The sequence below is a fragment of the Theobroma umbraticum genome, unplaced genomic scaffold, assembly GCF_002168275.2.
Source record: "Theobroma umbraticum cultivar Fairchild unplaced genomic scaffold, ASM216827v3 scaffold_30.0, whole genome shotgun sequence".
NCBI classification, from domain to species: domain Eukaryota; kingdom Viridiplantae; phylum Streptophyta; class Magnoliopsida; order Malvales; family Malvaceae; genus Theobroma; species Theobroma umbraticum.
This window is the reverse complement of record NW_018397254.1, coordinates 11,855,992-11,927,513: the sequence shown is the minus strand read 5'-3', so window position 1 is coordinate 11,927,513 and position 71,522 is coordinate 11,855,992. Positions and strand designations below refer to the sequence as shown.

General features: G+C 31.5%; 6 protein-coding genes, 1 long non-coding RNA gene and 1 pseudogene across 20 annotated transcripts in view; 6 read left to right on the top strand and 2 right to left on the bottom strand.

Annotated features, from left to right (window-relative positions):
- LOC110408949 (uncharacterized) overlaps positions 1–1,189 on the top strand; it is a 1,834-nt gene extending 645 nt beyond the window's left edge. For both annotated transcript variants that reach the window (XR_016350863.1, XR_016350864.1), the window contains exons 3-5: positions 4–76; positions 378–479; positions 855–1,189. This is a non-coding gene — a long non-coding RNA (uncharacterized LOC110408949). The remainder of the gene's footprint in view (positions 1–3; positions 77–377; positions 480–854) is intronic.
- A 267-nt stretch (positions 1,190–1,456) lies between these two features.
- Positions 1,457–8,372, bottom strand: SWI2 (switch 2). 6 transcript variants are annotated; one of them, XM_021418055.2, is made up of 9 exons: positions 7,766–8,372; positions 7,564–7,670; positions 6,007–6,934; positions 3,970–4,217; positions 3,126–3,252; positions 2,763–3,038; positions 2,525–2,543; positions 2,273–2,386; positions 1,457–1,972 (listed from the first exon to the last, which is right to left on the bottom strand). In XM_021418055.2, the coding sequence occupies exons 1-9, from the start codon at positions 8,168–8,170 to the stop codon at positions 1,671–1,673; spliced, it is 2,526 nt and encodes an 841-aa protein (XP_021273730.1). In that variant the 5' UTR covers positions 8,171–8,372; the 3' UTR covers positions 1,457–1,670. The 6 variants fall into 6 exon arrangements, 4 of the variants coding, with proteins under 4 accessions (XP_021273730.1, XP_021273721.1, XP_021273747.1 ...); XR_002444537.1 differs by having other exon boundaries at positions 1,830–2,075; positions 2,273–2,402; XM_021418072.1 differs by having other exon boundaries at positions 1,830–2,075.
- A 1,979-nt stretch (positions 8,373–10,351) lies between these two features.
- LOC110408940 (early nodulin-like protein 3) lies at positions 10,352–11,080 on the top strand. Its single transcript, XM_021418103.2, is given in 4 exon segments — positions 10,352–10,526; positions 10,621–10,841; positions 10,843–10,980; positions 10,982–11,080. Coding segments are annotated over 4 exon segments (633 nt in total).
- Positions 11,081–13,321: 2,241 nt separating this feature from the next.
- Positions 13,322–14,944, top strand: LOC149527773 (zinc finger BED domain-containing protein RICESLEEPER 2-like). Its single transcript, XM_089782401.1, has 3 exons — positions 13,322–14,328; positions 14,429–14,782; positions 14,882–14,944. Exons 1-3 carry the CDS (start codon positions 13,372–13,374, stop codon positions 14,942–14,944), a joined length of 1,374 nt encoding a protein of 457 aa, XP_089638527.1. The 5' UTR covers positions 13,322–13,371.
- A 1,455-nt stretch (positions 14,945–16,399) lies between these two features.
- On the top strand, positions 16,400–17,051 carry LOC110428303 (protein RALF-like 22 pseudogene; annotated as a pseudogene).
- A 14,928-nt stretch (positions 17,052–31,979) lies between these two features.
- Positions 31,980–41,107, top strand: LOC110421171 (putative bifunctional methylthioribulose-1-phosphate dehydratase/enolase-phosphatase E1 2). Of its 7 annotated transcripts, none has more exons than XM_021434717.2 (14): positions 31,980–32,239; positions 33,222–33,779; positions 35,499–35,783; positions 35,928–36,064; positions 36,479–36,574; positions 37,014–37,133; positions 37,716–37,805; positions 38,526–38,708; positions 38,841–38,996; positions 39,457–39,606; positions 39,701–39,802; positions 40,365–40,474; positions 40,554–40,672; positions 40,893–41,107. In XM_021434717.2, the coding sequence occupies exons 2-14, from the start codon at positions 33,245–33,247 to the stop codon at positions 40,982–40,984; spliced, it is 2,175 nt and encodes a 724-aa protein (XP_021290392.1). In that variant the 5' UTR covers positions 31,980–32,239; positions 33,222–33,244; the 3' UTR covers positions 40,985–41,107. The 7 variants fall into 7 exon arrangements, with proteins under 7 accessions (XP_021290392.1, XP_021290384.1, XP_021290376.1 ...); XM_021434709.2 differs by having other exon boundaries at positions 35,496–35,783; XM_021434701.2 differs by having other exon boundaries at positions 35,487–35,783.
- A 2,145-nt stretch (positions 41,108–43,252) lies between these two features.
- Positions 43,253–47,211, top strand: LOC110420654 (wax ester synthase/diacylglycerol acyltransferase 4-like). Of its 2 annotated transcripts, none has more exons than XM_021434041.2 (5): positions 43,253–43,552; positions 44,001–44,564; positions 45,980–46,339; positions 46,557–46,694; positions 46,818–47,211. In XM_021434041.2, exons 1-5 carry the CDS (start codon positions 43,331–43,333, stop codon positions 46,962–46,964), a joined length of 1,431 nt encoding a protein of 476 aa, XP_021289716.1. In that variant the 5' UTR covers positions 43,253–43,330; the 3' UTR covers positions 46,965–47,211. The 2 variants fall into 2 exon arrangements, with proteins under 2 accessions (XP_021289716.1, XP_021289710.1); XM_021434035.1 differs by having other exon boundaries at positions 45,977–46,339.
- Positions 47,212–68,905: 21,694 nt separating this feature from the next.
- LOC110419796 (transcription factor bHLH162-like) lies at positions 68,906–70,102 on the bottom strand. The gene is made up of 3 exons (XM_021432910.2): positions 69,904–70,102; positions 69,434–69,778; positions 68,906–69,312 (listed from the first exon to the last, which is right to left on the bottom strand). Exons 1-3 carry the CDS (start codon positions 70,060–70,062, stop codon positions 69,163–69,165), a joined length of 654 nt encoding a protein of 217 aa, XP_021288585.1. The 5' UTR covers positions 70,063–70,102; the 3' UTR covers positions 68,906–69,162.
- Positions 70,103–71,522: the final 1,420 nt, after the last annotated feature.

Here is a 71,522-nt window from a genome sequence, read left to right as displayed (position 1 = left end):
CAGGAGGGTCTTGTAGAGGATGATTATTCTACCGAAAGGGTATCTCAATCAGGCAGGGTGTTGCCTGAGTAGCATGGTATGGAAACTTTGGACCTTATTTGATTTACTAAAGATGAAAATGGTAACCAGCTGATTCTGAACTATGATTTTAGACAGAGTAATTGGAATTTCAGTTGCTTGCAATATTTCTTTAACACAGTTGGCATCCAACCGTCTCTTTAACACATTGCATTTCTGTCTTGCTCGATCCTATCTTTCTAGATTTTTTTGTTTTGGCCAATGTACTTGTTATCATGCAGCCTACTATCAGATGTTAGTTACATTTATTCTTACTTGATTACAATAAAATGGTTATTGGTTACTTTTCTGAAGTTCAGGCTCAAAGTGATGGTGATGAAGAGGAACAAACTAAAGCTGTTTTTGACAGAAAACAGGATGAAGGTTACAGTTCTTATGATCATGATCAAAGATATTCAGAGGTAATGTTAGAACTCGATGCTTTTTGCACGTTAAATACAATAAATGAATGATTTCTCCGGATACTTGTGAAAGAAGAGATGTTTAATAAATATTATCATCAAGATTTAATTAATCTGTTAGCTGGAAGAGATTTAAATCCTTGTATTCCTTCTTTACTCGTTTACCTTTTTTGTTAATAAAAAAGAGGTATTCATAAAGCGAGTTGTTTATGTGCCTTTATGCATCATGATGTACTCTCTATTATGTGCAGGCTTTTATAGGCTCCATGGTAGAGCATGCTCACAATTTGGAGAAAATTTATTACTGCTGCCAATATATTAAGTAGTATGTTAATTGAATTCTAATCTTAATTGCAATATTTTTGTCCTCTGCAGATTTATAGTTCTCAACCTTCAAAGCCAGTGTCCAGATTCAAAATGCAAAGAAAGTAGTTTCTTGTGGCTAAGAAACATGGAAATGTATGAAATGTAACCTCTGAGCAGCAGCTAAGGCACTTGTATGAGAATAGAATGTCAAATCCTAGTTTTTTCACTCATGAATATGACATGGCATTCTGTTACAGACTCACGGTATAATATACTCATTCCATAACTAATTCCAAATCCAAGTTGTGGGATAAAAGTTTAGTTTAGATCTAGAGACAATTGCTTTCATTGCATGCTAAAATACCAGGAAATGCAAGGGCTGTGCCTTTTTTTCTATTATTGTACTTGGAGGTTAGAGCAATAGAAGCTAGTATTAAAAATCTGCACAGTGCAACCATGGAATGATATACCCATCCAACATTATTAGTTTGTTACAAGTTAACACCATGCTCTCAGCACTCTCAGTTTTGGACACGCAAGTAGTTTAACAACTTAATTTAGATTCCATACTAGGAAGATTTTGTTGTTCTAACCATTGACATTTCAGAAACTAGTTTTATGTTGCTTACATCCTAAAACAACGACCCTAGGAACAAAAAACCAAAGGAAAATCGAGGGAAAGTAACAATAATTGACTGTAATAATACACATTTATACTCTTATTGGCCACTATTTTCACACTGAAACTAGCCCTACTGTTCATATGTACATTCTAATTCTAAACACTTTGGATATACTATGCAACAAGGAGTTAAAAAGAAATAAATAGTTCAATCTGTTTTCTTACAAGTCTGTGAGTGGACTTCCCAACACTCTGTTCAACCATTAGAGCTTTTTTCTTCTTTTATAATCCATAAGCAGGCTCTCCCTCTCTGAAGGAGTAGCAAAGAGTACCCACCTACTGAATTCAACCACTCCCATTCCCTTGAACTTTGCTAGGCGACCGTATTGAATCTTCTTACGATCCCTGGATGAGAGAACATTTTCCTCTCCATCTGATTTCCTCTTCCATGAATAATTGGAATCTCTTTTCAGGTTATCATCCTTAGTGACAACTACTTCCTTTTTCTGTTGAATCCCAGGTCCACTGTTGACAATGTCTTCATTGCGATGGGCATACAAGATACCTGAAGATAAAGAGTACGAGATTTTCAAGAGTCAGTTACTTTGTTAAAGACATTCTCTCTTTCTCCATCTCCATTTCTTATCATCTTAGTTGATGCCAAATTCCTGTGAAATGCACATTGTCAGATACAATCTTAAATGGCCATGCATGTAAGCTTTATTGGAGTAACATACAATAACACATTTTCTTTCTCAAATCTATACTATGTTAAAGAATGATAAAATATTAATGAAACTTTAGGCCATTTACTAAAGTAAACAGAAATAAAAGACGGAAAAGTATGGAAGTAAAATGAACATACCCAAGTCTTTAAGGACTGGTTTATCATTAGTAGCCCCCTCTATGTAAGTGGAATGCGAATTCTTGGACCCTGAGGACAATTTTTCACTTCCTTCTGACAGAATCAAATGGAGCCCTATATCGGTCAATTCCTGCTTATCAGTATGGGGTTCAGCATTCTGTTGCCCTTGTTTCTCATGTAATTCAAGTATTTCACTTGTAAAAAGTTTATCCGAAAGATCCCGAAACAGATTGCAGATTCCAAAAAGCTCACCTTGAAATTCCTTGCAATCCTGAAAATAAGATGGATGTCAAATGGAACACTGGAAACTCCAACTTGAAAGGATGAGTGAGACCATTTTACATCTAAAATTGAGTCACAACTTCAGCATATGCTTCAATTAGTTTATCAAATGGATTCTAATGATGTGGTTGACATTACAACATTGTTTAAAACATGGTCAAATTACTGGGAGTGTAGTTTAGCCCGCAAAAATATCTCATATCTATACCTGCACGCCTTCAAAGTATCGTTTTTCCATTTTCCCAGAGACAGCAATGTTTGATAGCTGCTGTTTATACACCTGACGTGAATATACAAGTTCTTCAAGGGAACCAGCTGCAAGAAGGCGGAAAACCACAACATGCCGCCTCTGTCCAAAACGAAATGATCTGTCCTGGGCCTGTAAATCTTGGGCTGGGTTCCAGTTTGGATCAAATATAACCACACGATTAGCACCCACAAGATTCAATCCCAGCCCACCAGCTCGAGTTGATATGAGGAACACCTGACACCAAAATAAAGAAACAAAATGTAATGAAAATCCAAATTGCAAGTCTACTATATACTCTGTTCAGCTTAAGCAGAAACATACTTGTTTGCTTGGACTTGAGTTAAACTCATCAACAAGAGACTGGCGCATGTTGGTTGGAGTAGAGCCATCAAGTCTTGAAAAGCAATAACCTTTCCGTATAAGAAACTTCTCCAATATATCAAGCATCCTGAAAATTGTTGTTTGATATAATGAGCAGAAATGGAAGAGATTGATCCGTGCGACAGACTGGATACATATGATAAATTCAAATGTTCAAAAACCTAGTTCTAGACTATATGAACAAGCGTTGCTATGAAAGTGTACTCGTACCCCCAAAAACTTGAAATAAAGAAAAAGATCCCCTTCAACAAATGAAAATGACCACAAGCTTCATGTAAAATACAACCTATTCTTTCAGCCTATTCCCACTGAAAATTAAATTATTATAAATGTAAATTTAGACGCCCTCTCAGTTTTGGAAGATCAAATGCTAATAGTACATTAGAGTTTCTAGTCTGTGCAACTTTTCACAAAATTGGCACATGAAACAATTTTGACTAGTGATCTTCATTCGAATTTTAAATAAAAATGGAGTAAAGACAAATTATTGCAATAACCGTTCAAAACAATTATTTTCCACATATTGGTTGGGAAAACATTTTCCGTAATAGTTTCTCCTCAAGAAAAATCTGGAGTGAAAAAAAAAAATGGTCATTGGGACATACATACATAAACACAATGATTTTGGCCAATCTGAAAATATTTCACAATTTTCTGAACTTGGCTAGTATCCTGAGTAAAACAAACGAAATGGCCATAGATGTCCAGGTGTTAAGGTCTAGTAATCTGACAATTCAATACATGGAATAGTACATAAGCAGTTAAGTGTGAATTAGATCATCACCTGACAGAGTAGCTAAAGAGAAGAATTTTGTCACCCTTTAAAGCCCAAGAGGCCATTAACTTATCCAAGGCCCGCATCTTGCCACAATGTCTAGTGTCACTTAAGCCCATAAAGCTCTCACTTGGAGCATTCCCTCCCACCATATCAATATCAGGACCAAAGACAGCAGAGGCAAATTCTGCATCTTTCTTTTGTTTATCAAGTTCATCCCTAGGGTTAGGCTTAATAAGCTCCAAGTGACTGCTTATCTGCAGTAAAGATCCAAAGGTAAGCATGAGACACATCCAGAATCATGCAACAACACTCATGTTCAAAATTTATGTAGAAAACTATACTCTCTTTAATGAAAAATGCTCAGGATAAATAAGGATTCCACATCAGACTCACGCATACTAAATAGGTAAAGTTACAATCCAATGCGCCACAAAAAAGTCTTTCAGAAATGATCACTCATCATATGCTTTGAAGAATGTAAGGCTCATGGTTTTGAATTTCAAGTCAACATAAAAATAGGAATGGCGTGATGCAGACTGAATCAATGACATGCCTGTTAGAGATATAATTTCCTAAAGTTGGCAAAGATTTGATGGAATTTGAATGAAATGGCATCTTTAAAGAGACCAAGTATGATATTTTAGTCAAACAGTTCCTGAATTGCACTGATGTATCAGCAAGCAAATCTTTGAACACTATGCATAAATTGTAAGAATCTACATACATATACATCAATCAACATATTTTTTCCACCTTTCAGCAAACATTTCTTATATTGAAATGATAATTAACAAAATTAAAGACATAATGCTTAAAAAACCCCTAAACTATTTAAGAAAATTTAAATAAGTTCTTATTCTTCTATTACGCTCAATTAAATTCATATATATTTATTTGGATCAAATAGGTCCTTATGATTAACGGTTAACTAGCTGCCATTAATCATAAAGACGCTTGTCATTTTATATCCACATAGTGCTAACATAACATTAACATGGAAGGTGAAAATGCCACGTGACCATGTTGTCATGCCACATCAGCATATCATGTTATCAACCACTATAACATGTCAGCATGTCATGTCAATATCATGGTGACATGACGTTGATGTAGAAGGTTAAAATGTCATGTGATCATGTGATCATGTCACATCAACATGTTACATTATTATCCAACATGACATGTCAGCATACCTCATCAATATCACATGACATAAACTGACAAGTATCATTTTGACTAACAACAGTTAATCAACCAATAGTCATACAGGCCTATTTGGTTTAAAATAAAAGTATAAGGGCTTGATTGAACGTAATAAAAGAATAAAGATTTATTTGAATTTTCTGAATAGTTTAGAAGCATTTTTAAGTATTATGCCAAAATTAAATATTTTCTCCTATTTGACACCTTAATCTTTATGCCATGCCTCATAACAAGATAATAAGCTTTGCTTTTACCTCTTACTTCAAAAAAAACTAAGCTTAAATACTTAAAAAGTCCCTGAACTATTTTACTTTATGCAAAAAAGCCCTTATTCTTTTATTTTAACCAAAGAAAGCCTTATTACCCATACAAGCCCTTAACCCCAATGAAAAATTAACAGCTGACTCAATGCCAGCTAGCATTTTTTGTCCACATGGTAACTAATGTGGAATGGGCAGGATTTTTTCCCATTCCATATCAGTTGTCATGTGGCAAGATCATATGCCACATGGACAAAAATGCCAACTGACATTGCATCTGACAGCTATTAATTTTCTATTCAGGGTTAGATAACGTTATGAGCTTGTGTAAGTACAAATCAAAAAATAAAGCTTTTTTGGGTACAATAAAAGAATTAGGGCTTTTCTGCATAACGTGAAATAGTTCAAGGGCTTTTTTAGTATATAAGCCAAAAACCTACCAAGTACTTAGAAATATTTTCCAAGTCCATATGTAGCAAATGTCCTCCTTTCGAAACATTCGAGTACGAGATTTTTCTAAATGAACCTAAGATTTTTCACATAAAAATAGATAGTTAAAATGAAAAAGGGAATCCTTGACCTGTTGCAGCTTGACCAGGCATGGAAGGACAAGGCAAAAAGGGCATGAGTCACAACCTTCTAGGCTATCCCTGTGAAGGTAAGGCCAGATAATTCCATCAGGCACAATCCTCTTACAACATTCTGCTTGTGTAAGAGGGCTTCCACAGCTACAGCGCAGGTCCTTGTTTATAAGACATTGGATGTCTGGCAGTTGTAACATTCTCCTATAAACCCGCCTTTGCAATTCACTCATTGCGCAAAAAACAACATTATCTTCCTTTCCCAACATAAGATGTCCAATAGTCTCCTCTTTCGTCCTTCTTAGCATATATTTACGAAGAACTGCTACCAGGTGCTGTTTACGCTGACCAGCGACCCAAACAAATCTCTCAGGAGCAGTTGACCTTTGGCCATGCTTGAGGGGTTCATCATAAAACTCCCGAAAATGTTCCCTTGTTCCCAAGGATCCAGGAGCAACCAAGTCAAAGAGGTTGAAGAGTTCCATAATTTTGTTCTGCATGATGGTTCCTGTAAGACCAATACGTCTGCGAGTCTTAATTTCTAAACATGCCATATAGAGTTTTGATTTTTCATTCTTTAGACGGTGTGCTTCATCAATGATCACAATCTCCCATTTGATCTCTAACAAAACATTGCCATGAATTCTGAATGTGTCAAAACTGGTAACCAGAACCTCAACTCCATTGGCTTGTAGCTTCTCAAGAATCAATTCACGGCTCGAACCATGGTAAACAGAAACACTAAATGTTGCCCATCTGGAGAATTCACACTCCCAATTGTGGATGACAGAAGTTGGACAGATTATTAATATAGGGCCTTTCTTTCCAACCTGGTTTTCCATCAATATTCTGGAGTCACCATATTCCTCATCTTTTCCATATACAGCAGCGAGAAATGCGATTGTCTGTATTGTCTTCCCTAGTCCCCTACATTAATTTTTAGAAAAAGTGAAAAACAAGACATTAGTCCTTCTGAAAGAAGGTGCTCCTAAACAAATACGCACAATATAAGGCTCACCCAACACACAGTTTTTAATAAGTAAAAATAAAAATAAAACAGCAAGAAGAATCACAACCAGAAAACTTGTGTGGAAAAATTAAAAAGCCATGCCGTCATATATAATTGAAGGACCCCGAGGTGGTCAACAAGTGTTCTAAGTTCTCACTAATTAAATTTCTCTGCAAAGAATGTTTATTTCATTGTTCTTGCTAGAAAGCCCATTCATGACACAAGCATGAGCATATTCTTTGTAACATACTACATCATATTTTGTAAGAAGACATCAGAGAGAAGAATGTAAAACTGACATAAAACAAGAAACTTACTGTAAGTCTGACTTAAAGCCAGAATCATATGAACAGATATTGGGTTCCATTATTGAAGCTATAAGCTACTGATAATAAATATGAAAATCACTCCACTCAATTGAAAAGCAAGAGCATTCTGGCCAGGAACAAACCAACAACAAGTAATCTATGGAGATAAACAAAATATACAACGCAACAATACTAACATAAAGAGTGATAAAGATTGTTGGGATAAGAAAGGTACTCACATGTCATCACCAAGAACGCCCCCATGGTTGCTCTTGTATAACATGTATAAAAACTTGACTCCCTCTCTTTGATGGCCAAGCAACCGACAGTTAATAGATGCAGGCACCTGTCACAATCAACCAATTAAGCAAGAAATTAAAAACTGTAAATTACTGCAACAAATGTCAAAACACAAAAGAAATTAAATTATAAAATAATGACCTGTACAAGTGGAAATTCTCCATCAGAAGACAATACCAATGGCTCATAAGGACCCGTATCTTCAAATTGAACCCGATCCAATTCGGGTCTCCCAAATTCCTTTACTTCTTCTTCTTCTTCCTCATCTTCTTTCCCTTCTTCTTCTTCTTGATTATCACCATTTTCTTGGACTTGGGTCTGTGAGAATTTAGGGATTTGGAAATGGGATTCTTGGGTTGAAGGGAAATATTCTTGTTCAAGGCGTAGAAGCTGCTGCGAAAGCGAGGATTTGGGGGGTTTTCTCTGGTTTGTTATTGTCGACTCAGGTTCTTCTTGGGATAACGAAGATTGTGAAAATGATGAAGAAGAAGAAGAAAGGTTTTTGCAGGGTTTTAGGGTTTCTTTAAAAGTGTGCAATAATGACATTAGGAAATTTTTTGGGCGGGTGACTACATTTTTCGGAAATCGTTTTCTCAGAGATCTTGAATTTTAACGACATAGAAATAATAATAATAATAATAATTTCAATAAATATTGGCACCCAACCGACGGTAACCGTAACCGCCTAATATGTTCTTCAGAAGAACAAATTATAAACTACCACCTGCATCAGCCAGTACTCCATTAAAACAATTTTCAAGAAATATTGTCACAATGTTATCATCTTATATTAATATATTATATTATTTAATAATATATATTAATATATTTTATTAATATTATATTATATAAAACAATAAATAAAATTTTATTTAAATTTAAATAATTATTATTAATAAAATTTTATTTAATTTAAAAAATATATATATAAATTTTATTTAATACAGTAAGAAAATAAAAACTTAGACATAATATCTAAAAACGTTAAGTTCATGTATTTTAAGTTTGAACCAAATAAATCTTTATTATTAATAATTGATTACATTTAATATTTTTAAATATATTACCAATTTTCTTATTTACTTGTAAATTTATCTATTTTTATTTTCACAATTAGTGTTTATTAGATGGTTAATAATCAAAATGTTATATCTTAAATTATTGGATATGTTTGAAAAAGTTCTTAAATTATTTAAAAAAATTTAAATAAATTTTTAATTTTTTATTATATTCAATCAAGTGTTTATACTTTTATTTTAAATTAAATGAATATTTATGACTAATAATTAACTAAGTACAATTAGTTGAATAGTTAAACTGATATTGACGAGGAGGATAAAAAATATCATATGTTCATGTTATTATATCAAATTAATATATTATGTTACTATCAATTATGATATGTCAATATGTCATATCATTATCAATTACAATGTGTTAACATAGTATGCCAACGACATGAAATATATAATAATAAATAGTATTTTAATTAAATCGATCATTTATAATAAAGATTTATTTAGTTTAAAATAAAAATATAAAAATTTTATTAAAGATAATAAAAATATTTATTCAAAATTTTTTAAATAATTTAAAAAGCCTTGTAAAAAAAAGTAGGGTAAAATCAAAAACTTCAACAAACATCAAACATAAATGCATAAATTTCTCTCATTTCACCCATTTATTGCAATCACGAACTTTTCTAGTATATAAATTTTGGAAGATTGAAACGTATTTCCAGTTACCTAACAAATTCAACTGCATTGTAAAAAGTCATGAACACAATAATTTGATATATCTACCACAAAGAGAAAGTGATGAAAAAAAATACCGAAATCCTACATTAAGCATATATATTAGCAAACATGAGATTGCGACTTTGAAATTAAACTGATTAAATTAGACTCTATTTGATTGATATTTTGTTATATTTTTTATTCATTCTTTTATAAAAAAATAAAAAATATTAATTCAATGAAATTATTTAATAAATTCACTTTCAGATAGGAAGAATTCCTTCATTCTATCCAACTTGAAAACTCCTCATATCTTCGGAAACTGATCAAATAATGGAAAACATTTATTCACCTTTAATATTTTAATTTGAACAGGTCTAACTATAGATTAGCTGTTCCCAGGTAAATATTTGGCATCTTCCATACCATAACGTCCGATAAAGTTACAAATATATATATATATATATATATACATATAGAGAGAGAGAGAGAGAGAGTATACTTTAAATAGAAAAAAAAAAAACTTGCCTTGCGTTTTCCTTATTTTCAAGTAAAAAGATAAAAAAAATAGTAACGATATAAACAGACCAATTAAATTACTCATTAATTTTGTCTTAGCATAGCTAGCAAGAACTTTATAAAATATCAATGACCGTTAAATCGACTGCATGTTGCCACGTGTATAAGCTGAGGTAGCTAAGAAATAAAGACGCCCAATGAAACGCTCGGCTAATTCACTAACACGTACTCAATTAATCATAAATCCAGCCAAAGTTGCCAAATAATTTCACGCCGTGCGTTGCATGCTTTACAACGCTAACTTCGTCCTTGATTCCCCCTATATATCCCCCCACCAAATCCCAACTTCAATGCACTTCAATTCACTGATCATTTTCATTAGTAGTCTATAGATTTTCCTCGTTTTTCTTCTCTCTGGCAAAAGCTGTTTGGTTCTGTGGGTTTCTTCGTTAGTTCATTGCACTACGGACTAATGGGGTCCAAGGGATTTCTTGGTTTTCTGTGGATTGTGACAGTGTTGTCTTTCCTCAGCTCAACTCAAGGTTACAAGTTCTACGTTGGTGGCAAAGATGGTTGGGTGGTTAGCGCTTCTGAGAAGTACAATCATTGGGCTGAAAGGAACAGATTCCAAGTCAATGACGCTCTCTGTAAGCATCCCTTTTCTCTCTATCTATATACTTCTGCTAAGAATTGATCATCTGATTTGGTTCCCGGAAATCTTTTTTTTTTTTTTTTTTGCAGTTTTTAAGTACAAGAAAGGGTCAGACTCGGTGCTGTTGGTAACAAGAGAAGCTTACTACTCGTGCAACACCAGTAACCCAATACAGTCCCTGACAGAGGGTGATTCAATCTTTACATTTGATCGTTCAGGTCCCTTCTTCTTCATCGGAGGCAATGCTGATAACTGCAACAAAGGCCAAAAGCTCATCGTTGTGGTGTTGGCTGTGAGACACAAACCCCAGAAAGCAGCCTCCTTCTCCATCTCCCTCATCTGCTGTGCCAACAACACCGCCAGTTTCTCCAGCTCCATCTCCTGTTCCTAAGACTAACCCTCCAGTGGAGTCACCAAAGGCCAGCGATATCAATCGGACGTTGATGCTCCGGCGCCGGCTCCACTGAGAAAAACTCGGGTTCATTGGGATTAGTATGTTCTACTTCGTTAGTGTTGGGTTTCAGCGTTTGGGTGAGCATGATCTTGTGAAGTTTGTAAGTTCCTTGGGATGACAAAACAGTTTGTATTTGGAGCTGAATGAAGGGTTGAAGGAGGGATTGGTCGTTAATGATGAACTTGTTTTATTATTTTGTTTTTTATTATTTTCATAATTTCTTTCGTCATTAATGAATAGTATGGCTTTGGTTTCAATATAAATTGATACATGGTTCATGGTTGACTGTTAGGATCCGTTTGGTACATTGCTTTACATTACTTGCAATGTAGCTTATTAAATTACATTGCAGTGTTTGTTTTGTAACAGATCACTGCAATGTAAGATTGCAATGCAATCACATTACAGCCAATGGATGTAATGTGATTACAGTCCAAAACCAATGCAATCATATTACATTGCACTCTGCAATGTTCTTAAAAGATAATTTTATCCTTCAATTTTATTACGTTATTAAAATTTTTATAATATTATAATTAAATAAAAATATTAAAATAAAATATTAATATAAGAATAAAAATTAAAATAAAATAAAATATAAAAATTAACATTTATATAATATAGGTAAAACAAATTAAAATAAAATATATAATATAAAAAAATATATAAAGAAATAAAATAAAAATATAAAAATTATAATAATAAATAAAAATAAAATATATGACATTAAAAATATATTTAAAATATGTATTATATAAAAAGTAATAATATAAATATAAATATATTAAAATAAAATATAAAATATTATAATAATAAATAAAATAAAATATATGACATTAAAAATATATTTAAGAAATGATTAGACCTGTCAAAATGGGCTTGGCCCGTCGGGCCAGCCCATTTTTTTTTAAAATATGGGACGGGCAGGGCTTAAAAATTTAAGCCCGTATTAAAATCGAGCTTAAACGGGCTAGCCCGTTTAGGCCCGAGGGCTGACCCGGGTTGGTACGGGCCAGCCCGGCGGGTCCAAAAAAATTAAGTCGTGGTTTGGGGGCTGGAGGGGCGCGGGGGGAATCGGGAATCAAATCACCCAAAAGACTCGTGGGAGCCGGAGGGGGGCGGGTAGGGCCGCAGGGGGGAATCGGACTCGTGGGAGCCGGAGGGGGGCGGGCAGGGATGCAGGGGGGAACCGGGACTCGTGGGAGCCTGAGGGGGCGGCAGGGCCGCAGGGGGGAACCGGGACTCGTGGGAGCCGGAGGGGGGCGGGCAGGGCCGCAGGGGGGAATCGGGACTCGTGGGACTGTGGGAGGGGGGGGTAGGGCCGCAGGCACTCCCCAATCCCCATCGACTGCCTACTCGACCCACCTCTTTTGATCTGCTTCCTCCGGCAACCCAGGTAAACTCCGATCTGTTTTTCTTTTTTTTCTTAGTTGTTTCAACTTTTGTGGTGTGTGCTGACTTGCTGACATATGGAAGTTTTATGGTAAAGAATATATCGACATTTGTAACAGACTAACAGTTATTTCATTGAATTAAGATGTTTTGTGCAAGAGTTCTGAATTTTGTTATTGTTGCTGCGTGAAATCATGCTTGATGTAGAACTCAAGTTTTGTACAATAATCAATAAATATTGTTGTTTGTTTTGTTGGCGTAAATTTTTAATAAATTATGTTTATATTATTTGAAGGTGACGATGATGGATCAATCAGTTGAAAATTGTACAAATTTTGATGATGATGTGAACATTTTGAATAAAGATGAAATTCCCTCCCAATCCCATGTATTCGAGTCTGAACAATTGAGTAAGAGGGTAAAAAAAGAAACTTCAAATGTTTGGAATTATTTCACTAAAATAGGCAAAAAGCAAGATGGAGTAGAAAGGGCAACTTGTAATGGTTGTAAAACGGAGTATAAGGTTGGCCCTAAACCTGGTGGCTCTAGTTATGGCACTTCACATTTGCGTCGTCACATTGAAACATGTAAATTCATTTCATATTTTAATCCACATCAAATGCTTATGGATTATGAAGGGAAATTAAAGGCTAGAAAATTTGATCCTAGAATTTCACGTGACATGCTTGCTGAAGCCATAATTAAGCATGATTTGCCTTATGCTTTTGTTGAATATGATAAGATTAGAGCTTGGGCTAAGTATGTAAATCCAGATGTAGTCATGCATTCTAGAAACATTGCTGTATCTGATGTTCAGAGAATTCATTTGAGAGAGAAAGAGAAACTTAAACAAGCCATGGCCAAGGTACCTAATAGAATTTGTTTAACTTCTGATGTATAGACAGCATCTACTTCCGAGGGCTATATTTGTTTGACTGCTCACTTTGTCAATGAAAATTGAAAGTTATGTAGCAAGTTACTTAACTTTTGTCGTATGCCTCCCCCACACACTAGAGTTGAATTAGCTGCCACTATATTTGATTGTTTGAAAGAATGGAGAATAGATAAAAAAGTTTTCTCTCTTACTCTAGATAATGCTTCTGCTAATGATAACATGCAAGTTATCTTGAAAGGTCATCTTCATTTGCAAAATAGCTTGATTTGTGATGGTGAATTTTTTCATGTGCGTTGTTGTGCTCATATATTAAATCTTATTGTTCAAGAGGGCTTGAAAGTAGTCAATGAAGCATTGTTTAAAATTAGGGAGAGTGTGAAATATGTAAAGGCATCGGATGGGAGGATGAAAAAGTTTCAAGAATGTGTTCAACACGTTGGTATTGATGCAGGTGTTGGGTTGCGTTTAGACGTGTCAACTAGATGGAATTCAACATATTTGATGCTTGAAAGTGCAATCAAATATCAAAAAGCTTTTGCTAGCCTCCAATTTGTTGATAGAACTTATAAATATAATCCATCTGATGAGGAATGGGGGAGAGCAATGATAATTTGTGAATTCTTGGAGCCCTTTTATGAGACTACAAACTTGATATCTGGTTCATCTTATCCAACTTCTAATTTGTATTTCATGCAAGTTTGGAAAATTGAATCGATTTTAAATGAGAATTTGCATAATGGAGATGAGGTTATCAAGGATATGTCCCAAAGGATGAAAATGAAATTTGACAAGTACTGGAAAGATTATAGCGTAGTGCTTGCATTTGGAGCTATTCTTGACCCAAGGATGAAGCTTGATTTTTTAAAATTTTGCTATTCTAAGATTGACGCTTCTACTTGTCATGGAAAGTTAGAAAATGTAAAGACAAAGTTGTACGAGCTCTTTGAACAATATGCAAGCAACACATGTGCATCAAGTACATCATCTCACTCAATGAGTAATTTGCCTAAGCAAGTCGAAAGGGGAACTAAACCCAAGGGATCAAAGATCTTTAGTGTAAGTTTTGTATCTTTCCTTAATCTTATTACGTGAGAATTTATGTTACTTTATTTATGTTTTGATAATTTTTTTTTGTCTATGTATTTAAAAATTGTAGGAGTTTAAACTGTTTCAAAATGAAACAATTTCTATTGCTGGAAAGTCTGAGTTGGATGTTTATTTAGATGAGGCAAAGCTTGATTATGAAGTGTTTGAAGACTTAGATGTGCTTAATTATTGGAGGGACAATGCTAAGCGCTTTCCTGATCTTTCTGTTATGGCACGAGATGTATTGAGCATTCCGATTACTACAGTAGCATCAGAGTCTGCTTTTAGTATCGGTGGTCATGTTCTCACCAAGTTTAGAAGTTCCCTCCACCATGAAAATGTTCAAATGCTTGTTTGCACGAAAAATTGGTTGCATGGCTTTTCTTTAACCGCCGATGGTATTGTTTATTTTATATATCTCAATGTCTTTAATCTTTTCTTGTTAAATTAATAATTTTAGTTAAAATTCAAACTCATTATATCTATTTCTTCTATGACAATGAATATTGAGTGATAATGACAGGACTTGGAGACATCATTGTTGTCCAAAGAAGACTCAAATGTTTTGATTGAGGATGAAGATTGAGAAAAACATTACTTAGTCTTGAAGTTTATGAATATTTGATTATGTATTTATGTAGTTATATTGATGGGATTGTAGTTTGTGTAATTGTGTTAAATATTGAAAATTTAAAATTTTATTTATATTTGATGCAATGTATTTGCTTATTTGTTTGTAATATGTTTTTATTATTTAATTTATGGACTAAATCATGGTATAGTTGTATACTTGTATTGATGAGTAGTAGAAATAATTTTTTTTGAAAAAAATGGGCTAGCCCGGCCCAGCCCATGAGCTAGCAATGGCTGGGCTGGGCTGAACATTTTGTAGCCCATATAAAATATGGGCTGGCCCAGCCTGACCCATATTTTTTCAGCCCACAAGGGCTAAGGTCGGGCTGGGCAGGCCCGGCCCATATTGACAGGTCTAGAAATGATATTATATAAAAATTAATAATAAAAATATAAATATATTAAAAATAAAATATATAAAATTATAATAATAAATAAATAAAATATAATATTAAAAATATATTTAAAATATGATATTATATAAAAATTAATAATATAAATATAAATATATTAAAAATAAAATATAAAATATTACAATAATAAATAAAAATAAAATATATGACATTAAAAATATATTTAAGAAATGATATTATATAAAAATTAATAATAAAAATATAAATATATTAAAAATAAAATATAAAATATTATAATAATAAATAAAAATAAAATATATGATATTAAAAATATATTTAAGAAATGATATTATATAAAAATTAATAATAAAAAATATAAATATATTAAACTTATATTTTAATAATTAGGGGTAATTTTGACAATTAACATTACTTCCCACTAAAGTACTTGTAAACCAAACACTGCAATGTTATCTTCCCTGCATTTTAATCATTATTTTGCTTACATACCAAACACTGTAATGTTATTTTCCCTGTAATCACATTGCTTGCAATCACATTACCTGTAATCACATTGCATTGTAATGTACCAAACGCTACCTTATATCTAAGTGTCAGCTGTGGAAGCTAATTATATATAAATAGTACTATAGTTTTACAGTTGTCCAAAAAATAGAATACAAAAAAAAATCCCAAATAATTTTAATTTGAATAGTAATTTTTGCATGTATCTTTCTTTTATATTTGTAAAAAAATCTTGATATATATAGGTTTTTCGAACTAGTTGCAGTCCAATTTAGATGATACAATATAGCTAACTAGATTTGGTGATCCCGCGGTCCAAGTCTTTCTTGTCAATTTGGCTACGATCAAGATCCTAGCAAGAGGCTACGATATAGGCTACTAGAATTAGTATAGTTATTTCAGGCCAACATTGAAGGAGCAAGAAGCGGGCATCCCCCAACAAACGTTAAGCTAAGCGTAAAACAAGTTAAATCACATAAAGCTAGCATAGCTGAGGACCAAATACCCCTCCCATATTTTGTCACCAAAAACCAAACTATCAGCCATTTCTTCTTTGGCTAAATATTTTCTCTGATGAATTTTGGGCTTCCTTTTGCTCTCCTCATCATTTCTCTGGCCATATCGGCCGAGTCATTATCCTACGGCAGCACACATTGGGGTCGAACCATGTTCTCGAGCACTGTCCGCGATGGAAGTGTGGGTGCAAGGCAAACATGTCGTGGCCCCTTGAGTGAGTGCATAGGCAATGAGGAAGAAACGGCCATGGAATGGGCGATAAGCCGTAGGGCATTGGCTGAAGGGAAAAGGTACATTAGCTACGGTGCCCTCAAGCGGAACAGCGTTCCATGCAATCGTCGGGGCAATTCCTACTACAACTGTGGCGCCCCTGGGCGGGCTAATCCTTACAACAGAGGGTGCAGTGTCATCACACATTGCTATCGATACACTGGTTAAATAAACCATTTCGATGTCCATTAAATTTCCCATACTTCTGTAGGGCAAAATAATTAATTCCGTTTTGTGCTTTTGTAGCATCTTTTTCAACAAAAGTAAAACAGTGGCAGGGATGTTTAATTTGGAGGAATTGTAATTACTTTTTCCATACATAGTTTAATTTCTTCTTCCAACCTTATCTTCGTTCCAGTGAATGTAAATAAAAGTTTCTCTCTTTAAAATTTTTTATTTATCTGTTTCCTTTTAAGCATCACATTTGGACATGTTTCACTTAGTTGCTGAGTTTTACTTGATTAAGTATAATTAGTATTATTTGGTGAATATCGGATCAAGAACCCCGTAACACATACAACTCTATCTAGCTAGTTCCTTTCATATTTCATAATCATCACCTGAAATTTGATACAAAGTTTTGTGTTATTATAATTATTAAACCAAACAAGCTTCAAATATTGCATGATATTGTGATATGAGAAAAATTTTGATATAATGCATGAAAAAGTTTCTATACTATTTAAAAAAACTTAAATAAGTCTTTATTCTTTTTTTTTGTGTTCAATTAAACTCTTTTATTTTTATTTTGAGTCAAATAAGTTTTTATGACTAACAATTGACTAATTATTATTAGTCAAAATATCACTCGTCAACTTTTCAAAAAAAAATATCACTTGTCATTTTATACTCACATGATACTGCTGTAGAGATGAAAAATATTATATGACCATATCATCATATAATATCAAAATTTTACACCATCATTCATTATGACATAGTAGTTTACCATGCTAATGTCACATCACATAAAATGACATTTTAATTAGTAGCAGTTAGTCAATCATTAATTTTAAAAACTTATTTAGCTCAAAATAAAAATATAAGGATTTGATTGAACACAATAAAAGAAAAAGAGCTTATTCAAATTTTTTTAAATAACTCATGGGTTTTTTTTTAGATTTTATGCCAAAAATTTTGTGAAGTGGAAAGTGAAAATGTTAATAAAATTATAAATGTAAATATTTTTTACATTGAAATAGAAATTACTAAATAAAATAAATTTTAATATTTACATAAATTATATGTATAAATTAATTAATAAATATTTTCATTCAGTTTTAACTTCATCATATAAAAAGCATATAAATTTTTAATAACAATTACAAATTTATAATACAAAAAAGTACTGAGCCGTTATTTTGTTTAATAATCGATTGAACTAGTACTTACATAGTAATTACTGATTATTTTCCATTTATTTGAGTAATTAGTTCAATTGATTTACAAAGTTTATCATTATAATCGATTATTTCACTTAATAATTTGCATTGATTAAGTGGTGAACTATTGTTCCAAAAATTTATCAGAATAAGTAATTTAGAAAAAAGAAAAAAATAAAGAAATTAAAGATAGAATATGTAAGAAATAAAAAGGATACTTGTTTGATTCTCCTTAATTTGTCAAATTGATATTAATTGACAATTGGATTTTGAAACCTTGAAAAGCCATGATAGTGGTATAGAGTGACCGAGAGTCTGGACAAGTGGAGGGATAATCTGTATTCGATGTTCTTTGAAAATTTGAGCCTATGGGTTGCAAGGGTGGCGCCAAAGGAAATGTTTGGTGAGTATGGGTTTGTGATGGACATCTATGTGGCTAATAGTGTTGAGAAGAATACTATGAGAAAGCCCAAATTCGATCTTTAGATTCAAAGAAAAGTCAAAGCTATGGGAAAAAGGAAATAACAAAAGATTTGATGGTAAATACACCAGAGTCGACGTGGCTAGGCAAGAGAGGAATAGAAACGTTGGTAGGAAAACTCACAGAGAACTGTTACATATCAAAAGTAAGAAATAAGTATGAGGTAGCTGTAAAGTACCTTTGTTAAATGGTTCAAAAACACGAATGAACAAAAGTTTTTTCAAACTAAACTTCCTCATCATCTTTCTACATTCATTAGCATGTTATATACAAATACTTTGATAGGGGTTGAGATTACATAAATTATACTTGTTCATATAGAGATTACAAGTGTTAACTATGAAAGGTTAAAGAGCATGTAAAATTACACGTAATATGCCACCCCATCCATGCAAATACATCTCCAAAATTCAATCTAGAAGTCAACCATGACACATGTGATTCATCTTCAAAACATCATACAAGCATTATAACAACACTCTTAATGCTTGTAGGTAGCACTATCAACCTATCTCTGTTAAGCTCAAACTTTGGCTTGCATAAAGGCTTTGTCATCACAGCTGTAATTTGATTTTCTATGCTGCAATATTGAACCAGAATCTCACCTCATTTTTCTACATCTCTCAATGCATGATACTACACATTTATATGCTTAGTTCTACCGTGAAATACTGGGTTCTTTGTCATGGAGATAGTAGACTTGTTATCTACAAATAATTTAGTTGCATTAACAAGTGACATACCAAGATTGAACAATACTTTCCTTAACCATATGGCTTGGTTTGTTGCAAAAGCTGTTGCAATATACTCAGCTTCTGCTGTGGATTGAGCTACAGTCTCTTGTTTATGTGAATTCTATGAAAAGGTGCCATTTCCAAGGGTAAACACATATCTTGATGTACTTTTTCCATCATCAGAACTACCACCCCAATCACTATCAGAAAATGTAGTGAGTTCAATGTGATTTCCATGAGAAAAATAAATGTCTTGAGTTGGAGTGCCTTTTAGATACCTAAGAACTCTTTTGGCAATTGTAAAATGACTTTCACTTGGTTACTGCATAAACCGTGAAAGATAACTGACTACAAACATAATTTTAGGGCGTGTGACATATATGTAGAGGAGACTTCCTATGAGGCTTCTATATCAACTCGGATTTTCAAGCTTATCTCTAGCATTCACAAATAGTTTTTCATTGACAATGGGAGGAGTTGTGATAGCTTTGCAATATTTCATTTTAAACTTCCTGAGCACATCAAGAATGTATCACTAGTGAGACAAATGAATACTAGTGCTGGTTTGAAGTAATTCCAATCCTAGGAAAAAGTTCATCATTCCTAAATCTGACATTTTGAACTCTCTTTGCATTTGAGATTTAAACTTATTAACATTGTCTGCACTGCCTCTTATTATTAGTAAATCGTCCATATAGAGTGAGACAATTAAAGGTGTATCATTGCTTTTCTTCAAAGTATAAACTGTAGCCTCATTGACACTTTTACAGAATCCCTGATCATTCAAGTAGGTATCAATCTTACTATACCAAGCTTGTGGTGCTTGTTTTAAGCCATATAATGCCTTGTGGAGCTTATAAACCTTATCTCTTCCAAATTCTATCTCAAATCCCATCGGTTGTTCCATTTAGATTTCTTCTACAAGTCTGCCATTTAGAAAGGCAGACTTGACATCCAAATGATAAATTCTCCAATTCTTAGCTACTTCAAGACTAATCAACAACCTGATTATGTCGAGCCTTGGTACAGGAGCAAAAGTTTCTTAATAATTGACATTAGCTAGTTATGCATATCCCTAGGTTACCAGTCTTGCCTTACATCTGTTCAATGAGTCATCTGCATTGAAGTTTATTTTAAAAATCCACTTCACACCAATCATTTAGCGATGTTAAGGTTTGTCTAACAAAGACCAAGTGTTATTCTGCTCAATCATCTTAATTTCTTCTTTCATGGCAGGATTCCATTCAACATGCTTCGAAGCTTCATCAATGAGGCAAGTTCAAACAAAGCAATGTGAAATCTGTCATAAATATCTTGAGTGGAATTTGTCCTTCTTATACGAGCTTTATCTATGGTTTAATCTACATCAAGCTCATCATCATCAATATTCTAACTTTTAGTGTTATACATTGGAGGTGTAGTGTTCATTATCTACTGCTGTTCTCAATTCCATATATCATTTTCACCAAATACCACATTTCTGCTAATAGCAACTTTGCCTGAGTTAAGCTAATAAATTCTATAAGCTTTCGACTGTTGACTATACCTAATAAAAATGCCTTTTAGTGCCTTTGATTGCAATTTATCTCCCTGCTCTTTTGGTTTGTGTTAGTAACAAAAGCAACCAAACATTTTGAAATGATTCATAAAAGGTTTCATCCCAACTAATGCTCATATGGAGTTGAGTTTTTCAAGGGTTGTGAAGGAATAATTTTTTGCAAATAAACTGCTATCCTTACTGCCTCAGCCTAAGATCTTTTGGGAAAATTTTTTTCTATCAAAAAGCATCTTGTCATCTTAATTATCAACTTGTTTTTGCACTCACTAACTCCATTCTGTTGTGGACAATATAAAGTAGTGAGTTAGTAATGCATTCTTTCTTTTTCCACCAAATGAGTGAACTTCAATTATGTAAACTTTCCACCATTATCAAACCTAAGAGCTTGAATTCTTCTCCTTGTTTCTATCTCCACTTTGGCTTTGAAACTCATAAAATGATTAAAGATTTCTAATTTCAACTTCATGAAATAAATCCAACACATCCTAGTTAGATCATTAATGAAAATAAAAAAAATTCACTCCCATTTAAAGAGGCTTTTCTTAAAGGACCTCCCACATCCGTGTAGACCATTTCAAGTTTCTTTTTAGCTTTACTTGAACGCATAAAATAGTAGGGCTTCCTTGTTATTTTTCCAAACTGACAAGTCCCACACACTTGATCAATGTTAGCTATTGAAAGCAGATTTTCCAATAAACTTGCTGAACTGGACTATATCAAAGATGTAATATTGCAGTGGCTTAATCATTTGTGCCACAAAAAAGTTATATTTGAATAAAGCTTAGACACCTGTATGCATGTATTATTCCAATTTATAGGAAAACAATTTTGTTCCATAGGTATATTCATCATGTAACTACCATTAGGAGCATAAATAGTGCATGAGAAGTCCTTACAAAACAGAACATAATTCTACTTAAGTAATCGCCCTACACTTAGTAGATTTTGGGCAATTTCAAGAATGAAAAGAACTTCAAACTCATACTTGTCATCATTGGCATTTTGCATCACTACTAACCTTTTCCCTTTCACTTACAAATTAATGCCATTTCTAATCTTTACTCTAGATTGATAATGCCCATTAATCTCAACAAACTATTTCTTATCAAGTGTCATATGATTAAAAACCCCACTATCAAACAACCACAACTTTACATCAACTACTTTCACCTTCTTTGAATGAGCCGTAAACAATTGTTCTTCAACTAACTCAACTTTTTCTACTAGTTCATCACTTTTTCTTGCATTTTCAACTTTTATTTTTGCAAATTTTCTGCATATGTCCCATTTGATTGCAATTTCGACATTTGACATTTGGTCTAAACCAGTAACTGTTTTCAACATAACTTTTCTTTTTGCAGTAAGAACATGCATGTATCTTACCTCTTTCATGTTGATTTCTAGTTGTCATTTGAACTTCTTTTCTTTCTTTTTCAAATCATAAGGGCCTTTTTTCGAGCTAGACTCTCCCACTGATTTCCCTTTGGTTTTTGCCAATAGGGTAGTTTCAGTTACAATTTCTCTTTTTATAACTTTCCTTATTAAGTTGCCTGGAAGGCATATGCCATATCTAATAGTGACATTTTGGAGAGTTTCCTTTCCAAAAAAGCAACTATAACTTCAAATCTTTCTAATAGGGAGATAAGGACCTTTTGAATAACTCTTGTTTAAAATATCCTCTCTTGAGAGTCTAAGTTAATTAACAACCTTCATTAATATGCTGATGAAGTCCTTTATATTCTCAGAATCCTTCATGTAGACACATCTCCAAAATTTAACTTAGAAGTCAACCATGACATATGTGATTCATCTTCAAAAGATCATGCAAGCATTATCAACAACAAGAACAACTTGTAAATGTTAGCTAAGGTGACTGAAAGGTAACTAAGTCTTACAAAAAGGAACTGGTGGGAGCAAAAAGTATGAGCAAAGGTGTAACATAGGTAGAAAGTGAGGAAGTGTAGATCCATAATGCTCTACTGGTTCTTCTTAATACAACTAGTAGGAAGGTTAAGTAGAATAGGGCAAGTTCAATATATTGGCACAAAATATGGAGTGAATCAATAAAATAGTTATAAGGTTACTAAGAGAAGCATTTAATATCAAAAAAGTGCAATTGAAACTATTTTTAAAGGGAATATTGGTGAATGTGAAGGCAGTAGGGGGTTTAAAAATTCCATTAATGCTTGAAGAATGAGAAGAGATGCTTATTCTCATAAATAATTATTTGAATTTGTTTGAATTGTGGTTTAAGTCCATTACTTCCAATAACTAGGATACCACCCTAAGTGAAAATGCAATGTGGGTAAGGATTAAGAATGAAGGGGTGCTGACACACTTGTGGCATGAGGATGCTTTCATGTTCATCAGTGGTACAAGCATGTATATTGTGATGGTTGATAGGGCTACGATGGGAAAGGAGGAGTTTGATGTCGTTATAATTTTGGTGGGGGTAAATGAGAGGGAAAATGTCCCACCATTGGTTAAAACATATATCAATGGGAGGTGTATTAAGTTGAGAATCGAACTTGTGGTGATGAATGACATTAATATCCAAGTAAAGTTTATCAAAAGCTCTCTTGGTGGACAAATGGTGAGTCATCATCCTTAATAGTTACTATAAGACAATTATGGAAGAAGATTATGGTATTGTCCCAAGCTTGTAAGTAGGGTGAGAGTAGTGGTTTCGTGGGGCATGGTATATGAGAACGATAGTCATAGCTTCTCCCCTAGGACACCTCTGACACTTTCCATTTCAAGCAATGCAAGGTGTGGAGTTATGCATGAAAGACAACTTGCATGTTCATTTTCATTAAAAAAAATACTGTTGGCTCAAGCATGCATGGGACAAAACAATAACATATGTTAGGAAAAAAAATGAGCCAGTTTTGCCAAGTGGTAGTGGTGAGGACAAGATATGATTGAAAGGAAAGTTGTTGATTAAAGGAGAAATGAGCCTATCGTTAAAGCCAAGTGAATGACCAGTTTGATTGGAAAAGATGGATAAAAGTAGTGGCTTTAAAGGGCCAATTGGGTGGACCATAGTTGAAGGAAATAGGTGATGGGCCAATAGAGAAATAGGCGGCTAGCATGATTTTAACTATACGATGAGCTAATAATAAGGGAGAGACTTACGCCTAAGGTTCAATATTGAGAATTTGGGCCATGGGATAGATAAAGAGGATCTTGGCTTGATAGACTAAATGGTTCTAGGTCTTATTTAAGCTCACTTAGGCTTTTTTATTTGAAAAGGAAGTTAAAGCCTCTAACAATTACAAAGATTGATAAGAATATTTTCTCTTCTTTATTAGAGAATTAAAGCATCGTACTCTAATTGCTTACTAGATTAATAAAAATCTAATACCATTGCTATTCTACAAAGTTTGAAAGTTGTTCCGTTTCTGTATAGATTTTTTTTTATTTTAACATTTGAAATCATATATAAGTTCAAATAAATTTGTTCTAGTTTAGTTTATTAGATAATTGAAGATGATAGAAATACCTTTTATGATTATTTTAATCAAAATTAGAGCTTATACAATTTATTTTATAAAATAGCTTACCAACCAGTTTTATTTTAATTTTAAAAGTTATTATTTTTCATAAAAACTTCATAATAGCTTTTAAGTTAAAAAAAGTTAAAGTCAAACACACTCGAAAATGAAAGTGGAAGCAAGAATGATGAACTGGTCTTGAAAAGAGACAAAGAGATAAGAAGACCGCTAAAAATGTTAGAACAAAGACTATTAAAATGAGGCAAAATTCAAGTTTGATCATGGTAGAATTTGAGGAGACCAAAAGTGGGACTGAATAAAGGTTTTGGCTAATGGGCGCATGGAAAAGATTAAAAAAAAATGGAGCTTACAAGCAAGAAAGGTAAAAACTAATGGAGACTAAGTTTCACAATGAGGAAGGTATGTTCCCAATTTCAATTTTTCACCATTTTTACTATATTTCAATTATAGTAATAATATTATATTGTGTCATTGCAATGCAAAATTGTTTGGTTGAAATCTTTATTAAACGTTTTTTGTATTTTTTTGTACAATCAATCTTTTTGTTCTATGCTAATCAAGTAACCTTGCACATCGTAACTAATTCAATCTATCATGAGGACACTTAATACATTGAAATCAAATTTCATGTAATTCATCAAAAACTCCAAGTTGGCATCATTCTTCCTTATTCCATGTCCTCCATAAACCAGATTGCTTGCTTATTCATAAAACCTCTTGGTAAAGAATATTTTCACATTTTAAGCATCAAGTTGAGTATTTATAATCTTCATACTCCAACTTGAAGGGAGCATATACATTTATTATAAGAAACTTTGTACATACGGTAAAACCTTTATAAATTAATATTCGATAAATTAATAACTTCGATTAAATGATATTTTTGATTGGTTTTGAGTCGGGACCTGCGTGGTAAGTTAATAATTTGCTAAATTTATAAGATAATATATTTTAAAAAATGCATAGGTCCCACATGATAAATAAATTAGTAATGTCCTTGTATATCAAAATTATATATGTATGTATGTATACACACACACACACATGACTCAATTAGGAAGTCTTTGTAAAATATAACTCCAATGTTACTTATTTTTTTTTGAAATTGATGTTTTATTAGATCTTATCTTTAACTTTTCTTAGTAGATTAAGAAGTTCTGGTATAATGTTCTCGTATTGCAAGAGAAAATTATGTAATGTGATGGTCACTTTGAATGCAGCTTTGCGTGAGACAGGCTCTAGTCTAAGACTATCGTTTTTAACTTCATATTTTTTTATCATTTTCCATGACGTTCTCAATAATTTGTTCATCACTCAACAACTCTGCAGTTGCCTCATTTTTTATTGGGTTGTTTAAAAGGTACTTAACATCCATTGTATCATGATACTTCAACTCTTTGATTGCAATTGTTGAACGACTCTATCATCTGATTGTTGATCCAAATTCTTTGGAGCCACATTATCAATAAACCTAATTTTACAATGTTGAAAACAATTTGAAATTGTACTTGCTTGAACATTTGTCATCCAAGTTGAGATTGTAAGATTCATTGCATCTAAAACATTTATCTTCTCTAGATTAGGGATCTCAATTCATAATCCTTTGAAAGATTTCGATAAAATCAACGACGATAATGCATCTTGAAAGCTTATATGATCCCTGCATAACAAGGTTGAACCTTGGGTGGCAAGAAAAATAATTCAATATTTTTCAAACCTTTAATAGTTTTTTTGATGAGTAGGACAATTATCAACAAGCAAGAGAACTTTTCTACCACCATTCTATCAAGTTGTCAAATATATTCTTGGAATAAAATCCTAGTCATCCATGCTCATTTGTTGGCATGATACTTACAGTTCATATTGCTTAAGTTCACATACTTGAAACACCGTGGTTTAACATACTTGCCAATAAACCGTAAAGGAAGTTTCTCATAACCATCCTCACTACAACAATAACATTTGTAAGTTTTTCATTGTCTTGTTTCTTATGGACTACAAATTGCTTTCCATGAGCTCCATATCAATTGATCCACTTTCTTTGAAATGAGGATACATCTTGATGCCATGTCTTGATTTGAAGTGCTCAAGACAACCTTGAGAATACATCTTTTTCATAAACTCTTTTGTTTTCTCTGTTATTAGATTTCCAATCATATTCATATGTTCTTGGTATTGAACAAATGACTCATAGAGAACCTTCTTTAACTCCAAAAATTTTGTAGTTTTGTGTCGTTTGATATCACTTTTTTCAATGTTGGTTGATAAACACTATGATGACTTCTTGGTCGTATTTGATATTATTGTTTGACTACTTACAAGTTAAACTTTCCTAACATCCACTATTGCAATCGCTTCTTAGCGCAATTTGGATTTTCTATGTTGTATTCACATGATGTTTTATGCATTTCGTTTGCAATTGTTGATTTCTTTACACTTTTAAGATGAGAAATAATTTATATTTAGTTTTATTCTTTGTGATACTTTATGTCCTTTTTATAGATGTTTTTGCTTGACTTAATATATCTTAAACCCTAAATCTTAATAAATTAATTTTTTATTAATTATTAATTTATACCAAGGATATTAATTTATAACAAACCACTCATAGAGAACCTTTTCTAGTTCCACAAATTTTATAGTCTTGTGTCATTTGACCTCACCTTTTTTCAATATTGGTTGATAATACTTTCATGACTTCATGGCTATATTTGATATTGTTGCTACTGGGATTTAACCTTACGCTCAAACATGAAATTAATCAATAAAGGAAAAGTATAACGCTCCATAAAAATAAAAATATACATTTAATAAAAAAACAAACAGATCCCTCAAGATCAATTATTTGTGTTTTGCATGCAATTTTTTAGATTAGTCATGAACACTCATAAGTTCAAGTATTACATACCTTACTCTAGATATCGTAATCAATAGCTAATTAATTTAAAAGGTTTGCAATGAAGCAAGTAATTTGAAAAGAGAATAAGACAGTTTGAAATCCTGTAGTCGACATTTTTGCTTCTTCATTTTAGGATTTGTCAAATCTTTAGTCACTTAAGTGTTTGGCTTCCAATAGCAATCCACATAGTGATCGAATAAAACCTTCTTAAAGGTAAGATTATTTTATTTATGCTAGCAAGTTTTGTTTTCAGAAAAAACTAGAAAACTAAAAATCCTAACCAAACCATATTTTTGTCCAACAAAGAAAACTTATTTTCAATTCTTATTTTTATGAATCGGCTAAGAAGTGGCTTAAGGCTTAGAGTTTCAGTTGGCTATAACAAATTTATATAGCCAAACTGAGTTATAACTCTAGATACAATATTTGTATTTTTATTCAATTAAGTCCTTGTGAACTTCATTAATTTTTTCACTTTCTTTTAGTATATTTCAATTACCTTCAACTTAATTAATTATTCTTATTTGATCTCAATCATGTCACTTAATGTGTGTAATCTATTAGGCTTCTAACATGTTGACAATAAATATAAATCATAATCAAATATTAATTTAATAATTTAGTTATATTTATAGATCATGAGCGATATCTAACAACATATCATGACTATCCAAATGTTAGAGAGTTAATTAAAGACTTTGACAAAGCCCTTCAATGGTAAGCCTCTCATTGCAATATAGTCCTTTTATCAAATATCACAAATATATGATAAAGCATGACTCAGTGTTTACTTATGACATTCCATATTAAATCTCATAATTCATGACTACCTCTATGAATTTAGGAAACTAACTTTTCTCAAATTTATAATGTTTTGGCTAAAGATTTTATACAAGTTAATCTAGAATTGAGAACAAGTGAGATACATCCCTTCGTATCACTTAGGGTAAGGAATTCTCTATTGACCACTCATCCACCTTCGCATGCTTCATGGCACATCTAAAAATATCCTATTTAGGCATTTGGTTGCCTTTAGACCTACAGAGGTGAAATCAAAGTATGTCATTTTTCATACAAGATGACTTGGTGTCTTAAGTTCAAGGATTAGTTACACGACTATCACATGAAAACATATTCCATAAACACTTGAGTGAAATACCAAATGAAGTTTTAATACTGGGTCATGTGAACTTGTTTTCTACAAGCATCCACATGCCAACCTCAACTATCCTATATACTTCAATTTATGAGATTGATTGCTTATTTCCCAAGTCAGGAGGCTTAACATGTATCAGTCTTTGAGTATTATCAATGCCCTATCTTAACAAAACAATAATCAGGAATTATTTTAGGAACATGACTTTGATGCATAAAGATCTCATAATTATAACAACTTTACAATTCTTATACAAGGCCCTTATATTCCATGGGCTTTATCCAATTTGTACTTGATAACTTCTTATTATTGTACTAACATGAAGGAAAACCTCTAACACATATAGTTATGCGATTAAGCATGCATTAAATGACAAAATATATTCCCTAATCAATTCAATTGACTTAAGGGCATATACCAATAGTTGCTTGGCTCACTTGTAAGTTAATCTGTTTTGACAGCCACTATTACAATTGCTTTTGGGTGAAATTAAGATTTTTTATGTTATACTTACACAATGCTTTACTCATTTCATTTGTTATTGTTGATTTCTTTACACTTTTGAGATGAGAAGCAATTTGTGTTAAGCTTTACTAATTGTGATACTTTATATTCTTTTTATAGATGTTTTTGCTTGACTTAATGTATCCTAAACACTAAACCTTGATAAATTAATTTTTTATTAATTATTAATTTCTCAATTAAATAATATCTAGATTAATTAATAAATTTTCATAGCCTCAAAGATATTAATTTATAAAAAAATTTTATCGTACTTTATTTTTTAATTATTACAAAACATAACAATTTAGACCCAATTATATTTTCTTAAAAAATATAAACTGTTTGCTAATTTGACTCAAGAGTTTTTGCCGCCACCCGTTTTCCACCACCTAAGATTAGCTTATTCCATGTTGTTTTTTGCAAATTATAATATGATATATATGTACTACTTAGTACCTATTTAGCTTGGCTTATTTTCATATTCTTCATCTCTTAAAGAAAAAGCTAGGTTAAACAGGATTTTTGAGAAGTTCTTAAAAAAAATGCACCTTTCTTTAAAGAGCAAAATTTTAGAAAAACGTGCTTAAAAAAAAAACTTTAGAAAGGAGCTTTCTCTGCTCTTTTTTTAAAAACATGCTAACTTTTCAAGAAATACATCTTTCTCTCAATCAACCTCCCTCTTCTCTCCCTCTTTTTGCAAATCACCCTTCTTTAACGAAAAATTATTATCTCCCTTTCCTTTACCTCTCTCTCGCCATAAAGACTACTGAAAAAAAAACTGAACACCTAACAATAGAATAGCAAAATTTAGGATTTTGCTATTCTTACAAAGATTAAAAGAAAAGAAAATCTAAAATTCAAAGTTGCATTCAGGTATTATTTAAAGATTTTCTCTTTTCTTAATAAAAAAATGTAATATTGTTACTATTATATAAGTTTGAAAGTTGTTCAATTTGTTTATGGATTTTTTTTAACATCTAAAATCGTATACAAACTTAAAACAGACTTGTTCCGTTTTAATTTATGAGATGATTAAAGACGATATAAATACCTTTTATGATAATTTTAATCAAAATTAGAATTTATATAATTTATTTTGTTAAATAGCTTACCAAACAACTTTAACTTAGTTTTTTGTAAAAATTTTATAATAGCTTTTAAGCTAAAAAAATGCTAGACCAAATAGACTCTTATTTTATTTTTTAATATTTATTTTAAATTTTTTATGTATTTAATTAATTTTACTATTATCGTTAATTTAAAGTTGTAATTCAATCAGTTGGCTGATAGACTTGTTAGAGCTGGAGTTCAACGTGCTCAGGACCTTATTAGGGTGCTCGATTAAGCACTGGTAATGGTTCATTATTGTGTGAACTGATGGTTTGTGTATGATTGCAGTGACTGCTTTACTGAATGATCAAGTGTGAGGTTTCGAGTGCTTGAATGAGTTACCTTTGGTTGGATATGGGTAATGTTGCTCTCGAGGGTTGGCTTCTGCTATTTTGGATTGTACAGTATTGTTGTTTTGAACTTTATCAAATGAGGTCACTGGTGGTTGGAATAGCTCTTTTTTTGTCTATTGAAAAGGTAAATGGGCTGTTTATGTTTTTTTTTTGTTTGGGAGGGTACTTGCAGGAATAGGATATTGGTGCCAATGGGGTTTTGAAGGTATTTAAGAAATGGCAAAATTGACTTCAAGGTGAGCTTTTAAATAGGCGTTATCTTTAAGACTTATTTCGCCTCCATCACTTGGTATGCAAAGGAGAATAATGCAAATAGCCTTAAAGATACAATGAAGCCAACGTCTAAATTCGTATTGCACTTTACTAAAGTAGACCGCTTGATACACCTGAGGATTTGTAAAGTTATTTGACTTTAGAACCTACTTTCTGCAGCAAGTAGACTATAAGAAATTTGGAAGCTTTTGTAGTTGATGGGAACTTAAGTGTTTATGTTATTAGAACACAACACTTATCTTGCTCTTGATATTTATGCTCTTGTTTTATGTTTGCTTTGATATGTCAAAATGGTTAGCAGCAAACCCTTTATATAGGCTTGTAAGTGTTTCTTCTTAAAGACACAACCCTTTCATTGAGGTATCATTTGTTTAAAAGGCTTCTTTTTATTTTTTCAAACACAATTTTTAGATATAGTTATTGTTTCAATAATCATTTTTATGAAAAGATAACTATTTATTCTATAAATTATAACCTTTGAGTTATAATTTGAAATAATAACATTTCATATCTAATTTTTGAGCTATGGTGTCTTTTCAATATGTCTCATAATTTTTGGATATCATTTTACCAAGAGACATAACTATTCACATGAAAACCTATCTATAATCCAATAGACACATTATGTCACTTTATGTGACATAGCCCTCGAGCTAAGATAGTTTTTCATTGTGTGAAATAACTTTTGATTTTGAAAATACACCAACATAGGATGTCAAGTATAGCTCTTTTTGGACATAGGCTGCTGCGATGATTGAGGATTGTTAATAACACACTTGAATCAACTTGTAATTCTTTCAGAGATGAACTGTTGGTTTTTTCTATCTCTTCTGTAGTGAATATATCATTTAACTTTCAAAAAAAATATTATTGTTAATGATCTACCAAATTAAAGAAATTAAAAACCATATTTTCTAAAGGAAGAAATTGAATACCTTACAAAAGCATATGCTGATTAGTGATTAGTATGTGATGTATCTTCTTTGTAATTGTTAATGTAATTCATTAGATTTTGTTTGGTTGATATTATTATTATTTTTTATTTTTTATTTTTTTATAGAAACAGTAAAAGTACAAAACCAAAAACAAATAATAAAAACATCAATTAAATAAATTAATCTTATATTTTTTTTAATTTTAAGTATAAAAAAGATCAATGGATGGCCATCTATCCCTCTATATGGCGAGCTAATTTACATTTCTTGTGGGAAAGAGCATTAAAAAATTGGTTTTAATTTTGACAGCCGTAGGAATGAAATGTTAATTATCCCAAGTGAAAATGAAAGGACGGAAAGGCCCCGGTGAAGGGAGGTTAAAAATGGGAAACAGCAGATCTCCTTGCGATCTCAGAAACTTTCCTTGGCAATACCCGCGTTTCCCTTGGAAAAATCCTCTCTCCCCTTTTTCCTTTGTTTTTTTTTCTCTTCTTTCTTCCCATTCATATATCCTTCAAATTTCCCTCCATTTCACTACTTCCACCAAAGCCACCCCATCACCGACGGTGTCACCCGACCGACTCTTCTCTTTTCAACACGTCTTCATCAATCACCCCCCAGATTACTCTGCTAGGGTTTTCTTCCTCAGCCATGAAAATCACTTTCATGTTTTAACTCTCAACGGTATGCTATGTTCTTCTGCTCTCACCGTCGTTAAATAACGGTATTAATTGAAGTTTAATATTTTTTCCGTTTAATTTCCTGTGAATTTTGAACCTTTAATTCGTTTAGTTATACATAAATAAAATTCAATCAAAGTTTAAGTATGATTGAATATTTTGGTGGAACTTTAGCAGAATTTGATTTTGATTTTGAGCAATGGGAAGAGTAAATTGTTATGACCCAGATAGGATTTAGTTATCTTTTAAGTACATTTTTTTTTGTTCTGCTGAAAAGAAGGGGCCGCTTCATTTGTTTTGTTAATGGGTTCTTCGCATTTTAAAGTATCAGAAAGAACTGAGGCTGCAAAGATTGGCGTTGGCTGTTTGGTTTTATGCTCTTCGAACTCTGAGCTAATTGGCTCTAAAATATGCTGTATGGGGCGGTTAGCATTATCGTTTTAAGATAATTTTCCTGTTCGATTTTGTGCTCTTCAAAAGTTGAGCTAATTGGCTCCAATGAAAAGAAGAAACTGCATATTGAAATAGGAGTTTGTTACAAAAATGAAGTTATTTCCCTGAAACATTCTTAAACATATATGACCGTGTTCTAATTTGAAATTCATTTAATTTTTCCCTTTTGCCGCTGAAAAGACATATGGAATACAGAAATAGTCAAGGAAGAAAATAATAATCATTCAGAATACTGTATAAAAAATGACTTTTTCATATAAGCTGTTAGTAGATTAATTAAACTAAGTATCTTATTTTGGTGGGATACTTCTATGGTGATTTTATATTGCTTTATTGTAAATTTAAACTCTGTTGCCGTTAGAATTGTAAAACATCTTATTCTACTGTTACCATTCCTACGAGACACTGAATATTGCATGGTTACTAAAAATTAAGTTAAATATGGTTTGCTTGTCAGTATGAACCGTGTTTCAAACCATCTTCTGTACTTTCCTTCTATTTTTCGTAAGCTTGCATAAAATTTTCTTGTCTAGGTGTTTCCTCTGAACTTGTGGACATGGAAGTTAAAGATCAAAATGAGCATAACCTAGAAAAGAAGATGCTACCACCAACAACAGGAACTTTTCAGTCTCGTGAAGAACTGCTTAAGCATGTCCGTGACTTTGCATTGACCCAAGGATATATGGTATCCATTAGGGATTCTGCAAAGGATAGGTATGTGACTGTTGCTTGTGATAGAGGTGGTGTTTATCGTAAAAGGCTCAAGAATGGTGAAAACATGCGCCAAAGAAAGAATGCTTCTCGCCTTACAAATTGTCCTTTTGAAGTTGTGGGCAAAAAGGATGATGATGTATGGACACTCACGGTTAAAAATGGAGAACACAATCATGAACCTTCAAAAGATACTTCTGACCATCCTTCTTGCCGTCGTTTTACAGAAGAGGAGGTATTGATAATAAGGGACATGAGTGCAGCTGGGAAACGGCCACGCCAGATCCTCAAGGCGTTAAGGCAAAGAAATCCAAATCTTGTATCAGATTCAAGGAATGTTTACAATGTCAAAGCTAAGATCCGTCGAGGGAGTTTATCAGGTGAGGACATTCAAGGTTTGTTGCAATATCCCTTAATAAGCATTCTGCTTTTTCAACCCTGAATTTAACTTTCTAGTACTCACATGCTCATTGAATTTAAGTTAAGCTTTCCAGTTCCACATGCCTAATCAAAATTATGAGGTCTTTTGGGAGTTTTAGTTTGGGGTTGGTGTATTTTGTAGCCAAATTAGCTTTAGCATTCCATGCACCTGCTGCCACATAGAAGCTAAGATGTGGATGTGGCAGTTTGTTTCACCTATTCCTTCACAAGGAAACGAGTTAAATCTATGTGACTGAACAATACTCACCCTGCAAAAGAAGTCTGGCATCCCCTTGCAAGTGAAAAAATATTATTTCTGAGACGAACTGCTTGTTCAAAGACGCCCTTGAAAAGTCATTTTGATTTTCTCAGTGTTAGTTTGTTAGTAAGCTTGAAGAGGAGTTCACAAAATTTACTTTCACTTTACCACCAAGTAAGGGCAACTTGATTTCTTTATTACTTATGCTGAGCTGAAAGATGGAGACATTTGGTGCTATAAAGGCTGCAAGCAATTTGAAGCTTTCTGATTGTTATATCATTCTTGGATATGAGACGTGATTTTCTTCATCTATGATTTTTTGAATTTTGATTAATGGGTTTCATCAGCCGGATCTATCATCCTTTCTCCTACTTGCAGTTGTCTTCCTTGTCATTTATTAGATATATATAAATTTGAATTGGGTTCTGCAGTAGTTCCCATCTCTTTTACAGTTCTGTTCCATCTGCAGCTTATCAAATGCAACAACAATCTGACTACTAGGGTATACCAGTGCAGGGTTGTTTATTCTGTTATTCATCATACATTACCAACTGCACTTTGATTGATACAGAAAAAGTAGATAGAAGTTTTTTATCAATCTCTAGAGTCAATGACAAGGTGGGGTGAGGTACACAACTTTTATTAAGGCGACTTTTGGATATGGGTTTTTATTGAAGTAATGAACTGCCCATTTCACTATGCTGTCAATACCATCCATTTTGTTGAGGCAAAATTTTTTTCTGCTTTCAAAGCACTGTTAAGGATGTGTTTTTTAATGGTGACAGCATTGTGGAAGCAAATCATAGATCCAAATGAAACTCTAGCAAAATGAGTACCGTCTCCTCAGTATATGGAGCATAAGATTAAGCTCTAGGTGTGAAATTGATCGAATGTTGTTCTATAAAGAAATCCAGATCTTGACCTGCTGATGGAATGTTACGGCAGTTCTCATAGCGACAATAGATGGAAGGTCACCACGGACCTCAAGACCTTTTGCTAAGAAAATTAGTACATGGGCTGGTCCTAGGCTTCTTCTTATTAGTCCAAACATAGTAGTAATTCGCTCATAGGCTAAACTGCCTCATAAAATTGGGCTTTAGGCCCGTATTTGTCTACATTTATTGGAGACAGCCAGAAGGGCGTTGGTGATGCACTTGCCGATACATTAAAACGTGTTGCATGCAATGCGTCGTCAAAAGTCAAAACGTCGGTATATTAATTGGGAGGGAAAGGAAAGGGCTATAGAAAACGTTGTTTTGCTTCTCTAAACATCCCCCCTAGTTTAAATCCCAAAGAAGCGTAAGGCACCATGAATTTATTACCCCTTTCTGACTCTCTGTTCTTTTCTTCTTCATTCTTTTGTAAAAAAAAAAAGCTACATATTTGACCCTACTAATTAAACCTCCAGTTTCTTTAGAAGGCAAGAAAGCGGAGGCGTCGTGTTCATCATCGATGGAGACGATGAACACCAATGGTGTTGCAGCGACAGTGACACAGACTCAGCCAATGGTCCATAATAGTTTTGCAATGTCACAGGCGTACGTGGAGAGCAAAGAAGTGACTGAGACAAAAGCTTTAGTGGCAGAGCTGTGCCAACATTTCTATCCGCTTGGTTGGCTATCGGGTACTGGGGGGAGCATCACTATTAGGGTGCATGACGGCTCCATTCCTAGACAGCATCAGCTCATTGTCATGTCTCCTTCTGGTAAGTGTTTTTTTTTCTTACGTAAATAACAGTGTGTTGATGCTTTATCAAGTTCATGTTTTGGCTTCTGTACTGGCATGGCATTAATGTATGAATTGCATGCTTTCATGTTGTTGAAGTGACGTTTCACTTTTTGTGGGTTAGGTGTTCAGAAGGAGAGAATGGTAGCGGACGGTATGTATGTGTTATCTTCAGATGGGTTTATAATGTCAACACCTTCTTTGAAGCTGTATCCCTATCAACCTCCAAAGTGCACCGACTGTGCTCCTCTCTTCATGAAGGTGCTTGTTATTATTGGAATTTTTTTATGGTTTAGTATTTGTTTAAGTATTTGTGTTATTCATATCATCTAAATTCTGTTTCAACAGTCTTTCTTCCTTTGAATGTTGATGTGGATTCTGTTATTATCTTTTCAAGCAAGAAGTGAATTCATAGTCTTGTTTTTTAGACCACTTAAACGTTTGATTTGGCTGGCTCCAGAAGTTGTAATCAAGGTAGTTGATGTCCCAACTCCAAAGCACGTTTTGTGGCCCAAATGAAACCTTTGAATAAAAAAGTTTGATCATCAGTTGATGTTGTGTGGTTGGAGATAAAAAACAACCATGAATATGTGGCAGGGTGATATATTTTTGCGTTTACCTGTCTAATTTACTTTTGCCTATGAAGGTATAAAATATATATTTTTTGATCTCCAGGTTTATGAAATCTGTAATGCTGGGGCTGTTATCCACAGTCATGGACTGGAGGCTTGTCTTGTTACAATGATCAATCCTTTCTCGAAGGAGTTCCGAGTAATGTGTTAACCAATAATCCTTGAGAATTTAGGATTCAGACAAAAGAAAAAGTCAGCCCTTTGTGTTTCTATTTCTCCCTCGTTTGTGATTTTGTTTAAATGATCATTTATGCTAATTCTCTGGGCATACATTACTATTTGTACAGTGTAGTTACCCTCTCTTTTATTCATCTTTGGTGCTGGTGCAAATCAACGTTCTGAGTATAATTTCACTACATTCTTTATTGTTAGATAAGCGTATCTATAATATTAAATCTGTTGAATTCGCGAATGCTTCAATTTCTGCACAGAAGAAAATGTTGACATTTTAACTGGTGAGTTTAGAAGTCTGGTGTTGCATCAATATTGGGCCTCAACATCTATCATCTAGATAAGTGCTGTTTTATGTGCTGTAATACATCTATCTAAACTAATTTATTTTCTTCTGAAATTTTCAGATTACTCATATGGAGATGATAAAAGGAATTCAAGGCCATGGTTATCATGATGAACTTGTGGTCCCAATAATTGAGAACACTGCCCATGAAGGAGAGCTCACAGAATCTCTTACAGAAGCGGTATAATCCAACAGTAACTAACTTTGTAGTGAAAATCTCGTGGCATAGTGGCTGGTAACTAGGATTTTGCTCATATTGTTCTGAGTTCAATAGTGGGTAGACCTGTAAGGAACCAACGTGATAATTAAGAAAAAGATCATAGAATCATTATAAAAGAGTTTTTCATGGTCGATGTCTTATTTTGTTTCTAATAAATACAATACAACCTTTGTATGAATATTAGGATATTTCCCAGGATTTTTTAATTTCCTATTCATAAGCTGCTGCTATTTAGTTTGTTCCTGCCGTCGACAATCTATTGTTTGCTTACTTCTACAAAATTAACTATGCTAAATTTAGCAATAGGGAAGCCTTCTTTCCTGTTAACCCTGTAATCTTTTTATATCCTCAAGTTGGATGTAGAACTGTATGTAGTTGATCCTTTGTCCAGAAATGGAGTTGCATTGAATAATGATTTCATTATATTTTATATGCCCATATTTAAGTGACGTCTTTAGAATTTGCAAATAGATGTCTGGTTTGTTTCTGTTAGTCTTGTGGTGGAAGTCACCATTGCAACTTATAAAACCTTTTATCTTATAGATGAGAGCATATCCAAAAACAACAGCCATACTTGTTCGCAACCATGGAGTGTATATATGGGGAGATTCATGGATCAGCACCAAAACTCAGGTCATTTTTATTGAAAAGCATTTTTTCTAGTTGCCATTGTATTTTTTAGCTATGCTTGTGGAATATTATAATCTTAAAAATCTTAAGTTAAATCAAATAACATTTTCTCTAACTTTTCTTTCTTTAACAAAATAGCATATTTCTGCTTGTTGGGTTAAATGGGGACACATGGTTCTCATAATGAGCCTCAATTGTGCAAATTATATGAACACCTTATGGTTAATTTTTCACATTCAAGAAATATTTAATAATGTAATGCAGAGGATAATTAGGTCTTTATATGGTGGATGTGTGGATCCACATTTGGTATGAGATATGCATGGCCTCTTTATCTTAGTGATAGGTAAAATAACTCAAATTCTGGAAATAATGGATATCAAAGAAAAAGAGAGAATGATATTTCTTTGCTATCACTTAAATAATTTTTCGTTATTTTTTTATGCTCTGAAAAGCATCAATGAACTTCCTGATGCACGCCTAGGGTTTCTTTTTAATGTGTGGCTTCATGTACTTTCAAATTTCTACATAGTTCTGTTCTGCTATAGGTCTTCTTTAATTAGAAATTAAATGTTGTATTTGATGATATTCTATTGCACCATTCTTGTTGATCCTGTTATTGTGAATTGCACTCCACCACACTTTGACATCGAACATTGCTATTTTCTGAACCAAGTGAACTTGTAAGGTGTCCTAATACTAATATGCGTGCCTTTATCCCAGGCTGAATGCTATCATTATCTTTTTGATGCTGCTATCAAGCTTTATCAGTTGGGGCTGGACTGGTCCAGTCCAAATCATGGTCCCCTACGCAGTATAAATGGACTTTGGGGATGTTCTGGGAATTCCAGTAGGGGTCCAAAGGTTGGGACTTTTGGTCTGGATTACATGATTGAGCCTTCTCAGGTAGTTTGATCTCCATCCAAGAATAAATGTTACATTTAGAATATGTTACCATTTTCTATGCTTTCTAACACGAGTACTACTAGAATGCTGGATATGGCTATCGTTTTTAACCTCGTTCTGTTTATGGTGCAGCGTTGTCTACTCCTTACTATTGAAGGGACAGTGACCCCTATGTCATTCGTGACTGATATTCTCTTTCCCTATGCCCATGATAATGTGCAAAAACATTTAGCAATGACATATGACAGTGAAGAAACTCAGCATGATATTGACCTGCTGCGTTCCCAAGTAAGGTTCATGCTGTTATTCAGTGCTATTAGATTTTTGGTGGTCAAAAAACAATGCAATTTGTGACCGACTTTTATGGAATCGAGGTTTTATTTAGAATATGATGCACATGTTGCTGTAAGTAATATCCACCGTTATGTAGACTTGAAAGTGTACATCTAGGAGGAGAAGCTTTTACCATTTTTTTTTTTAACTTTTGAAGGATTACTATTGTTTCTCAAGGTTAATTGAGGTAAGGTGCTTTTGGTATGATCCCCCTCCTCTACCCCCTTCCACTTACTTGGTTGAGTGCTTTAAAGCTTCCACTATTAATTAGAAGGAAACTTTTTGTTGTGCATGTTGTCTATGGGTCTTCAAATTGCTATTTAAACAATTTTTTATTCTTAAATTTTAATTTAAATGTACCAAAATGCAGCTTAGCAGATAAAATGTTGTTTAATGGACCCAACTTAACTTGCAGATACAGGAGGATCTGGAACAAGGTGTTGCTGGAGCTGTGCCTATACCTCCAGATTATGTTGGGAAAGAGCTAGTGATTGCTTCCTTGGCTGCTAATGTTGAAGCTATGATTAGCACTGACAGGAAGGTCACTTCCCTAAAACAACTAGAAGTAAGCAAATTAAAGTTTACTGCAAGGGCTTGTTTTTCCCATCTGGATCTTGTTTGTAGCATATTTCTTTTTTTTTTTAATTTATTTTGCACAGGGCCATATTTGGAGAGCTGGATTTCAAAGCAATGAGTTGGTTGGTGTTGTATTTGAGGACGTACCTGAAGCTCTTGAGAAGTGGCATGCTTCAGGCACCAAGGTACATAAGAATTTGTTCACTAAATTTTTATTGATTATTAAATTTGTGTTTCCTGCAGTTTGCAACATATCTTCTATGATGAAGAGGTTTTTGAAACGTTCATTTTGCATTTCCTTCTTGCTTTAATTGCTTGTGTTATAAGGACAGGCAGCCAGATTTTTGGCCATATCCATTTTATATTTAATTGGTTTATAAATATGATAATGTGAATTCTGCACAATGCATCTGTACTTTATCTCATTGTTTTCCGTGAAATGATGTAGGTTTTTAATTTTGAGGCTATAAATTAATCATTTGATTATCAATTTGATTAACTTTGGTGTCACCTTCACTTGTTCCCTATTCTTTCTATCTCTATCTCATATATATGTCTGTTTGGTTAATATTGTCTAAGCTTGAGAGGTTTAGGTTGACTGATAGTTTTGTTTTGCTTTGATTTAAGTGCACTTGGAGATGTAACTGGCCAAGTTTATTTCATGAAAGAAGTAGATGAATTACCTTCATTTGAATTTATTACTCAAATGTTCTGACTAGCTAATTATTACTGTTACTTTTATTTAAGGTGTACATATTCGCAAATGGTAGCAGGGAAGTACAACAACTTTTGTTTGCTAACTCTAACTATGGGGACTTGAGAAAATACTTGTGTGGGTTTTTTGATACCACAGTGGGGTAAGTTCTCTTTGCTTATGTGCTTATAGAAGATAGTTGTTCTTCTAGCTGGCGAAGTTTCTTTAATCTCAACATGCAGAAACAAACAAGTCGCGCGTAGTTATTTTGAGATTTTGCAAACTGTGGGAGTTGATAGACCGGCAGACATGTTATTTGTAACAGATAGCTTTCAGGAAGCTGTGGCAGCCAGGGCTGCAGGTACTTGCTGTTTCTGATTTTTAAATTAAACTTTACTCCTTCAAATAACCTTGGTTATTACAAGTGATGTTGGCCCTAGACCACATCAAGTATGGAGTATTATTTAGCTGAATAGAATAGCTTCTCTTGCAAGGTTTTTCTCTAAAGTTTTGATATGCGAACATAATCTGAATTAGAATATAGCTCTAAGATATTATACTTGTGTTAATCAACATTTCAGGTTTGGAAGTGATAATCTCCATCCGTCCAGGAAATGGACCTCTCCCGCAGAATCATGGGTTTAGAACAATTGCATCCTTGTTGGAAATATAAGAACCATGTTCTGTTTTCTATAATCTAATGATCCATTTCATAATTTGGTGTAATGTTGTCAACTCAAGCATATTTGTTCCTGTATATAGTGTTTTGCCCCCTTTTTTTTTTGTCCTTTTTATTGGTTTTAGTCATGGTAGTTTCTGCAACCCAAGAGCAAGAAGGTATATCACTTGCATTTTCTACATGTTTGGTTTAGCCATTCACCCTCTATTCCTTGAAAAATTTTCTCCCCTCGGTTGGTTTGTTTTTGGAGGAAAGCCTCAAAACTTAGTAAAAGCTTGGAATAGGTAATATCACCTTCTCCCATGATTTTAGCTATTCCACACCCATGAGAATAAAGTTTAAATATTTTGAATTAAAATGTCTTTACTTATTTTCAAAAATTACAAATTTAAACTTATAAAATTAACATTTTAAATTATTAAATTAAAAAATTATTAATATTTTAATATTGCAATTATAATACATTTAAATTATGATTAAAATATTAATATTTTAAAAAATGAAAAATGCACATAGAGAAAAAATAAATCTTATTATAATAAGAAAGTTTAAGTTTTTTATTATATATTATAAAATATTTTGAATTTGAAATTAATTAAAAGTATTAATAGTTTTATCATAATAATATTTAAATTATTAATAAAATATTAATACTTTAAAATTTTAATGATTAAATTATAAACAAAATAGTAATATTTAAATTACAAATTATTAATATTTTAAATCAATTATAAATTATTAATATTTTAAAAATAAAATACAATAACTACGAATAATCATAGTAACATTAAAATTATAATTAAAATAACAGTATTTTATAATATTAATGATTAAATTTTAAATAAGATATTAATATTTAAATGATTAATTATTAATATTTTGAATAAAAAATAAATTATTAATATTTAAAAGATAAAATTAAACAAAAATAAATGACCATAATAACAATTAAATTATAAATAAAATATAAATTATTAATATTTTAAAAAATAAAATAAAAATAAACAATCACAATAACAATTAAATTATAAATAAAATATTAATATTTAAAGTATCAATTTTTAATATTTTAAATAAATTATAAAATTATTAATATTTAAAAATAAATAATCATAACAACATTAATTTTAAATAAAATATTAATATTTTATAATGTAATGATTAGATTATAAATAAAATATTAATATTTAAAAAATAAAATAAAATAATTATATTTATAATATTTTTATATTTTTATTTTAAAATTAATTTTACAAATCAAATACGATAATAAATTATAATAATTATTTTTATTTTATTTTATTTATCATACTAAAATGAGTAATGATTATTTTATTTTATTCTCTTAAAATAGTTATTATATTCTGTTTTTATTTATTTTGTGAATTAAAAGTAATTTTCGAATAATTATTTAATTACCACAAATTATATTGGGTCGCAATTTGGTTGACGTCATTGTTTGTGAAAATGGAAGTAACCTGATATAACAAGGAATACATTGGGAACAGACCCAGCCGTCCAATTAATGACCCAATTTAATCCACAGCATTATCCGTATAGATTTTGGAAACTTGTCAGTCTGTTGTCTTGAAGTTTGATTTACCACGTGATAGTTAATATATCTGGAAATTTGACTATGTCGCATAGCTGGGAATTGGATTGTCACTTTCCAGGAATGCTTTGCATGCAATTTTTACTTTTGCACGCCAGGGCTTCAAACCTAGATTTACTAATGTCTTGCAATGTTTTTCTTTTGGTTACAGTGGAATATTGTTGTATCAATAAATTGAACCCCACCTGCCGATAGCATTGATGAGCATCATCAATTTCAACTGCGTCGCTCAGCTTTTACCCTCGCTTTATCAAAATCATCTGCCAGCAATAACTGATGAAGCGGAAAGGCAAATTATTCAACCGCCAACATTGCTTACATATCTTAGATTGACGGTTGAATCACATGTTGGGCCGAAGAAGTTAGTCAAGAGGATTAAAATGAAAAGAAATAAAAGTTCAAAATTTTTTAATTAATAATAAATAATAAGTTTATATAATATGTAAAAAATAAAAAAAAGAATTATAATAATTTTTTAAAAAAATTATGTTCCATTATATTTTTTAAATTCAATTCATAAATTATTAACTCTATATATGTTAAATTAAACATTATTCAAGAAAGAAAATAAAAAATATATAGTAAATAAATTTTTTTTAAAATTTTGGGGATGCGACCCTCTTCCTTTCCTTGCTCACATGGGACAAAAATATAAAGCACAAGCCAAAGGGCTTCAACCATTTGTTGCTGTCTCCGCATTTAGCACAAGCAAAGAGTTATAGTTCGACATGGGAAGTGAAGCTCAATACGAGAATGCCATGGTCTTGAATGTAGAAGAAGGAGAGTATTCAGAGCCAGTCAGTCCCACTGGACAGTATTTCAACAGCTCTGCGTTGTCCATTTGCGTTCTTGGTGTTTTGGACTCCGAAATCCCTATCGATGATTCCCCAACCATGAAATTGCTCAAGGATGTCTTCCTTCCTATTAATCCTCGCTTCTCCTCCGTTATGGTATATTTATATAATATATATCCAACTTCATTTTCTCTTTATAAATTTTCCTTCTATTTATCAATTTCACCTGTCTGCGTTTACATGTGCTAGATCTCCACTTTCGACAAGCTAGTTTTGACTTGTTGTAGCTTTCAGGGGGTGCTAAGTGATAGTAACAGTCAAGTGTTTGCAGGAAACGTTTATATATGCTTATTTGTAGTATCTTGTTTTTCATTATGCTGTTTGGTTTAAGAGAGGGGGTTTTGTTGTGCATATCTCCTAGTAGTTGAGGCTTCACTTCAAGCGGAGTTTTGACCGTTTTCGGATCCTATGTCTTAATTAATAAGCCATAACCAATGTTTCTTTAAAACTTTTTAGCCTTCATTTATGGACGCTGTAGACAACTTACATGCAAGTATGCAACTCCTCCATCAATGGTGCTAATTTTTTGAACCGCTGAGAACAGGTTCAAGATGAAAATGGAGCAAAGCAGTGGAAGAAGGTTGAAGCGAAGCTGGTAGATCATGTAAACGTCCCTGTTTTCCCCCCTGGATTGTCACCAGAGTCTTATGACAACTATCTAAGCGACTATCTGTCAAAGATAGCAACGGAACAACTCCCACAAAACCGACCGCTGTGGAATATTCATATCATCAAGTACCCCACCAGCAATGCGGCTGGTAATCTGATATTCAAGCTTCATCATGCGCTTGGCGACGGCTATTCTCTCATGGGTGCTCTTCTTTCCTGTCTACAAAGAGCTGAGAATCCTTCTGTTCCCTTGACATTTCCTGCACTTAGTTTTGCCCGAAATCTTTCCGAGAACAGTAACAGCGTTTTCAGGAGATTGTGCTCAGTCTTCAATACTTTATCAGATTTTGGATGGAGCCTTTTGAAAAGCAGTTTTCTAGAAGATGATAGAACCTTGATAAGATCTGGGGATGCTGGTGTAGAGTTCAAGCCGGTTGTAATTTCAACCATGACATTCTCTCTTGATCACATCAAACAAATCAAGACTAAGCTTGGAGTGGTATGTTTCATTCTAGCTTTTAGCTCACATCACATGCACATTAAACAACTCATTAAATTGTTGGACCATCCACATCTCTCTTGTCATCGTCCATTTAATTTAAAAAGAATGTAACAATTGATGCTGATTTTTTTATATTCTCAACATTTATTAACATTTACCTATCTATTACCACATCTCTAACTGTACGGTGTCATTTGGTACATTGCATTACAATGCAATGTGATTACAGGTAATGTGATTACAAGAAAAATAATATTACAGTGTTTGGTATATAAATAAAATAATTATTAAAATACAGGTAAGATAACATTGCAGTGTTTGATTTATAAGTACTTTACTGAGAATGTAATGTTAATTTTCAAAATTACTTTTAATTATTAAAATATAAGTTATAATATATTATATTTTTATTATTAATTTTATATAATATTATTTTTTAAATAATTTTTAATGTCATATATTTTATTTTAATATATTTATATTTTATTATTAATTTTTATATAATATTATATTTTAAATATATTTTTAATGACTTTATATTTTTTTCATTATTATTATAATCTTATATATTTTATTTTTATTTTTAATATATTATATTATATATTTTGTTTTAATTTGTTTTACCTATATGTATAAATAGTTAAGTTTTTATATTTTATTTTATTTTAATTTTTATTCTTATATTATATATTTTATTTTAATGTATTTTATTTTAATTATAGCATTATAAAATACTTTTAATAAGCTAAAAAAATTGAAGGGTAAAATTATCTTTAAGAACATTACAGAGTGCAATGTAATGTGATTGCATTGGTTTTAGACTGCAATCACATTACATCTATTGACTGTAATGTGATTGCATTGCAATCTTACATTGCAGTAGTCTGTTGCAAAACAAACATTACAATATAATTTAATAAATCACATTACAAAAAATGTGTTTTACATCTTTGATAACAAACGGAGCTTACGTATTAGTTAATCTATAACAGAGGTCAATTATATAGGGAGCAAATGCATATAGGAATCTCCAATCTGCACCTTGGGAAAAAAAATCTGATACTTGACGCAATAGTTAATGGTTTGTCCCCTATCATTTATTTGATTTTGTTTTTTACTCACGATTTCATATTTGTTTTTTGGCCAACAGAAGGGAAAACAAAAGTTACCAGGCCGGCCCCTAGGAAATAGGTCTAGTATGATTGTACTAAATATATTCATCAAAATTGTCTAAAATTCTAGTAGTAAGAATTATTTTACTGGTATGGTAAATGTTAATGATTGGTTTTTACCATTGGTTTTATTGGATAGTGGCTATATTAATATAAGCTCAGATATCTAAAGTCTTTTATTTGAGCATAAATTTCATTGAGGTTTTCTTCTTACTTTTTCTTTTTGTTACTAATTAGCAGACAATAAATGATGCAATTACGGGAATAATTTTCTTTGGGACTCGATTATACATGCAAGGAACGAGCAGCGATAAGTTGAGCAATGAACACTCCACTGCGCTTGTGCTGCTCAACACTAGGACCATTGGAGGGTACAAGTCAGTGAAGGAGATGGTCAAACCTGATGCAGACTCAACATGGGGAAACCGATTTGGGTTCCTGCATGTTTCATTACCCGAATTAGCAAGTACTGCCGAATCTTGCAATCCGATTGAATTTATTCGGAAAGCACACAAACTTATCCAGAGAAAGAGAAACTCTAAAGCTGTTTTTTTTACTGGTCAGCTTCTCGAGGGTTTGAGGAAATATAGAGGTCCTGAGGTATGTTCTTTTCGTCCTTGCTTTTAAACATCCATGAATTTTGTTAATCAATGTGATATGTTTGATAAAAATAGATTGAACCCTTTAAAGTTGAACCAATTACTCAACTTAATTGTGTAATTAGGTTGTGAATTGGAAACAATACATGTTATGTATATTGCTTTGCTTAAAGCCAACTAAAGAGAGGTAAATATATATGATGACATTGATACGACAGGCAACGGCAAAATACATCCATAGCACCCTAAAGAACTCCAGCATGACAATCTCAAATTTGATTGGGCCGGTGGAACGAATGGCATTGGCTGATCATCCAATTAAAAACTTGTACTTTATGGTGGTTGGTGTGCCTCAGGTTTGTGAATGTTGTTTTCTTAAATTATTTCTTTTTTTTTATTTTGTTCTAAAACTCACACACATCTATCATCGTATAGATTTTAAGCGATTATAATCTATTGCTTATTTCATGGGGTTGCAGAGTCTTACTATAACAATGGTGAGTTACATGGGAAAGCTGACAGTTGCCATCGGAACAGAGAAAGACTTCGTAGATCCGCAAAAGTTCAAGTCATCTGTGGAGAATGCTTTTCAGATGATGCTCAAGGCTGCACAAGCAATTGCTTAAAGATCAGATAACACGTGACGGGCAAGCATTCCAAAATATTTGTCCTTTCAAATTTAAATAACGGGATTTCTGACCCATCAGTCCGTCACTGCAAATCTAATTTCTAACGGCGAGCTTATATTTTACAAGTGGTTTCCATATCAAAGGAAAATTTTTTATGTTAATTTTTTTTCTCATCTGTTACTATAATCCATTTATCAGTGTATTTTTATTGACATAATATTTATAAAAATCTCAAAATTGCTCATAAAAATTTAAATAATTACATTGATTTTTATTTTGTGTCAAATAGATTTTTATGATTAACAATTGATTAATTGTTATTTGTGATTTTATATTGCGTGATGTTGATATGACATAAATATATAATAATAGATAGTGACATGATATGTTTGTACGGTACGATAACATGGTTATATGATATTTTGACTCTCCACATCAATACTATTTCATTATCACGTGGATATAAAATGACAAAAAATGTTTTGATTAAAAGTAGTTAAATTAATTATTAATTATAAAAGTTTATTTTATTTAAAATAAAAATAAAAAATTTGATTATATGTAATAAAAGAATAAAAGTTTGAATTTTTTTAAAACATTAATCTTTTTTATTCATTTTAAAAAGATTCTTTAATTCTTACTCTGTTTCTTTTTGGAGGAGGATTAATTTGTAGATTTTTTTAGATGGACTAGTTGATATTAATTCATTTGGAAAAGGAAAATAACAAACAGAAATCAAACCAATCAAATGCATCATCTCAAATTTAATTAATTAATTTAATTTTTATCTAAAAAAATGAAATTATATCAAAATTTTGGTGGTGCAAATACAAGGACACAAGAGCAAACCCTTTGATTGATTGTGGACCATTCTCTTAATTAATTCCCATGGATGATCATCTTTCATCTAACCTCGTTGGGCCATTAACTTATATTGTCTTTGCATTGATTTCATCGATTTCATTGATCACTCAATGAATCTCATATACAGAAAAGTCTAAAGTCTAACATTTGTATTGATCTTTTCATATTTGTAGAGGGGTATTTTGGATTTTGTACATGAAAGGTTCTCGAGTACTCTTTTTCATTTCTTTCTTTCTTTCTTTTTTAAAAAATTTTTTCTTACCTTTCTTTCTTATTTTCTCCTACATTTCTGTCTCGTAGGACTTTCTTTCTTTATTGTCCCTGTCACGACTCAAATCTGGAGATCATGATTAACATACAAGTCCAGCAAGTAGAGCTTGTAAGACCCGAGCAAGCCTCAGAAATATCTAACCAAACCATCCACGATACACAAGTCCAAAGATTTCACAACCACAACATATGCATTTCATATCTTTGATTCAACTATTTTAGACATTGCTCCTTTGCACATAATAGTACAAAAGTATCTTAACACAACATTCACATAACCATATATTGGCTAACATAGTGGGTTCAAGCCCATACAATATAAATCGTAGTTTATACATTAGAGTGGCAACATGAATGCCAAAATAAAACAACTAACTTAATACCCAAAACTAGTAGAGTGGACTCATAGATCAAGATTCTTACCGAATGTCAAAAGTGTCAATCTATTTGACAAACACTAACCACTCGCTTCTCGTATGAGACCCCATACAAGCTATTTATCTGCATATGACAACAAAAATTGGGGTGAGTCACTATTAACTCAGTGAGTGGGCATCAATCAAACAAGCATAACGAAACTAAATTATTTAATTCAATCAGTATAAGATATGCAATTATATCACGCATATAGAAAACATTCCATCAAGTCTCATTAAGGTATATACATGCTCACTTAACGGTTTACCTTCTATTAGGCTCAATTCAAACATATCACATTATTACCACATTCATCAAGACTCATCAAAGTATACCAGTGTGGTGCATGTTTACTCATAACTTCTAAATAACTAAGAGCTATCAACCAGATGACGGCAAAAGAAAGGTACTCTTGAGTAAACAAGACACGTCTGAGGACTAAGGCCACTGACGATAAACAAGACCACGGGGGCTGTGGCACCTTTTAACTAAACCATATCATCATCTAGAAAGTATTCATTGGACGACACCAATCATTGTCAACATTTGTGTCACCATCACATGTGTAGAAAAATGTTAACATAGCCATTTGATATCATACATGTGTAACTATGATTTGCAACTAAATAAACTTTTACAGTTCAAGATCCATAGTTCATAAGTAACATTCATTTAAAAAAAAACAACAACAACAATGCTTATACGCAATCACAAAACAAGAGTATCAAGCCATAACTTGAGCAAGCACATTAGCATGGTCAATAAACCTTAGCTTCGAAAACAATCAAAACCAAGTGCAATAACCACTAAGTGGCTCATTCAGTATTCAAGAAATTTATTTTATTATTAAGCATAGCTATAATATAGCTCACATTAACCCATCGGCCTAGGCATAATCCACCTAGACATTTTATCAACCATTGATATCCCATGGCGGTGCACATGCATACATTTATGCTTGCATACGTCAAACCTTAATGTTTAAATAATGCCTCATTCATTTAAAAATCACCAACACAACTCACAATCCTCAATAATGAGATCATAGTGCTCCAATATTTTTTCACAAATAAGCCAAAGTGTAAAATCAACAATTTACTGCATTTTCATCAATTCTAGTCGGATTCTTGCTCAACAACAATTTCTTGAAGCTTTAAACTTTCCTTAAACAGAATACAAGAGCTAAACTCTTATCTATCAAGCATTTTTAGCATTTAAGAACTAGTTCAACTTCCAGTTAGTCATCTTTACAAACTTAGTTTCTAGTTATAGGATCAAAATACTTTAAACCCTTACCTTGAGTGTTGAATCAACTCAACTCAAAGTCCAAATTTTCAGCAAATTCAAAGGAAAACAACAACTAAACAATAGCAACACAAATTCCAAATTATAAATTAGTTCAAAGAAGATTTAAGCTTCTAGGAAGCTAAACTTTACCTCAAGTGCGGTTTTCCAAGCTTCAAAGTGCCTCAAATATGCTTCATTGATTAATGGGGGATGTGAAGTTTAGATAGCAATGGAAAAGAGTTTATTTTCCTTTTTTTTCTAAATAAATAGAACGCACAAAGTCTTTTTTTTTTTTGGCTGACTTACAGTGATGTATCAATACATTTGAAGATTTATTGATACATTCTTGTGAATTTCCCTCAAATCTATCAATACATGTATCAATGTATTGATAGAAATTTAACAAAATGTTCTCTACTTTAATTCTATCTATATATTGGGGTAATCTATCGATATATTTTTCACAAAATGTCTCCCTTCACAAATCTGTTGATATATTTGGTAAAAGTATCAATAGAATTTCAACAGAACATTTTCTTCGAAATGAAAATTTTCTACACTTCTAACTGCCTGACTCGAAATCTAAACATCCAAAATCATTTCTTGCTTCAACATTCACTTTAATGCATCTAGTATGAACCGTACTAACCAATGTTGAAGGCCAAAACTTATCAACACATAGCTCAATGTCTTAACCACATTGAAAGTATGAAATTTCATCATTCAAAGTCTTCAAACACATAGTCATTCATTCATATATTATGTACATATATTTAAGTCTTATAACAAGTCATCAAATGGCTCAACACAAGTCATGCACAATCGAAGTCGAAGTTGGGGGTGTTACAATCCCTATTGTTTAAACCATCATTATTTTTTGATGGGAAGAGAGAAAGAAAGAGAAAGAGAGTGAAGGCAAAGTGAGGGACAAAGGGAAAAAGAAAAGGAGATGAGTTCAGGGAAGAATGCCAGAGTGTAGTTCCTTGCTGGTTGGAAAAAGGAAGAAAAAAAAGGCAGGAAAAGATTTACGTGTTTAGTCCTTTTGCTTTTACTTTCTTCTCGAAATTTCAATTTTTGCTTTATTTCTAATTTTTGTTTATCTCTCTTTTGTTTTTCTTCATTTAATAATTTGTTTTCTTGTGGTTTTTTAATCCTCCTTCTTTTGTTTATCTCAGATGAAACTTTTAGGAGAAAAATAGACGTAGGGATTATTTGGCTGTTGCAACAGAGATACCTTGCGCATTTTATCTTTCTTTAACTTGGAATATTTAACATGTATCGAGTGAGTTATAGCTTTGTAATCTTGAGAATTCCAATTGCGACAATTTTATCTTTATCTCAGTTGAATTATTTGCTATGGATTGAATGAAGTATAACTTTGTAATTGTAGTAATTGGGGAATTGAAGGTTTAAGCTTCAAGAGTTACGGAAGGTTGTGAGTTTATGAATTAGGGTGGTTGTTCTGCTTGCTCTTTGTATATGCCTTTTTATTTGTGTATCATTCCTTTTTCATGTAGTTGTTGCATTTAAGATTCAATGAATATAGTGATTGATGTAATTTTAACAAAATAATGCTATACGTTTTTATGTTGGAATATATATAACTAAAAAAAAAATTTTGCTAGGGTGACTGAAACAATTTAACAAAATTGTTCTTTTGTTGACTTATTAGGCTAAAGGGGTCCGATGCCTCTTAGCATGTTGATCCAGCACTTACTAGTGCTTGGAATACTTTTTTACATGGTTGTAAAAGGTATTTTTGAGATTTTTTCTCTATATTACAAAATGCTTCCATGTCAGTGATTTTGAGTTTTACATATTATGCCTCAAGCTTAAGAATATTACAAGTCTATTGATGGAGCTAATTTAGGAATATCTTCTAAAAACTCTATTACGAGTTATGTTTTATCTATCTAATTTGACCTTTCACTAATGTTGAGCTGATTGGTGCACCATAAACTGCTTGATAATTTAGTTTTGGTTGCATAAGGTTGTCTCTTGTATTGATTCACTATTGTTCAAAAGCGATATCCAGCATGTCATGCCTCAATCTTTTTCAACAAGTAGTCATTGTATTTTGTTAGCTTTACAATTTATCCTTATTTTGAAATGACAAAATCAAATGGTTAAATTGTGAGTAATTAAGTGCATTGAAAGTTCACTAAACCCTTTAAGTAATTACATGAAAAATGGCATAAGTATTTAAATCTTAAAAGATCCTTGAAAAAGCTTAAAATGGGTAAGATATTAGAACACTTCAAATAAGTATTGAGACCTTAAGCTTATTGTGCCTCTAAAAACAACGTAAGGAATAAAAAGTATCTAGACAATCTCTGGTAGGTATTGTGACTTCAATTGTTGGAAGATCAAATTCTAGAGGACAAGCATTGATGTATTGAGACTTGAGCATCAAGTATCGAGACATTGCTTCAAAAGTGGATTTTTTGAAAATTTTGGTCCAACTAATTCTTTGAAGGTAAAATTAATGGCATTAAACCGAGGCTTTCTTTTATGTTGAGATTATAATGTGTTGAAAATTTGGATCTAAATGGATGCTAATATGGCAATTCAAATGATTTGGGACGGTAGTAAAGGTCCTCTGAGATACGATATTTATTGGAGTCTATAAGCAAATGTTTACAAAACATTTCTTATAGAATTTCTCATATATATAGGGAAGGTAATCAAGGTGCAAACTTTTTGTCTAACTTGGAATATTCACACCAAAATCTTTAAGTCTTTTCATAGGCAGAAGGTGAGCTACGTGGCATTCTATATTTAGATAGATTAAATTTACCATATGTTAGACTTAAATAAATGTAAAAGAGTACTACTCCTAATTTATTTTTCACGCTCTTAGTAATATATATCAAAAGGTTATTGTTTTACTGCTATATTGAAAATATAAAGCGTAAAGTAATACTTTTATTAGGTTATAATTTTTCCTTTAACTCATGTAAATTCGAAGGTACGGTTTTATGCCTTTTTCAACTTGTACCTTTTATTTTGTTTTATCAATTAAACTATAATAGAGTAGTTAGGCTTTGCGATAATTTTCCAACTTTCAAAAAAAGAAACCTAAGTGAAGGGTATAGTGGTTATGCTTGATTCATAAAAAGCATTATGTTGAAAGGTTGTGCTTGATCCATAAAGTGCTTTGTAAAGGTTATGCTTGATCCTTAAAAATGTAATTTTTATAGTGAATTTCAAACTCCTTACTAAGTCAAGGGAGAAGATGTAGGAATTGAAGCCAAACCTCTATAAATCTTGTGTCTTCAATTTGTTTGTTAAAATTCCTTTTCACTCTTATTGATTTCTTAAATTTATTTTCAAATCACTTGCAAAAGATTTTTTACAAATTTTCTTTCACTGCCTTTAAAATGCTTTTCATCCTTAATTTGCAAAAAGTGCCTTAATCCTTAAAAACGTTTCAAAGAATTTTTAAAATCATCAGTTCACCTCCTCTTGAGGTTTATCTTTTAAGCTAACTTCCTAACATATTTTTATCAACTTAATGTGCTTGATGATATGTTGTTTTTTGTTTTTTCATGTATGGAATCTATTCATTTTGTTTTGCTTTTTGATTTCCTTTTCTGTTACTTCTTAGTATTATATCTTATGTCATCAATAGATTTGTTTAATTATAAACATTTTTCTATCTTTCCTCAATACTTTTCTTATCAAAATAAATAGTAAATTATTTTCCATTATTTCATTCTTTGTTATGTTACTTATTTTAACATGAGTAAGCAGACAAAGTTAAATCATAGTTATTACATTACTTTATATATAAAGGAAGCAACCCTCATGGAGTTTTGAATTTTTTATATAGCAACACCTTATTTGCCACCACAGTTCTAGCTTTGCTTGATGTGATGATGGTTGCTGACAAATTTGTGGTTGCCTTTTGATAGAGATATTGCAATCAACTATTTGTTGGTCCTAATGAAGTGCTAGAGGGGGGACGAATAGAACTAAAAATTTTAAGCCTAGCCATATTTAAATGATAGAGCTTTTAATCGATTTGAAGTAAATGAATGTAAAGCTTGTAGTGGCTAAAAAACACTAAGTAAGGAAGGGTAAAGAGAAATAGACAATGCAAGACTATTTATCATGGTTCAGTTCTTTTGATCTACATCCACTATCTTAATCTCTTAATCAAAGATTTTTAACTCAACTTCACTATACTGGTAGAATTAACAACTTCTACTAAGCTTTTACAAGGTGAGCTCTCAATCTAAGCTCTAATCTCCTAAGAAAAAGAAGAAAGAGAAGTATAGCAATGTACTTTTACAAGTCTGGATAGATTACAATCAAACACAAACACTTTTTTTGGATTTGAAATGAGGAATAAGTGTTTTTGGAGAAGAATATTTTGCCTTTTGCTTAAAATGTCTCTTCTATCTTCAAATCTACTTTCTTTGACCGTTAGGGCTTTCTTTTATACTTGGGAGTCATATTTTTTATTGGAGATAGTTTTTAACTGTTAGAAATAACTCTAATGCACTTTTAGCTGTTATTTTGTGTTCTAGTGTTCAAATTCAAAAAAGGAGATAGATTTCAACTAATCAATTATAGGCAGCTCTAATCGATTAAAAATTTTCTATCTTAAGACTTCTCTTCTTCAACAAACTAATCAGTTATAGTTTTTCTACTGCTGGGTGTATATAGTGTATTCTACTTATAGATCTTCCTTGTTTTCTTCTTTTCCTTTTAGATTCTTGTTGGTGCCAATCAAATTTTGTGAGGAATTCAGCATATAAAAAGTGCCTCCTTGTTTGGTCAATTTAATTACAGACTATCTACTTAGTTAAAGAAGTTTGATTAATATCTAGCCTATGTATAACTCTTGATATGTTTTCATTATTGTGAAAATAGATGTTTTGTTCTTCTAGTAAGTATTTTACTAATCTTTGAATAGCTAGCTCTTTATGGTGCATTGGAAAAGCAAACAGCCTCTAACATGTTTCATAAACTGATAAGTATTTACAGTCTAAATAAGTTTTGATTCATCTATTTCAATAAGTCTTTCTTGTAGATTTTTATGGCTGTTTGAATTTGTATTTTGAAGGTTTTGGTCACTATTTGAGCTGTTGTTTTGTAAGATGACTTGAGCTCTATCAAGTCTTTTATTGATATACTTGAATAGGTATTTTATCATAGTAGATTGGCTACAAATTTCAAAATTAATGTGTGCTTGATATTTAACAATAGAATTAGTATTATGTGGCACTACATATCTATTATCTAATTCGATATTATTTGTTTTATTATCTGGCAAGGTTAATTTGGGCATACAGGACCACACGATCTAGAGATCATAAATTCTGAAACAACTTGGTATGCAATAGGGTTTGCATTCTTATCAAGCAATTTAGCTGATATAATTTTGTCAACATCTTCAGATAATAAGCATTTATTATCACGATAGAGCCAGAAGAAGATATGCACATGTGGTAATCCTCGTTTTTGGAACTCGATGGTATAAGTGACTAGATGATGAAAAGTTAAGAACTGTCAATTACAATTAAATAATTCTTAGGATATCAAGTAAGTGTTAAATGTATAAATTGATGTAAAAATTATATTTGAGGTGAATAGTTTTGGCTTACCAGTAATAGGAAAACCAAAATGTTTGTTCTTTATTAAATCTTCCATTAAATGATGGAGTATTAGTGTGAAAACTCTTGGCATTATATTAGGCCTATCTTCTGCTTTTTGATTTAGAATCAAGCTTAATGCATTTTGTATTTCTTTCCACTTAGCATTGCATGTAAATGTAATAAACAAATCAAGGCAACCATAGTACCTACAAATGGTCATGGAATCGTGGTAGTTTTGCAATAAATGTCTAGACCCACCAGTAAAACTGGTAGGTGGTATTGTACATTTGCTTATAATGTTTGCATTATTATCGCCTCTTGCAAATGCATATTTTAAACCTCTATACTATTCAAATCTCAATTTTTTTTTATTTTTTATGTATAACAATCTTTCTTCCTTTATAATTGCATGTGCATCGACTATAAATTGTTGGAATAACCTATCACCTCTTAACAATGTATTTCTAAAAATAGCTCATTGTTGAATTATATATACATAATATTCTCGCATTGTAAATTTTTTCCTTTTTAGTTTTTTCCTTGCTAGTGATTGCATATAACTTACATTAGATGTATACCTCATCTTCCCTATAAGGAAAAAGAAGAGGATATTGCATATCCATGAAAGAAAAGTGTAATTTGCTAATTCGTTTAAGGTCTTCAATAATATGATCAACTATTTTATCTTGTTAACCATCATATTCACCTAAATTACCTACTATTAAAGCAGCTATTTCAAATGTGGTAGGTAATCTATAGGTTTCTTGGATATCATGTTGAGATCCTATAAGTCTTAGTTGAAGGGGAGCAAAATTAACGATTGTTAATTTAGCTGTAACCATTCTAAAAACTTTGACAATTTGATTATTATCATTAAGCATTTTCATTAAACCTTCGACAATTGATCTATCAAGAACTATTGTCATCATAATTACAAAATAGTCCTAATCTATTTGAGATTTCATTTTCAATATTATAAATATACAGTTGAGCAAATTTGAGTTTATTGCTTGGTGTAGCTAATAGAGAACCTATTCTATGATGGATCTTACCATTGATTTTGAAGATGTAAGTTCCTCGTTTATTATTTGACATCTTAATGAAGTAAATAGAAATATAATATTATACATCCTTATATTATATTTAAATTTAAGTCCTCTAATATATGTATTATCGTTAAGTAAATCATTTAGAAAGGAAGATGTTTCTCTTAAAGTAGGTATTCGTACAATACCCTCTTGACATCATAGACTAAAAGTTAGATTTCTAGTTTCTTTTGAAAACATAAGACCTTTCTTCATACCACATGTGAACCAAGCAAGAAGGACATATATAATTAAGCCTACTGAAGCAAAGAAAGGCTAGAACAATTTCCTATTAGATGAATCATCAAGAAATAATAAACAATTATTTATTATGGTCTTTAGAAAAGATATTAGAATGATTTGATACATTAATTTTTCACATTATATAACATATGTAATTGGGTTGTGATGTTTCTATCAGCTGACAAGTCAATTTGTTGCACAAAGTGATGAGGTTGATAAGTAAGATCTTCCATGTGACCTACATGAATTTGTGCAAACATAATATTAATTAAGGATAAGTTATGCTTAAATTTTTTTGTTTGAATTTAAAGTTAAATTTAAGTAAACGAATGTTAGCCTATTATTTATAATTATTTAGAAGAAAACTTTACCAATAATATTACTATTGTAAGGATTTCTCAATTCAGCATGAAAAAATGCAAAATCATTAAAGTCATGATGTTGAGTTGAATTGCCAGTCATAAATCCAACATTACTTGTAAAATAATTATAGAAAACAGTTGCAGGGAAAGTTGTAAAATTTATTTGTCTTCTATTGGAAACTACATTCATTGAATTGAGATCGCAAATAACAGTCATTGGTTCAACCAAAATTGTTTCCAATTCACCTTGAGCGTTTATAATCGAATAAATTGTCATATGTCCAACAATAGGCACATCAATAACATTGAATGTGTCATTAGATTGTTGGACATAAGGAAGTAATCCAAAGCTTTTATTTGTAACAATATTTATGTCATTTGGTTAAAGTAAACAACGATTACCTCGCATAAGAAGTGGAGTGTTACTATCAAATATAAGTGTGCAGGGGTTACCATTCTTTCAAACTTAAGAATTTTTTTTTTAGCTCTCTTATTGCTTTTATTTTGCTTTGCTTGATTTAGTTTATTCATAGCTATTAGCTTGCCTAAAATTTAAAGAAGAACTATAAGATAAACAGTACAGGCAAGAGTTACAGATAAAAGGTTAAGCACACATGCAACTTTAACAAAGATATACTAGTTTTGATAATTATACCAAGTTGTTGAAAACGATGCTAACTTTAAATAAACAAATCAATGAACACATAGAGAAGATAGCAATTTAATGAGTTGTAAATTAAAAGCAAAGTAAACAAAGACACTTTACAATTTGTGCTGCAAGTCTATGTTGATGGTAAATTTTAAATTAACAAATAGTCTGAAAAACAAGAAGCAAACATTACATGACATTAATATTGAGATAGGAGCATTTAAATCTAAGCAAATTGTGCAAATAAATTATAAAAAGTAAGAAAATAAGTCAAATAATATTTACAATGTAATAAATTAGACTGCAAATTAGTCAAAATGATAGAATGGAAAAAAAAAAAGCTACACATGATGTGAACAAAATACACACAAAACAAAATAGATAAAACAATATAAAAACTTTGGACAAATGACAGAATACCATATCATGCTTAGCAGTCAATAATAAACACATTACTCAAAATAGAACCATACTACACAATTTGAGAGAGTAACTTCAAATGGAATACAAATTTGGATAATAAACATAAGCTAACAATCATATAAAACAAAAAAAAATTATTAGAACATATGTTATTTTTCTTGGCAAACCTTGAAGAGGTAAATTTGAGTCAACCATTAGATACATGAATTCCAAAGATTAATCCAACATCGATGTCAAGTAAACAGTTTTTTTTTCTATATTCCTAAACAATTAAGCCAACAGAACATGGGGAACAATTGTAAACAATTTTTTTTCTAAACATGCAAATCATATATTGTTAAGCCAATTTCAATCATATATATGAAAAAATGATCAAATAACACTAAGAACAATTTTGAATTTATAACAAAATAAGGTTCTATTTTGCATACTTCTAGACAAAAAATTTAACCCAAGGATGAAATGCATGAATTCCAAAAATTAATTGAATATCCATGTTAACTAAACAGTTATTTTTTATTTTGTTAAACAAAATCTTGTTATAGGTAAATGATAACAAATATTTCACAGTGAATTTAAATCATGCACAATGATAAACCGAAGAACCAGAGACCATAGAATCAATATTTGTTAAAGGAACTTTAATATATAAACTATGGACAAATGATAGAATAGTACATGATGGCCAACAATTAATAATAGGCACATCACTCCAAACAAAAGCACAACAATGAACATAATAGAGTAATGCTAAAAGGGATGGAAAAGATGAATTATTAATTAAAACTTGATCATAAATATCAGCTAATGATCACACAACACAAAGAACAGTTTTAAAAAAGGCAATATCTATAAGTGTTGATTTAAAAAAGTAAATCAACAAATAAAAAAAAACATAAAAGAAAATAAAATGTAACCATTCAAAAGAAAAGTAATTGGGAACACTTTACAATATATTCTAGTATCTTAACTAAACAGTTCACAAATTGCAAAATATTAAAAGAAGACTAAATTAGGCTAACATTAGTATAACAGGATTTCACTTACAAATTTGACAATAAGATAAACCATAAAATATATATAAGAATAATGGCTAACACAAAATATAATATAATGTTGAATATAACCTTTTTTCAATTAAACAAAAAAATGATAAAAAAATTAGTTACAAAAACATATAGTCAATGAAAATAGAGTAAAATGGAAAAAATATAACGAATATAATGGTTGAAGAAAATCAATATAAATCTAGAAAATAAAGTAAATACACAAACACACAAAGCATTATTCAATAATAAGACAAAGTATGAAAGAGATATAAAGCACAATTATTAAGCATAAACAAAGCCTGATAGAAAACTTAAGGATATTGCACTTAAATTAATTAATACTAATCAAGTTATCTTAACTTTAAACACCATTAAATAGTGAATTGTACCCTAAAAAAAAACCATACCAAAACCACTATAGTGTTGACAGAATCTACATTTAAAACTAATGCCATGTTTCAGCTCCAACTCAACAATTAGACAAAAAACTCATAATTTTTGAAAAAAAAAAAGAATACATTTTAAACATCATCAAGTAGAAAAAGTAACCTAACAAACGTGGGCATCATATTGTACAGACATATTCTACAAATAAAAGAAAAAATTAAACAATTAAATAAACATAAAACACATATAAGGCACAATGAGTAAGCCTAAATAGAAAGTGATGATAAACTTAACTTTATTTTGATAAGCATAATAATGTTCTATAAATACAACACATAATTAGCATGAAACATATATAAGTAACAATAAATAACCTTAAACGAAACCTGATAGAAAACTTAACCTAACCTCAATAATCAAATTTTTTATCCAAGTCTCTTGCAAAGCAAAAAAGTAGAAAAAAAATCAATTACAAAAACTTAAATTAATCAATATTAATCAATAGGTTCAAATTTTAAATAACATAAAATAGAAAATTCAGGCAAAAAAATTTTCATTTTGAAAACATAATAATGTTGACAAAACCAAGATTTACAACCAATAACATATTTCAACTCCAATTGAAGAAATAGATGAAACATTTTTTATTTTATAAAAGGACATCTTTTTACTATTATCAAGAAGAAAACATAAGCAAAAAAAGTGCATATTATGTACTACAAACAAAACAAATTTGGTTGAACAATAAAGCAAAGCACTAAATGCAAACTGAATATAATGCAAGATACATTTATTCAAACTTATAACTCTAGTATTTCCTTAAGTTCAAGATCCCCTTTCTACAATTATAATATCATAGCATCAAAAGAAATATGAGTTGTAGGCTATTAATAGAATCTTTACTATCAAGTGATGCTATAAATCACTAAACACATAGAAATAAAAATATCAAGATGAAAAATGAGGTATTGAATGCTCAAGGATGACTGGATAAATCAATAAAAAGAGACAAATAATTTTGTATTTTGTAGTCCATATCAAGATGAGCTATTACTATTAGATTCAAGTTAGACAAATATGTGGTCAGTCGAATCAACTTATTTTGATAAGCATTATAATGTTTTATAAACACAACAGATAGTTAACACAAAACACGTATAAGTGAGAATGAATAATCGTAAACAAAATTTGATGGCAAACTTAACCTTACATGAATAATCGATATCTTTATCCAAGTCTCTTACAAAACAAAAAAAAAACTAAAGAAGAAATCAATTACAAAAACTTAAATTAATCAATACTAATCAATACGTCAACAGTGTGAACACCATAAAATAGTGGATTCAGGCAAAAAAAATTTCATTTTGAAAGCAAGATAGTGTTGATAGAACCAATATTTACAATCAATGACATACTACGATTGCAACTCAAGAAATAGATGAAACATTTTTTAGTTTATAAAAAGACATCTTTTAACCACCATCAAGTAGAAAACATAAGCTAAAAATATGTGTTCTATGTTGTACAAAACAAATACCATTGAACAATAGAGCAAAACACTAATCACAAATAAGGTACAATCAGTGACTGCAAACTGAATCTTATGCTACATACATTTATGCAAAATATTAAAAGTAAAGGTAAAAGTTAGATACATTTATCCAAAGTTTGAGTAATATTTTTTTAGAAAATATGTGAAAAAATTATTTTTCTCATGTATAGGAAACCACATTACAAATTATATAACGAATCATTAGAGTACTTACTTATAGAAGATAAAAACTTTACCTTCATAAACTCTACCTTTTCTATTTCAAAAAGAAAAAAAGTCTAGCTTATTCAGTAAATGGTTCGGTTACAAATGCAAACTTATAACTCTAGTTTTCCATTAAATTGAAGATCAGTTTTCTACAATTAAAATAGAATAACATCAAAAGAAATATCAATTGTGGTGAATTAATGTAATCTTCACCATCAAATGATGCTACAGATGATTAAACACTAAAGGCACAGAAACTAAAATATCCAGATAAAAACTAATACTTTGAATGTTCAAGAATGACTTGATAAATTAGTAAAAAAAAGAGTTATTTATGCACTTTGTAGTCAATATCAAGATGAACTACTATTATTAGATTCAAATTAGTCAAATATTTGCTCAACGGAATCAACTTATGTCTTATTCTTGAACATGCAATAAATTTTCAAATCGAATTATTGAAAACTATCAATAAGAGTTTAAAGTTTGTACAAACACAAAACATACAAAAGGTGCAAAAAAATATTCGAAAATACAAAAGCAGAGATGGTGAAATAGGAAAAATAGTCAAAGGAGATAAACAATGTCGAACTCCATAAGGTGAAATTCAAGCAATAAACACAAACACGCATAAAATCATAGATGGTAAAAGAAAAAAGGCAAATAGAAGGAAGAAGAACAAACAGAAGGAAAAAGAAAATGAAAGACTGAAAATACCCCATTAAGCTTTTAAAACCTCCCAAACAATCCTAGCAAGGACAATTGAAGATCCATGATTGGCATTGAGAAGATAGGACTAAAAGAGCAGAACATGGCACCAAATTCAAGCAAGCCACATCAATCGGCCATACAAATTTAAAGCCGTTCGGTACAAACTTCCGTAAGCCCAAAACTCAAACATAATTATAAAAAGACAAAAATAATAAGGGAGACGAGGGAAAGAATAAGGTGAATAGAAAAAAAACAACAAAAAGTAGGTGAAAAATAAAGCTCGGTCCACCCAAGGTAGACCAAACTCTGCAAAGCCTCTTCAAAGTATTATCCATTAAAAAGATTCCAGCATATAGCCGGCATCAAAGACCTTAAAGCTCAACTCAAAACACTACTTAAATGCCCACCTGGATAATGATTGTGGGCATGTAGACAACCTGAATAATGATTCGGGCATGTGGCCTGCACCAAAGACCTTAAAGCCCAGCTCAAAACATTACTTAAATGCCCGCCTCGCCAACTAAAAATAATCACATGCCTAACATAATAAAGCGGTATAGGAAATGTCACTTGTCAAGTAGAGGCAGGTCTCCCTTGTCAACATCTGGAAAGCTGTCCAAGGCCCTAGCCCAAGCTCCTGACTCGGCCTGCTTCATTTGATTAGATTATTTTATTAATAAATAAATTTTTTATTTAATCTTTTTTCTTGAAAAAAAAATTGATATCATTTCATTTCTTTAACCTTACAAAAAAATAAATCCTGAAGGGGGGACATTCAACCACCATGCATCCACCAAGAAACAGGTCTGTAGAAAAGCAAACAAAACAATCAGATGGATGATCTAGCCAGACAAAACATCAAGAGTTAAGACCTCCGCACAACATGCACTACTCATTCGCAAACATTAATCAAAATACCCATAATCACAGATTTGGAAACTCCCCTGTACATTTCAGCTACCCATTCTTCTCATGCTTTCTGATGTTGCATCCAAAAACAGCATTGCACCTGTAGTGTTGCTACACGTTGCACCAATAGAAAACCCGCATATATAAAACATCCACAATCCGTACAAACACACACAAAATAGCCATCAACTAAATGGACTTCAACCCTTACAGTTCTTCATCTTCATCATTTACCACCCATATTAGTTCATCCCTCCTTTCCACCCCAGTTTTGCCCAACTGATCAGCAAACTCATTCACAGTTTTTTAATTTAATCTTAATTTTAAAATATATCTAAACCATTAAATTTTAATAACAATAGAGGTAAATGGGCAAAACCGAGTCTGTTGAATTAGGTTTCAAAAAATTCTAAATTTAATAATTAAAATTACAAACTAAATTAATTCTAGGATATTCTTTGTCCATTTCTGTCCAATCGCCTTAATTGTTTATACTTAAAAACGTTATATATTTTTTCCCTACTGTATAAATATTTTGAAGAAAAAAGAATATAAATCTTTTATCTCTTTGTACAGTCACTTTTATCAACCACTCCTATTCAATTTTCAAAATAAATTAAAGTATCTTTTACCTTAAATCTAAAGAATATAGAGAAACCTGAATTTTAGAGTTTGGCCTCCTAAACTCTAAATCTGAGTTTTACCTTAAATAATTACTATTAACTTTTTATTTTTTAAAAACAAAATTGACTATAAATTTGACCTATTAATTTACATTTTAAAAATTAAAACTCCAAGCAAAAAAATACTAGTTTGTAATAAAAATTTGATAAAAAAATGAGGGAACTGGAGGATAATTTGAGAGAAAACTTTTTGGAGCCACTCTCCTCAGCCACACCCTTTTTGGTTGACTCTTGACCCAGTTTTCTATAATTCATTTGAAAAGTTTGAAAACCACGTGAATCAAGATTCATATCTTTTGGTGGGCTCCATCGCTTTCTATACCATATGTTACACTTTTATTACTTTATGCTTTTTTTTTCTCTTAATTATAGTATAAAATATAGATAATTGTTACTTATATTTTTTGTAATTATAAATTTTATCAAATCATTTTACTTAGATTTTTTTTGCTTATTAGCAGCTTACAAATTTTTTTCCAATTAGCGCCTTATAAATAACCTTTATATTTAGATAGAGTTAAGTTGTTAATTTTATGTAATAATGTTATTAAAATATTCTCAATTCAAAGTTAGTTAATTCATATATATTTAAATTTTTTTAATTTTATTAGATAAAATTAACAACCTAACCATTTGTGAGAACAAAAATTCTCCACCATATACAATTAATAGAGGAAAAATTACCTAGAGAGAACTAATTGGAAAAAAAACACAAGATTTTATATAAAACAAGTTAAAATTACAAGAAGAGCATGTTTGATCTGACTTTTTTTTAGTTCAAAAGTTATTATAAAGCTTTTATAAAAAATAATAGCTTATAAAATTTAGCTAAAACTATTTGTTGAATTTACTTTTTGTAAATTCTTTTTTATAGATAAGCTATTTGGTAAAATAACTTATATAAACTTTAATTTTGATTAAAATTACTATAAAAGATATTTAATAAATCAAGAAAACGAATTGAATCAAATAAAAAAAGATAGTGTGAAAAAAAATAATATCCCTATAATATTATGAATTATTGAAAAATAAAAGAAGAATATAAAAAATATTTGTTGTTATATTTTAAAGATTGGCTTAAAATTTATTATCTTTGGAGTTGAACAAAATTGATGTTATATACAAGGAGGAGAACTCAAGGTGGTATTAATAGTGGATCCAACTGGGCTAGAAAAATCACATTTCACCATTGATTTGGCAATTCATTTTTGTGCTGAAATCATCAACTCTAATTCCATGCAAGTCTATCAAGGTCTTGATGTCCTCACCAATAAAGTTCCCCTCTATAAACAAAAAAGTTTTGGCTTTTATATTTTTTTCTCATTTTTTAATAGGTTATTTATTTTGTCAAAGAGTATCACATCATTTGTTGAGTACTGTTAGCTTAAGTGTGAAATTTACTATTAAGAAGTTCAAAGATTCTATAATTCCTATTGCTAAAGGAATTAAAGTCTATTTCAATTTTCTTGTAGTGCAGCATATTGTTATACCTAAAAGAAAAAATTCTTTAAAATTGAGTTACCACAAATTAGTACAAATATTAACTTTTCAATTTTCATTTAATTTATCTCAATAATTATTAAATTATTTGACTAATTATTTTAATCATAATAAACAAATATTATATATACCCAAAAAAAGTTAAGAACAAATCAACATTATATAATTGTCATATCAAACAATAAAGAGAGTTTTCAATGCCAAAAAAAGGAAAGATAGAAAATAAAATGAAAAACAAAACAAAAAAAGAAATAATACCTATATACAGTTTTGAATTTTGAGTTTTCTTTTTCTTTAATTTTTGTAAGAACAAAAAAAAACCCTAGAAGAATGATTCGCTGAAAGGGGGAGAGATGAAGGAGATAAGGAAGAGGTATTTTTTGAAAGAGGATCCTTTTGAAAAAAAAATAACTCTCCTAAGAAGCTGATGTATTTTTAAAAAAAAAAAAAGAGAAGAGAAACATCTTATTTGGAGTTTTTTTTAAACTTTTTTTTTTTTCAAATTTTGTTCCTTAAAAAAACCTATTTTTTTAAAAAGCTTTTCACAAAATGTTGTTTGGTCCAATTTTTACTTTTCAGAAATAAATAACCTAAAAATAAGTTAGGCCAAACAAGCACAAAGTGTAAGTGAAGCTTATCTTAAAATTTTTTTTTTAAAAAAACCTTTGTTGTGCATAATGTTTTCTTAAAAGGAAATTTTCTAGCTAAGGTGGTAGCATTTTATTTTTAAATAGTAGCAACTTAATTTAAGAACTTATTGGATAATGTAATCTTTTTTTTTAGAACATGTTTGGCCTGACTTTTTTTAAATTTAAAAGCTATTATAAAGCTCTTATAAAAAATAATAGCTTTTAAAATTAAGTTAAAATTGTATGGTAAATTTACTTTTTATAAGCTTTTTTTATAGATAATTTGTTTTGCAAAACAACTTATATAAACATTAATTTTGATTAAAATTACTATAAAGGGTATTTAATAAATTAAGAGAAAAAATTTGAATCAAATAAAAAAAGATGAGTGTGAAAAAAATATAATTTCCCTTATAATATTATGAATTGCTGAAAAATAAAAAAAGAATACAAAAAAAAAATTTGTTGGTATTTTTTAAAAATTAGCCTAGAATTTATGACTTTTAAAACTAAACCAAATTGATGTTACATACAAGGAACAGAAACCAAAAAGAAGAAGGGAAACTTAAGCTGATATTAATAATTGATCCAATTAGGTCGGAAAAATCACTTTAGTTATTAATTGGGCAATCCATTTTCTTATTGAAATCATCAACGCTGATTCCATGCAGGTCTATCAAAGTCTTAATGTTCTCATCAACAAAGTTTGCCTCCACGAATAAAAAAGTTTTGACTTTTATATTTTTTTTCATTATTTTAGACAAATTTTGTTGATTTTCTTAATGTGTTATTTATTTTGTCAAGAAGTGCCATATCATCTGGTAGATACCATTAGCTCAAATGTAGAATTCATTATTAAGAAGTTCAAGAATTCTACGATTCTTGTTACCGAAGGAAATAAAGTATATTTCAATTTTCTTGTAGTGCCGTCTATTGTTATACTTAAAAGAAAACATTCTTCAAAACTGAGTTAATACAAACAAGTACAAATATTAACTTCTCAATTTTCATCATTGTATCTCAACAACTATGGACCTATTTGACTAATTATTTCAATCATAATCAACAAATATTATACACACCAAAAAGAAGTTAAGAACAAATAAATATCATATAATTATCATATCAAACAATAAACTGAAAAATATTAAACAATAAAGAGAGTTTTCAAAATCCAAAAAAAAAAAAAGAACAATAGAAAATGAAATGAAAAACAAAATAGAAAGAAAAAAAATAATATTTGAATGTAGTTTTGAATTCAAGGTCTTTTTTTTGCTTAATTTTTTTAAGAACAAAAAAACCCTAGAAGAACGATTTGCAGAAAAGGGGAAAAGAGAGGGAGATCGATAAGGAGAGAGGAAGGAAGTATTTTTACAAAGAGAATTGTTTTGAAAAAAAATAACTCTCCTAAAATGCTATTATGTTTTTTAAAAACAAAAAAAGAGGGAAAAGAAAGTTCTTATTTGGAGCTTCTTTTTAAAAAAAAATTATTCTTTAAAAACGGTTGCTTTTTTTCAAGAGCTTTTCACAAAATATATTTAGTCCCGTTTCTACTTTTAAGAAGTAGATAAATTAAAAATAGATCAAACCAAACAGACACTTATCTTCCTTATATCACCCAACACACTAAGCTCATGGGACTATTTTCATGGAACCATAGAAACTTTAATTTATTATTTTTTTAATTATATACAATTAATATATAAGGTAAAAATACACTAATCTTCTTATTTTTTTTATCATAATTATAAATAAGTTCATTAGTGTTTAAAATAAATAATCCGCACTAGACACATAAATCCTACTATTAATCAAACGTCAATTTTTCGTTAGTTTAATATTATGGTAATATTTTTATGATAAGTTTTTATCTTTTATTAATTTTAAAAATTATCACTATATAAATTATAATTTTTTATTTTTAAATTTTTTTTCTTTTTTATTAAAAAAAATGCTCTTCCAATCAGGCACCCCACAGCTGAATCTGGCCAAAGAGTGTCAAATCTAGCTAAATCGGTGCTCCCCAAGGGAATACCAAACCAATGCTCTCCCAAATCGCTCTCCCTAGGGGAGTGTGAGATCTAGGTGCGTGGCCAAAATTCGCTGCAAGGCGGTCGATTGGCGTAAAGGAGCACGCATTGGCCGGCCTGACAGAAAGGAAAATAGTAGAGAAAAAAAAATATTTTAAACATTTCACGTTTAGGTACTAACGTAGTTTACATGTCTGGGGTTGATTATTCATTTTGAATATTAATGAACCGATGCAATTATGATGAAAAATTACAAAAATTGGTGTATTTTTCCTTATATATATATATATATATTAATGAAGTAGAAAACATTTATAAATCGACTGCTGAGCCTGAAATTTCATAAGCCTACTTGTAAACGAATCTTTGTGGTTGGTTGCTTGAACCACAACGTATGGCGATCAGAAACCAGGTAAAAATGGAAATTAGTTAAGCAGAACATAGCATAATACCTTTTGAATCCTTCTTTGTTGAGAATTTAAGTAAGCTATATACCTTCATCAAACGTAGGATAAATTAATATGAAGAAATTATGTTGCAAGAAACGTACTAATTCTATTGCCATTGACTTCAGCAAGAGTGATCTTCCTCATTTTACTTTTGGATATCTAGATCTCTTCCCTCATATCTTTCTTTGACAATCGGTCTCATCGCTTTGCCTCTCATTTTTCTACATTCTATTTCTGCTGCTGTCATCATCTGATATCTGCAACCTGTGATTGCATTATCTCTTCAATATTTATGAAGACTCAAAGATATCAAGAGAAACCAAAATCAGAATTTATGTTCTTCTCATTCATATCATTATATCACCTCAGCTTAATCTCTTGTGAAAAGATCTAAATTGCAAAATCCAACTTGGATCAAATTTAGGAATTTTCAAGCCAAAGCAACTTATTTCACCAACCTTCTTATAGAAACTATCTCTTTGTTTGTGTGTGTGGAGTTAGTAACAGTTCCAAAAACTTATAACAGTTAACTTCTTCAATAGTCTTTAATTCCTCTCACTCTCCAGAAACACTTTGAAAATTGAAAGTCCCCTCGGTTAATCAGTTATGTGCTTCAATGGAGCAATGGCTGACAAAAGATCCATAGATTAGCATTTGTATAATTACTTCTAAGTGACACAACGAAACAAAGGCAATATCTTTGTAGGGTTCAGGAGCTCCATTACAAAAGGGAAGAAAATTTTGATGGCCCCGGCAGGGTAGCTAGCTATACAGTTATGGAAAACATCAGGGCTGTTCTATTCCTAAATCACTGCTATAGCCTTGAAGTTTCCTATCTTATGAGCTCGTGGGCTTTATTGCGCCATGTCCAGTCAATGCACGTGAATCACATGATTGGGAAATCCCACGTTTCAGGATGGATTTCGAAGTCCCATAGCTCTTGTTGCAGCTGCTGTTCGCTGCTGGAATTATGCACAAACTTGTTCAGTTTCTCCTTTATTTTTTCTGCACCAAAAGTAAACATATGCGCTCCAATCTGCAACCAAAGGAAATTCAAAGCGTTTTTAGATTAACTTCAAAAATTGCACAAGCTTTCAATTTTCAAGTTTGGGAAAAAGAAAAGGAAATGATATCGGAAATTGGGAGAGCAGTGTTACCTCAGCATGAACAATGTGGACAATGGTATTCCCAAGGACCGAGAAATTGGCGTTCAGTACTTGTGCTCCTTCTTCATGAAGTATGCGGATCATCTCGTAAAACATGAACTGACAGTCTTGCCCAGTCATCAAAACCACCTCTATAGCAGAATCCGTTTCATTAATACTGATTTCAGGAGATCTCGAGACTGCTGCGGCTTCAGCTGCAGTAGTATTGGCGCATCTATGGGATCTCTTTCTTCCCGTTAGACTTTCCTTTTTCTCTCTGGATTCCTTCAACCTGGTTTGCAGGCTCTTTATGTAATTCACGGCTTCATCTATTTGATCAGGCAGTGACAATGGCTCCTGCAGTATCCACTTTGAAATTAAAACCATAAACCTTTTTTTGAAACAAAATTCTTTTACGCCAATAATGCTATAATGGATAGAGAATTAAACCCAGATATAAAAAAGAAGGAAAACCAATTAACCTTGGACGTATGACGGGGGAGTAGAGAATTGAGCCTGCAATACAAATTCTTCATATGATTTCTCCTGTTCTTCTCAATGATCTTCCTCTCAATCTTAGCCGAAGAACAACTAGAGCGCTCCATTTCCTTGTGAACCGAGTATACCATTTGAAGTTCCATCGCTCAAGAAGGCTAAGCTGTCTTACGTTGGTTTATATCCACGCAAACTAATAAAAAGGGGGAACGGAAAGTGGAAAACGCCGAAACTTCAGCAAGCGAGTGAAAGTGAGTACATGATGATGATTGATGATGGAAGGTCAAGTGAGAAAAATGAGAACACGCAGACGTCGTCACTTAGGTTACGTCAGCCGCCACTGATCAGCACTACGATAGGGGGCCAGCCGTCTATTTGGAATTAGGCTCGTAACAGTATTTACACGTGCACATCTGTTTCCTTTTAAAAAAGCAAAAACTTATTTAGGGCCCTTTTGTGCTTCCTGCCATTTCCAGGAAACAGCTCTGTTTCTTGATTTGATTCTCATATCCCATCAAATTTACGTCTTTGTGTTCAGTTTTCATCTTTCTTTTAACCAACTATGCCTAACTCTGGTGCTAACTTCCTATTAAAAAGATAACAAATCAGTAACCCTATTTCAACCACCCGTAAAGGTGTCTGTCCATAAAAATTGTTTGTCTTTCTTTCAAAAATTATAATTAAAATTTTACGTTACCGTGCATCACTGGATAAATTTGGGAAAATTAATGATTTCTTACGGCAATGATTTGAAAGAGTTTTTAAGGTCATGATTACTTCTTTTGGATTTTGTCACGTGATGCTTTAACTGTGTTGACAAATTCGTTGCGTAAGGAAAACAAATTGGTGGAAAAGTTTAGGTACATTGGGGCTAGGCTAGCCAAGCCTATCTGGTTCCATCCTCCGCCTGGTGGATCCGTGACGTAGACTCCTGAATGAGCGATGCTATTGGCGCAACATGCCCCCTTATTGGCTTCAAAAAAGGCTTAAAACACAGTCAAACTGAGCCCGACAGGCGGACAACCTGATTCGTTTTCCTTGCTGTTTTGGCAAATGCCGTGAGGGAGGGACTCGAAGAAAAAGATCTTGCTAATTTTGACTTTCCTGATTACGAGCATGGTCTGATACATGGGAAAACACTGTATGAATTGCGGCTTCACCAATTCAGTCACGACACCGTTGGGCCTCACTGGTGTTGTTATTTTCATTCAGCGTTGACTGTCATGCTGCCAGATTAAGGTTCGCTAGTGCTCTGTTTTCAGTGCATAAACAGGGGAAAAAAAGTCGGGCTGGTTAGGTGGTTGGAAGTTGGAAGGCAGTGCCATCGAACCAGCAGGTCTCCGACCACTCTTTCTGATTTTAAATGGCAATGGCTTTTCCATCATTTCCTGGAAAGTATGGGTATGTCAGCATTTTTTTTTTTTTTGCCCTTTTGGCTCAGTGCTGCATGAATTATTTCATTGCAGAGAATTGCCACAAACTGAAATTAATATAATAATATTAAATATTCACTTTTGATGTCAATTGTCCATGGTGGAAGTAGCGACTTAGAATATTGAAAGCTTCAAGTCAAGACTGATTAAATATATATATAGAGAGAGAGAGA

Bases quoted from the DNA above. Each gene is read 5' to 3' on its own strand.
- SWI2 (XM_021418046.2), bottom strand. From the start codon at position 8,170: ATGTCATTATTGCACACTTTTAAAGAAACCCTAAAACCCTGCAAAAAC. The intron at 6,935-7,563 runs GTGAGTACCTTT...AAATTAATGTAG, and splicing joins GGCGTTCTTGGTGATGACAT to GGGACTAGGGAAGACAATAC. The intron at 2,544-2,762 runs GTATAGATATGA...TCTTATTTTCAG, and splicing joins GATACTTTGAAGGCGTGCAG to GATTGCAAGGAATTTCAAGG.
- LOC149527773 (XM_089782401.1), top strand. From the start codon at position 13,372: ATGCCTCCCCCACACACTAGAGTTGAATTAGCTGCCACTATATTTGAT. The intron at 14,329-14,428 runs GTAAGTTTTGTA...TAAAAATTGTAG, and splicing joins AGGGATCAAAGATCTTTAGT to GAGTTTAAACTGTTTCAAAA. The intron at 14,783-14,881 runs GTCTTTAATCTT...TGATAATGACAG, and splicing joins TTTATTTTATATATCTCAAT to GACTTGGAGACATCATTGTT.
- LOC110421171 (XM_021434677.2), top strand. From the start codon at position 33,245: ATGGAAGTTAAAGATCAAAATGAGCATAACCTAGAAAAGAAGATGCTA. The intron at 33,795-35,486 runs GTTTGTTGCAAT...TTAAACCTCCAG, and splicing joins ATCAGGTGAGGACATTCAAG to TTTCTTTAGAAGGCAAGAAA. The intron at 36,065-36,478 runs GTGCTTGTTATT...TTTGATCTCCAG, and splicing joins GTGCTCCTCTCTTCATGAAG to GTTTATGAAATCTGTAATGC.
- LOC110420654 (XM_021434035.1), top strand. From the start codon at position 43,331: ATGGGAAGTGAAGCTCAATACGAGAATGCCATGGTCTTGAATGTAGAA. The intron at 43,553-44,000 runs GTATATTTATAT...CGCTGAGAACAG, and splicing joins CTCGCTTCTCCTCCGTTATG to GTTCAAGATGAAAATGGAGC. The intron at 44,565-45,976 runs GTATGTTTCATT...GTTACTAATTAG, and splicing joins TCAAGACTAAGCTTGGAGTG to CAGACAATAAATGATGCAAT.
- LOC110419796 (XM_021432910.2), bottom strand. From the start codon at position 70,062: ATGGAACTTCAAATGGTATACTCGGTTCACAAGGAAATGGAGCGCTCT. The intron at 69,779-69,903 runs GTTAATTGGTTT...TGGATACTGCAG, and splicing joins TCCCCCGTCATACGTCCAAG to GAGCCATTGTCACTGCCTGA. The intron at 69,313-69,433 runs GTAACACTGCTC...CTTTGGTTGCAG, and splicing joins TCCACATTGTTCATGCTGAG to ATTGGAGCGCATATGTTTAC.